The 60,948-nt window shown below is 40.8% G+C and overlaps 2 protein-coding genes and 1 pseudogene across 3 annotated transcripts; 2 read left to right on the plus strand and 1 right to left on the minus strand.

The window, feature by feature from the left end:
* The first annotated feature begins 1,598 nt into the window (after positions 1-1,598).
* Positions 1,599-10,393, plus strand: LOC123990810 (annotated as a pseudogene). The gene is made up of 14 exons (XR_006830720.1): positions 1,599-1,653; positions 4,569-4,678; positions 5,482-5,543; positions 5,631-5,773; positions 5,893-6,120; positions 6,361-6,561; positions 6,684-6,824; positions 6,911-7,086; positions 7,338-7,502; positions 7,784-9,156; positions 9,363-9,404; positions 9,498-9,557; positions 9,816-9,885; positions 10,013-10,393. The product of XR_006830720.1 is annotated as an adhesion G protein-coupled receptor F5-like (transcript).
* Positions 10,394-32,983: 22,590 nt separating this feature from the next.
* adgrf3b (adhesion G protein-coupled receptor F3b) lies at positions 32,984-50,896 on the plus strand. The gene is made up of 18 exons (XM_046291693.1): positions 32,984-33,082; positions 42,292-42,352; positions 42,819-42,831; positions 43,058-43,186; positions 43,300-43,452; positions 43,683-43,747; positions 43,900-43,958; positions 44,101-44,222; positions 44,609-44,836; positions 45,026-45,262; positions 45,470-45,610; positions 45,778-45,974; positions 46,264-46,434; positions 46,517-47,839; positions 47,947-47,988; positions 48,131-48,166; positions 49,184-49,260; positions 49,412-50,896. Exons 1-17 carry the CDS (start codon positions 33,060-33,062, stop codon positions 49,247-49,249), a joined length of 3,066 nt encoding a protein of 1,021 aa, XP_046147649.1. The 5' UTR covers positions 32,984-33,059; the 3' UTR covers positions 49,250-49,260; positions 49,412-50,896.
* A 528-nt stretch (positions 50,897-51,424) lies between these two features.
* On the minus strand, positions 51,425-60,717 carry mep1a.2 (meprin A, alpha (PABA peptide hydrolase), tandem duplicate 2). Its single transcript, XM_046291696.1, has 14 exons — positions 60,615-60,717; positions 60,484-60,508; positions 60,277-60,330; positions 60,101-60,141; positions 59,935-60,010; positions 59,727-59,844; positions 57,979-58,154; positions 57,499-57,720; positions 57,168-57,314; positions 55,311-55,526; positions 54,719-55,168; positions 54,305-54,481; positions 52,367-52,580; positions 51,425-51,844 (listed from the first exon to the last, which is right to left on the minus strand). Exons 1-14 carry the CDS (start codon positions 60,675-60,677, stop codon positions 51,694-51,696), a joined length of 2,130 nt encoding a protein of 709 aa, XP_046147652.1. The 5' UTR covers positions 60,678-60,717; the 3' UTR covers positions 51,425-51,693.
* Positions 60,718-60,948: the final 231 nt, after the last annotated feature.

Here is a 60,948-nt window from a genome sequence, read left to right on the forward strand (position 1 = left end):
CCCTCCCTCCCTCCCTCCCTCCCTCCCTCCCTCCCTCCCTCCCTCCCTCCCTCCCTCCCTCCCTCCCTCCCTCCCTCCCTCCCTCCCTCCCTCCCTGTCTGTCTGTCTGTCTGTCTGTCTGTCTGTCTGTCTGTCTGTCTGTCTGTCTGTCTGTCTGTCTGTCTGTCTGTCTGTCTGTCTCTCTCTCTCTCTCTCTCTCTCTCTCTCTCTCTCTCTCTCTCTCTCTCTCTCTCTAATTTAGACTCTACTACACCTGAGGCCAGCACTAGAGAACAAATAACTACAGTTGATAACACAATACAACTGACCACAGTTACCAGTAAGTATCATCAAGTTCTGGAGGACAAAATGTGTGTTTCTCCCCTGCTGTAGACGCTAAAACTACTGCACCCACAACAGGACAAAGTACTACAGCTGACCTCACAACACAACTGGCCACAGTTACCTGGAAATACAGTCATTAACTGCTGAAAATAATTTACTCTGAACCTCAGTTCCTCACACATTTGTCACAATTTCTGTTTCTCTCTTGTTAAGACTCTACGACACCTGAGGCCAGCACTACAGAACAAATGACCAAAGTTACCAGTAAGTTTCATCAAGTTCTGGAGAACAAAACTTGTCTGAAGCAGAGTTCACCACCAAACGATCTGACATTCAATCACCATGTTTCTTCCCTTCTGTAGACTCTACAACAACTCCACCCACAACAGGACAAAGTACTACAGCTGACCCCACAACACAACTGACCACAGTTACCAGTATGACCGCTAACATATTTTAGTTCAGAACAAAATGGCATTTTTGTTGTCACTATCTGTCACAACAGACCTGACCACAGTGACCAGGCTAAGTGCTTTTAAAGGCCATCAAATAATACTTTCTGAGTCATTATCAGTTTCTGTTAATCTGCTTCTTTAGTTTATCACTGTTACTTCTCTCTTGGTAGACTTTACTACACCTGCAGCTACAACAAATCAGACAACTGCAGTTGACCCCACAACACAACCGACCACAGACACTAGTAAGTGTCATCAACTTCTGCATAACAAAACCTGTCTAAAGCGGTCTTCACCAAACAGACCTAACAATCTGTTACTTCTCTGCTGTAGACTCTACTGCACCCACAAATACATTAACTACTGAATCGATACCAGCATTAAGTACGAAAACAACACCACCAACTGTGATAATACCACCACCAACCACAATTGCAAAACCTGCTGGTGTGTGTAAGAATAGAGGATGTTTCTGAACACTTCTAAATGAATCCTGACCACATTCCCCAGTAGGTGAACCATAGTTCACCAAACAGATCTAACACTGTAACAGTCTGTCACTACTGTATATTACCGCTTTGCTGTAGCCTCTGCAACACCTTAGCCCACAACAGAACAGAGAACAACCACCACAGGTAGCACAGGTGTTCTTTTGTGATCCCACCTCCAGTTTTGTACTGTAGCTTCCACTTACTACTAAGCCATGTGTCTCTCCCAACAGGAACTACAGTAACTACTGAACCACCACCAGCAACTACAAAAACGACACCACCAACAACAATACCACCAACAACAACAATACCACCACCAACACCAACAACAACAGGACCACCACCACCACCAACAACAACACCACCAGCTACAAAACCAGCTGGTATGTGTAAGAATAGAAGATGTTTCTGAACACTGCTAAATGAATCCTGATTATGCCATGATTATGAAAAATCATGAATCAATCATGAACCTTGATGGGTGAGAAGGTTACAGAGGCTACAACAAAACATGTTAACCTCTCACCATTAGCAATAGCATTTTGGGGGTGTATGATGTGCCTCTGTTAATTTCTCAGTCATTATTATTCACGATTCATTCACGATTATCCATAATCATGGTAGCATCCACATTCATGTAGAAGTGTTCAGAGACATCTTCTATTCTTACTTACAATAAAAGGGTCTCCAAAATGACACAATGCATTATTCACCATTCAGTTCCTATAGGGAAAATTATCATCTGAAACACAAACAAAACATTATGCAAATGCATTCAATGAGTTTGTTGAGTCACAAGCTTGATTTAGTCGTTGAGTGCAAGGAATATGGGAACAAATACCACGCTTGTGACTACTTTACTACACTATAAGTACATTTTTCTCAAATGTGGGGACTAGATACAATGGGGCAAAAAGTATTTAGTCAGCCACCAATTGTGCAAGTTCTCCCACTTAAAAAGATGAGAGAAGCCTGTAATTTTCATCATAGGTACACTTCAACTATGACAGACAAAATGAGAAAAAAAATCCAGAAAATCACATTGTAGGATTTTTAATGAATTTATTTGCAAATTATGGTGGAAAATAAGTATTTGGTCACCTACAAACAAGCAAGATTTATGGCTCTCACAGACCTGTAGCTTCTTCTTTAAGAGGCTCCTCTGTCCTCCACTCGTTACCTGTATTAATGGCACCTGTTTGAACTTGTTATCAGTATAAAATACACCTGTCCACAACCTCAAACAGTCACACTCCAAACTCCACTATGGCCAAGACCAAAGAGCTGTCAAAGGACACCAGAAACAAAATTGTATACCTGCACCAGGCTGGGAAGTCTGAATCTGCAATAGGTAAGCAGCTTGGTTTGAAGAAATCAACTGTGGGAGCAATTATTAGGAAATGGAAGACATACAAGACCACTGATAATCTCCTCCGATCTGGGGCTCCACGCAAGACCTCACCCCGTGGGGTCAAAATGATCACAAGAACGGTGAGCAAAAATCTCAGGACCACATGGGGGACCTAGTGAATGACCTGCAGAGAGCTGGGACCAAAGTAACAGAGCCTACCATCAGTAACACACTACGCCGCCAGGGACTCAAATCCTGCAGTGCCAGACGTGTCCCCCTGCTTAAGCCAGTACATGTCCAGGCCCATCTGAAGTTTGCTAGAGAGCATTTGGATGATCCAGAATAAGATTGGGAGAATGTCATATATATATATAAAATATAACTTTTTGGTAAAAACTCAACTCGTCGTGTTTGGAGGACAAAGAATGCTGAGTTGCATCCAAAGAACACCAGACCTACTGTGAAGCATGGGGGTGGAAACATCATGCTTTGGGGCTGTTTTTCTGTAAAGGGACCAGGACGACTGATCCGTGTAAAGGAAAGAATGAATGGGGCAATGTATCGTGAGATTTTGAGTGAAAACCTCCTTCCATCAGCAAGGGCATTGAAGATGAAACGTGGCTGCGTCTTTCAGCATGACAATGATCCCAAACACACCGCCCGGGCAATGAAGGAGTGGCTTCGTAAGAAGCATTTCAAGGTCCTGGAGTGGCCTAGCCAGTCTCCAGATCTCAATCCCATAGAAAATCTTTGGAGGAAGTTGAAAGTCCGTGTTGCCCAGCAACAGCCCCAAAACATCACTGCTCTAGAGGAGATCTGCATGGAGGAATGGGCCAAAATACCAGCAACAGTGTGTGAAAACCTTGTGAAGACTTACAGAAAACGTTTGACCTCTGTCATTGCCAACAAAGGGTATATAACAAAGTATTGAGATAAACTTTTGTTATTGACCAAATACTTATTTTCCACCATAATTTGCAAATAAATTCATTAAAAATCCCACATTGTGATTTTCTGGATTATTATTTCTAATTTTGTCTGTTATAGTTGAAGTGTGCCTATGATGAAAATTACAGGCCTCTCTCTCATTTTTTTAAGTGGGAGAACTTGCACAATTGGTGGCTGACTAAATACTTTTTTGCACCACTGTACATAAAGTGCTTTAATTTCTTAATGTTTTTATATTTTTTTATTTTACATTTTTTATATATATATATATATATATATATATATATATATATATATATATATATATATATATATATAAATATAAAAATTCTTCCCAATTTCATGGTATCAGTCAGTTCAGTTCAGTCAGTCTCATCACTGCAACTCCCGTATGGACTCGTGAGAGGCGAAGGTCAAGAGCTATGTGTCCTCCGAAACACAACCACAACCAAGCCATACTGCCTCTGGACACAATGCCCACTTAACCCGGAAGCCAGCCGCACCAATGTGTTGGAGGAATCATCATACACCTGGCGACCGTGTCAGCATGCATTGTGCCCGGCCAGCCACAGGAGTCTCTAGTACGCGATGGGACAAGGACATCCCTGCCGGCCAAACCTTCCCCTAACCCGGAAGACGCTGGGACAATTGTGCGCCGCCCCATGGATCTTCCGGTCGCGGCCGGCTGTGACAGGGCCTGGACTCTAACCCAAAATCTCTAATCTCAGGGCCACTCGGGAAGCCCTGTGCTTTAATTTCTAAACAGTAAAACAGATATGTATTATAATACCCTCAAATAACAGGACTCATTCTGTACTGTTGCCTCATATGAAACATTTGATCTCAATTCCAAAAGGCTGGAGTATAAAACCAAATGTAAAACTTTATCTCCACTGTCCAAATCCATATGGAGTGGAGTGAATAATAGGATATACAGTATAGGTAGCAACACTTCCATTCCATTTAAGCACGTTTGTCATTCTTCTTCTTTTGTTTCAGCTATTCTGCTGCTGGCGATGTCCTTCAAAATGAATGAAGATTTCACCAACGAACTAAATGATAAAAATAGTGTCAAATACAAAAAGTACAAAGACGATATTGAACCAGTTGTAAGTACATGACTCAAGCTATTGTTGGCCCAAGTAAATAATCAAATGCATTAAATAAGTATTCATCCAATTATCTAGCCAGGGTACATTTTCAGTGTAATGATTATGAATGCTTCGGATGTACACTATATATGCAAAAGTATGTGGACACCCCTTCAAATGATTGGATTCGGCTATTTCAATCACACCCGTTACTGACAGGTGTATAAAACCAAGCCATGTGCAATGCTAAGCATCGGCTGGAGTGGTGTAAAGCTCAACGCCATTGGACTCTGGAGCAGTGGAAATGCGTTCTCTGGAGTGATGGATCACGCTTCACCATCTGGCAGTCTGGCAAACTAATCAGGAGAACGCTACCTGCCCAAATGCATTGTTCCAACTGTAAAGTTTGGTGGAGGGGGAATCATGTCTGGGGCTGTTTTTCATGGTTCAGGCTCCTTAGCTCCAGTGAAGGGAAATCTTAACGCTACAGCGTACAATGACATTCTAGATGATTCTGTGTTTCCAACATTGTGGAAACAGTTTGGGGATCCTGTGGGATGAATTGGAACGCCAACTGCGAGCCAGGCCTAATTGCTCAACATCACCTCACTATTGCTCTTGTGGCTGAAAGGAATCAAGTCCCCACAGCAATGTTCCAACATCTAGTGGAAAGCCTTCCAGAAGAGTGGCTGTTATAGCAGCAAAGGGGGGACCAACTCCATAGTTTGACGAGCAGGTTTACACATACTTTTGGTCATGTAGTGCATTGGAAATATTGCAACAAATGTTTTTACATGATCAATGTCCATTATCTCACACAGATCCAGGAACAGTATAGGAACAACATGCCAGGGTTTATTTCAGCAGCATTGACAAGTTTCAGGTAGGTATCTACTGTTGTTATGGAAGTAAGCTGTTTCCATTCAACATGTATTTATTTTTGTATTCTCTCTTTGGTTCCTGTTAACAGCCGTGGAAGTGTTATAGCCAACTTTGATGTTAGGACCACAGCTGCAGACCCCACTGCAATTAACAAAGCTAATGCTGGACTTGCAACATCACTTCCAGCTGTTTATCAAGTTGATACTAGCTCTTTCAATATTATTTATAACAGTAAGTCCTTAAAAACGTTCTCAAATCACATTATTGCAAATTCTTATGACCAAAAAAAAAGATGCTTTAAATATCGGTCTAAAAAACTGTTGACCACGAATGTCTCAATCTTTTCCAAGGTAGCACAGTATTAAGTTATAAACCAACTACCATTTACACTAATGGCATCATGACTCTGGAGTGTGGACCACCTCCTGATACTGTAAAGATGGGTACTGTTAAAAGTGTTGAGTGGAAACGAAAGGGAAGAGTTTTAACATCGACTGGAAGGTTCAACATCAATACAGATGATTTTGCATCAAAAAAGACAACACTTGGTATCAAAAATGTAATTTCTGATGATAAAGGTAAGTTGAAGAGTGCATTTTTTACACTTTTTTTATGCAATTAAACTACCCTGGCAGGTGTCTATCATCTAAATATTATCAATTGTGTAATGACAATTTTATTATCTTTTTTTAATCACTGTTACATTTTGGTTTCTATAACATTGAAATCTCAAAACCCAGAGCATACCCACCCAAAGTTAAAGATATTGTCCAGATGTTGTTTCTTGACTCAACAATGTCAATATTGTTTCATCCCAGGGGAATATGAATGCACTCTGAAGAGTGACGAAATCTATTTCTACCAAATGGGTCAAATTGACATCAAAGATGCTCCCATTATTCAAACGAAGACAGAAATCAATACCCCTTGTTTGGTGGGGAATAGTCAGCTATTGGAGTGTTGTGTGCAGGCTCCCTATAAACTAATGTGGAAAGAAGGCGATGTAGAATTGCTCACAAGTAAGTGTTCGTTGAAAATCACACTTCCTTTACAATATGACAAGAGACCAAATAAATAAACGCATAAACCATGTTATCTATATTATAACCATCTGACCTTTTTTTACATGTATCATTTATAGATGAGACTCCTGACAATTGCATTAAATATAACTATCAAATTCAAAACTGTGATGTATCATCCAACGTTGTCACATTAACATGCCAAGTGAAAGACCCAACAGGATATGAAAAGACTACAAAATTGACTCTTTTCGTAGGAGGTAAGTACAGTATTTTCTGTCTTTGAATACAGTATTTGCTGTTTCAAATTTTAAAAAAAATATATATATATATATATGTTTTCTAGCTATAACTTGCAATGATACGGAATATGGTAGTGGCCAAGAGAAAGACACATCAGTGGCACCATGTAAGAAAGGTGAGGATGGAAGAAAGACAGCGATTTGTAAAAGTGGACGTTGGACACTTCAGACTGACACCTGTGTCTTGACTGCAATCAATGAGCTACTGACCTCATCTCAGGTAATACTTTTTAATAACACCTACCATGACTGGTAAACCCTAGCAATCGGTGCCTTAGCTGTATTTATAATTTGGAGAATGATTTTCTGTTGTTGTTATCAATTTGAAGGAAAACTCATTTATATGATTTGAGAGTTTTGTAAGCAATTATGATATTTATTTATTTTCAAACATGTTTCTCTTAGATGTCCTAAATGTAAGTGTATGACATTCAGGATATTTTCTAAGTGTAATCATATCTTCCTCTGCAGGACTTGAAAGAGGCAACAGTTGAAGAATTTTTAACAAAACTTAATAATACCGCTGTTGATCTAAAAGAGAAAATCGTTAGTTCAAGTGCAACTATTTCGACCATTGTTGATATTCTGAGAATTGTTGCAAGCGTTTCAAAGAATATCAGCCAGTCTGAGATAAAGGTATGTTGAAAACAAACAAAACAAGCACAGATAAACTGTAGAGATCAGTGCAAGAGAAACAAAAATATACAGTATATCAGTTCACTTGGTTTTAGTATACTTTGAATGCATGAAGTTTGGAAAATAAGTTGATGCTTTAAATAAAGTAAAACTAATGAAATAGACTTAAAGTTTATTGATAGTGGTGAGATAAGCATAAGTGCATGTTTTGCTTTAAAAAAGAACAACGAAAGTATTAACATTAAGTTTGGACCTAACTCAGATTTCTCATTGCCTCCCAGAACATTCTAGAAACAGTGAATGTCCTAGTTTCTGAAGAAGCAAAAGAATCCTGGACCTTTCTCAATGCTGACCAAAATAAGAACACCAGCTCTAGTTTACTGGGCTCCATGGAATTTTTTGCAGGTTCTCTCCCAACGACGGCCTTTAATGTGACAACAAAGCTAATTCAGTTAAACCAAGACACATTTGACAACTCATTCAGCACAAACTTAAATTCAAGTGTGTTAATAGAGATCCCAGAGACTAATTCCAATCACCTCACCATCACCACTCTAACGTTCTTCTCACTCAGAAATGTGTTACCTGCCAGGAACGGCAGCAACCAAAGTGTCAATGACAACACCATCAATGGACTTGTAGTGATGGTGAAGTTGAATGGAACGACTAAAAATGTCTCATTGAGCTTCGACAAGGTGAACAAGTCGCTCACACTCAATCCTCAGTGTGTTTTCTGGAACTTCAGCCTTTTTAACAGCCTTGGAGGATGGGATGACACAGGATGTCAAATGATGTCTAATGAGAAGGGCAAGGTCATCTGTCACTGTGACCATCTGACCTCCTTCTCCATTTTGATGTCAACTTCCATTCCGAAAGAGATTCAAGATGCTTTGGATATAATCACTTATGTTGGAGTTGGCATATCGATGGGTAGCTTAGTCATTTGTCTCATCATTGAGGCTTGTGTATGGAAGGCCATGACCAGAAACAACACCTCTTACATGCGCCATGTCTCCATTGTGAACATCGCTGTGTCACTCCTGATTGCCGACATTTGGTTCATTATTGGTGCATCAATATCAAAAAATACCCTTGAAAACCCAGGCGAAGACACCACAACACCTATACCGGCATGTACTGCAGCTACGTTTTTCATTCACTTTTTCTACCTTGCTCTGTTCTTTTGGATGCTGATCTCAGGCCTTCTCCTTTTCTACCGGACCATCTTGGTTTTCTCCCATATGTCAAAATCAACTATGCTGGCTATTGGCTTCTCAGTAGGCTATGGGGCACCTCTTATCATTGCTGTTGTTACTGTGGCAGCAACAGCTCCTAGTGGTGGATACATCAAGAAAAACCAGGCATGTTGGCTCAACTGGGACCAGACAAATGCTCTCCTTGCTTTTGTGATCCCTGCCCTGACCATAGTGGTCATCAACTTTTGATCCTGATTGTGGTTCTGTACAAAATGCTGAGGAGAGGGGTGGGGGATGCTACCCAGCCAGATGAGAGAAATGCTGTTGTGGTCATTGCCAGGTGTCTGGCAATTCTGACTCCATTCTTTGGCCTTACCTGGGGACTGGGAGTAGGAACCATGGTTGATCCAACAAATAAGGGAATCCATGTTGTATTTGCCCTCTTCAATTCACTACAGGTAACTGAATACATCGGTGCATTCTTTTCCATAATAGTGCCACACACTGAAATCTTTATTTAATTTTTATTTTCCAACTGAAAGTTGCAAGTAATGAGTTCCGATGTAAAATGTCAACATGTTTACAACTACATTTGTTTTCATGATGTCGGACAGCATTGGCAACATTGTATTCTGTACATTAATCTTTAATCTTTCTCGAAAAGGGTTTCTTTGTTTTGGTGTTTGGAACACTTTTAGACGGCAAGGTATGTGTCTGAAAAGTCATACATTTTTTGTTTATACCCTTTTTGCATTTAAGAGTGTTGTGATTTTTTTATGAAATGGTCCTGTGCTTTCAGATCCGGTCAGCTATAGTAGGAACGTTCTCTTCCATCCTCTCAGGCTCTGACCGTACGAGGGTAAGTACATCTCTTCCCACCGTTTCTTCTATATTTACCTCAAATGATTCATGTTAATTAAAAGTGTGTACTATGTGCGCTGATGATCCTTGTATTTAGACATGTTTTGCAATTTCAGAGTTCTCAAGTTAAACCATGAGTTTAATGGGCTGCTTTTGTCCTTCCTCATAGACTCAATTCTCTCTGATAAGACTTACTACTGTATCAGTGAATATTGATTGCCCAATGAGTGTATATCATTTCTTTTGTTCATTCCAGAGTACCAGTGGTGGCGCGGCAACATCATCAACCAGTGCATTAAACTTCATCCGAAGAAGGATAAGGAGGAGTAAGCTCACCATTTTTTTTTTGAATTTTTAAATGATGACAGTTCTTTAAATATATGTTTTCTTAAATAATCACCCTGCCTTGCTTTATATAACAAACCAACTGTTTGACTTCTCTTGCTTTGACAGATGTCTACAATGTTTCAGAAGTTGCAAATTCTTCCAACAGCACTGGTGCTACAGAGTCTTTCATCAACACCTAAAAGTACCCAATGGTCATACTTGAGTTAAAGTATAGATACCTTAATATGAAGTTACTCAAGTAAAAGTCACTCAGTGAAAAACAATTTGAGTAAATTGATTTGTTTTTAAATATATCAAAAGTAAATGTAATTGATAAAAAATACTTACGTAAGTATCAAAAGTAAAAGTATAAATAATTTAAAATTCTTTCTTTTAAGCAAAGCAGATGGCACCATTTTATTGTTTTTAAAATGTATGTTTAGCCAAGAATTATAGCCTTTGACCTGGACCTGCCATAAAACATGGCTTGGTCCAACACACAATGAATCTATTGATGTGAAGATTTGTGGACTTTTCTGGAATAATGTTGTGAGTTCTACAGTGCCTTGCAAAATGATTCATCCTCATTGGCGTTTTTCCTATTTTGTTGCATTAAAACCTGTCATTTAAATAGATTTTTATTTGGATTTCATGCAATGGACATACACAAAATAATCAAAATTGGTGAAATGACATTTCAAAAATAACTTGTTTAAAAAATTCAAAAAATTCTAACACGGAAAAGTGGTGCATGCATATGTATTCACCCCCTTTGCTGTGAAGTCCCCAAATAAGATCTTGTGCAATCAATTACCTTCATAAGTCACATAATTTGTTAAATGAAGTCCACCTGTGTGCAACCTAAGTGTCACATGATCTGTCACATGACCTCAGTATATATACACCTGTTCTGAATGGTCCCAGAGTCTGCAACACCACTAAGCAAGGGGCACCACCAAGCAAGCGGCACCATGAAGACCAAGGAGCTCTCCCAACAGGTCAGGGACAAAGTTGTGGAGAAGTACAAATCATGGTTGGGTTATACAAAATATCAGAGCCTTTGAACATCCCACAGAGCACCATTAAATCCATTATTAAAAAATTGAAAGAATATGGCACCATAACAAACTTATCTAGAAGAAAAGAAACGCACACCTATTTAGGCAAGGTGCTGGTTAGCGGAGTAGAAAACTTAAAAATAAAAGAGAGCCGCACACTCTAGGAGCTCAGATGCAAAATTTAATTACCAACGTTTCGACAGCCAAGCTGTCTTCATCAGGGTATAATCACAAACACTGCGGGATGAATCGTTTATATAGTGTCAAAAGAACAGGTGTCTGTAACCATGGCCAATAGTGGCCTAATATAATTGGTTAAATATCAAATATTAAAATGGCATACAAAGAACAGCATACAAACCTGTCAAGAGAGGGCCTCCCATCAAAACTCACAGACCAGGCAAGGAGGGCATTAATCAGAGAGGCAACAAAGAGACCAAAGATAATCCTGAAGGAGCTGCAAAGCTCCACAGTGGAGATTGGAGTATCTGTCCATAGGACCACTTTAAGCCGTACACTCCACAGAGCTGGGCTTTACGGAAGAGTGGCCAGAAAAAAAGCCATTGCTTAAAGAACAAAATAAGCAAACACGTTTGGTGTTCGCCAAACGGCATGTGGGAGACTCCCCAAACATATGGAACAAGGTACTCTGGTCAGATGAGTCTAAAAGTTTGCTTTTTGGCCATCAAGGAAAATGCTATGTCTGGCGCAAACCCAACACCTCTCATCATCCCGAGAACATCATCCACACAGTGAAGCATGGGGGTGGCAGCATCATGCTGTGGGGATGTTTTTCATCAGCAGGGACTGGGAAACTGGTCAGAATTGAAGGAATGATGGGTGGTGCTAAATACAGGGAAATTCTTGAGGGAAACTTGTTTCAGTCTTCCAGAGATTTGAGACTGGGACGGAGGTTCACCTTCCAGCAGGGCAATGACTCTAAGCATACTGCTAAAGCAACACTTGAGCGGTTTAAGGGGAAACATTTAAATGCCTTGGAATGGCCTAGTCAAAGCCCAGAACTCAATCCAATTGAGAATCTGTGGTATGACTTAAAGATCGCTGTACACCAGCGGAACCCAACCAACTTGAAGGAGCTGGAGAAGTTTTGCCTTGAAGAATGGGCAAAAATCCCAGTGGTTAGATGTGCCAAGCTTATAGAGACATACCCCAAGAGACTTGCAGCTGTAATTGCTGAAAAAGGTGGCTCTACAAAGTATTGACCTTGGGGGGATGAGTAGTTATGCACGCTCAAGTTTTCGTTTTTTTGTGTGTCTTATTTCTTGTTTGTTTCGCAATAAAACATCTTCAAAGTGGTAGGCATGTTGAGAAAATCAGATGACACAAACCCCCAAAAAACTATTTTAATTCCAGGTTGTAAGGCAACAAAATTGAAAAAATGCCCAGGGGTGAATACTTTCGCAAGCCACTGTATAAGGGTTCTGTCTGAGAGACTTGCCTCTTTTTTGTTGTACACGTTTATGAGTCTAGACGCTTCAGTAAATGATGGACCAGCTTGAACCATCTTCTGAACAAGACATAGGCACTTTAAATGATGTATGGTATTGAAGTACTTTTTCTTTTTTACGATTCAGATTTCCAAAGAAACCGTAGCAATATTCAAATATAATAGATGACCAGACAATTACAGGAACGTATGAAGGTCAATTAGCTGCATTGGCACAGACAAGTGCTAACTGCATGACAGAGAATTCGCCTTTTAAAAAAAAACATTTTTACTTAATCTTTTACTCCATACTTTATATTAAGCTATGGTTTTCCATATTGTTGCCATTACCACTTCTGTGTGTTGCATTAAGACATGTTATACAGCTGCTATTGACTATTCATATGTAATGGGCATATTTTAAATGTGTATAATATATTGTCGAAGATGCTTCTACAGTAGAACATGTTGGATACACAAGTAGTAACAAAGAGTTTTGTCTCGTCGATTAAAAAGGTCTTGGTTCAACCATCCACCCAATAAAGATTCCGTATTTGCCATACTCACTGTACAATTTCTGCTTTCCCAATGACTTTGCACCACACTGATCAAATTCAATCAAAGTGTATTTGTCACGAATACAACAGGTGTAGAGACCTTACGGCTAAACGCTTACTTATAGGCCCTTACCAAAGGTGCAATTGTTAAGTAATAAATAGGTATTAGCAACCCTCTCACAAACCCAGGACCTGCATTTTGCTCTGATGTTTCCTTTCTTTTTGTTTTCTCCTTTTCGTTAATGCTAAGAAAAAAGGTCATGCTAAAATAGACTAAAGGTCATGTCATGAGTGAGATCGGTTGAACAGAATAGACGTTTTGTTTTGTATGTATATTATTTATATTCTTCTACTGCTTAAGTCACTCTTTTCATGACCAACCTGACTTTGCATCAGTTGAAGCTTGTGTGTATGTTCTTATATTTCCTTGAGTTTCTTTTTCCTGTTGGCCTTTTTCTCTCTTTCTCTTTCTTTGGGTAAATGGACAAAGGCAGGTTCCTCTAAAATTAATTTGGTGGGTGCTATCTGGAATCCTTGGGATGCCCCCATGTTGCGAATGCGTTGGATATCATCCAATCACAATCCAACAGCCGTCTCTCAAGCTTTGTAGGCGTTACCAAGTTTAGATGGCCAGAGATACAGTACTTAGACAAAGGAGCAGCTGGCTACTAAGAATTTTGCTAGATAGCTAGCTAGTTAGCAGAGCAATGCAGCCAATTATACCACAGACAGAAGGGGTAACCCAGACAAGTCACAGGGGCTATAAAGCTGAAGCGTCTGTTTAGAACATTTTCTCCGCCGTTTGGTGTGACGCAGACCCGGTGGTGAACGTGGTGAAACGGAGAAGACATTGTTTGTCCTGCTGAGTTTTGATGCAGAGTTTTGCCCAACAAGGTCAAGTTAGGATGTGTCAGTTATCCCGTGAGAGCTTTCATTCGGAAAACACTAGTGTTTTAGGTGTCGGACTCGGCCCGGAATCAAAATGAACGACTGTCCAGAATCGTCCCAAGTACATCGGCCCGTTTCCGTCTACCGGATTCAGCCGACTTTGCCAGCATCTTAACAGAATCCCCCCAGAAGCGGCATGATACAAATTTAAATGAATGTATACAAAATGACCCCATTTAGTGATTTTAAATATTACTATTATGCATTTTATACATACAAATTATACCCATCCACAACGTTTTTACTGCTGATCATTTGCCTTCCACATAGTATCAAAATATTTAAAAACTACTTAAACAAGGAAAGAATTTAATTGAAATGTACATTTTATTTTTTGATCACAGAACCAATGAGAAGTAATTTGATTTGGTCTATTTAAGCTTTCTTTCTATTTAAGCTCTGGTAGGCATTCAATTTTCTCCATCACTCCTCCTAGGTCTGGTAACTTCACACTCGCTCTCTCCTTTTTCTCCCTCCATCTCTGTCAGGAGCTAGCTGCATCCATCGTTTTATGTATTTTTCTATATCCACATCCGGAACTTCAGAACGGCTGCGACGCACAGCACCTTTGTGCCTTAATCCTGGACCCATGATTAAGGCACAACTTCGGTCTCCTTCTTCTCCACGGATATAAAGTCCATCATGTGAAACCTGCTGTGTATATTGAGAATGAATATCATTTATAGTATTGAAAGTAAGACTCTCATAAGAGGACTAGCTCTGCTGACCATCCAAATGCAGGCTGTGGTGTTGATTGTAACCACTGACCCTCACTGATTCTGATTGACCCACATTTATTGTGTATTTGTGTCATGGTTATTTTTTTAGACATATTTCACTTTTCCATGCTAGTTGGTGATTTATGTATGATCACAGGTTTGTAGTGTATATGCATATTACGAAATATTTCAATAGTATATGAATGATGTAGTGCTCATTAGTTTTGACACAAATTCATACACTTTAAAAGACGCATTTGTATTTAGAATAGTTCAAATGCTTATATATATTTCACACTTTTTATACAACCATTTACATACTGATGTTACAAAAAAACATTTCTCAGCTCTGGCATCCAACTAAAATGCAGCAGTTTTATAAATGATGTTCGTAAAATACAATCAAGTATTTGGCAGTATCTGTTAGATTGCCTACCGTCTGTAAGCTGTTTCTGTCTTAACGACCGTTCCACAGGTGCATGTTCATTAGTTGTTTATGGGTCATTGAACAAGCATGGGAAACAGTGTTTAAACCCTTTGCAATGAAGATCTGTGAAGTTATTTGGATTTTTACTAATTATCTTTGAAAGACAGGGTCCGAAAAAGGGACATTTCTTTTTTTGCTGAGTTTAGTTGTTCTATCCATGCTGCGTGAACTTTCTAGTACATGTAGGTCTTAGAAAGAGGCAGGTCTGGATTTCAATAAGCATTGCATAAATAATGTCACCTAGGGTGTCAGGATTTGGCCAGGGTTGTTCCGGTTTTTGGTCACTAGATGCCCCCATTGTGCCTTTTGACCTTTTGTTTTCCCTTGATCCCCATTATTATTTGCACCTGTGCCTCGTTTCCCCTGATTGTATTTAAACCCTTTGTTTTCCTCTGTTCTTTGCTCTGTGTTTGTATGTTAGCACCCAGCCCTAGTACTCTGTGAACTCTTGTTGATACCGGTGGACTCTCTTGTGGAATTCTGTTTTTTTGTTCTTGTTTGTTTGTTTTTGAGAATCTTTTGAGGCTTTTTGTGCTTTACCTTCCACCTTGTGGATTTACCTTTTTTGACTTGGAGGATTACCTTTGTTCTTGTGGAATTCATTTTGAGGTTGTGGAGTTACATGTTTTCCTGAAGAACTTCACTTTTTATTTCATTAAATACACCGTCTCAAGTACTGCTGTGTCTGCCTCATCTTCTGTGTTCTGCCGACTATTCGTGGCTCAGTTGGTTAAGTGACTGTTTCTCATTCCGGAGACCCGGGTTCGTAACCGGGTCCTGACACTAGGGGTCATGATTGGGGCTGTTCCAAATGATTGATGTATTACAACAATTGATTATGCTTATGTTGTATTAATAGTTATATGACCCCTCCCTCTTTACATTTATAGGGTCCTAGAATACAGATTAACAATATATATATATTATGAGGTTTTAATATTGTTCCACAGTTTGTTGATGTGCTATACTCGTGCATCTTTAGGGCTTTGTTTCCAACCTTTGCATGATTGTGGCTTTGGCTCAGGCGTTGTTTTAGTTCCTAAAAGTGAGTGGAACAACATAACGTGATGCTTCTTCAAAGATTACAGTAAGCATAACTTTATGATAGTAAGTGGTGTCATGACAACAGCCTCTCCCACTCCCCTCAGCAAAACAAAGAAGTTGATTGTCGATTTCAGGAAGCAGACGGGACTGCAGTAGAGAGTCACGAGTTTTAAGTTCCTCGGCATCCACACTACCAAGGACTTGTCATGGATCAACAACACCACCACTCTGATACCAACAGGTTCAGAGACTATTTCTATCTACAAGCCATCAGACTGCTGAACACTTGATCTGGACTGACCCCCTGCTCTGATTCTCTGCATCTTATCACACATGCATTCACTCATGCACACACCCACACGAACATACACACACATACACTGAGTGTACAAAACATTATGACACCTGCTGTTTCCATGACATATATTGACCAGGTGAATCCAGGTGAAAGCTATGATCCCTTATTGATGTCACATGTTAAATCCACTTAAATCAGTATAGATGAAGGGGAGGAGACAGGTTAAAAAAAACATTTTTAAGCCTTGAAACAATTGAGACATGGATTATGTATGTGTGCCATTCAGAGGGGGAAGGAGCAAGACAAAAGATTGAAGTGGCCTTGAACAGGGTATGGTAGTAGGTGCCAGGAGCACCGGTTTGTGTCAAGAACTGCAACGCTGCTAGGTTATTCACGATCCACAGTTCCCCGTGTGTATCAAGAATGGTCCACCACCCAAAGGACATCCAGCCAACTTGACACAACTGTGGGAAGAATTGGAGTCAACATGGGCCAGCATCCCTATGGAACGCTTTAGACACCTTGTAGAGTCCATGCCCCGACAAATTGAGGCTCCTCTGAGGGCAAAAGGGCAACTCAATATTAGGAAGGTGTTCCTAATGTTTTGTACACTCAGTCTCTATACATCCATGCTACACACACATCACAACGGATGCTTCCCTCCATGTATTGGACTATAAAGTGTGCTTTCTTGTGTTATGCTTATGCTAAATTGTTTATTCTATTCTATTGAGCCATTTACTTTATGTTCATATTCTTAATGTTTTATTGTTTATTATTATTGTTGCGTTGTCGAGATGGAACCTGCAAGTAAGCATTTCGTTGGACGATGTATATCCATGCGTGTCCCATACATACGACTAATAAAACTTAAAACTATCATAACCTTCAGTTTACAGTGCATTCGGAAAGCCTTATTCTAAAATGGATTCAATTCATTTTTTCCCTCATCAATCTTTTCTATGAGAAATTGAGCTCAGGTGCATCCTGTGCATCCTTGATCATCCTTGAGATGTTTCTACAACTTGATTGGAGTCTGTCAGGAGTTCACCTAGGGGTCATGATTGGGGCTGTTCCAAATGATTGATGTATTAAAACAATTGATTATGCTTATGTTGTATTAATAGTTATATGACCCCTCCCTCTTTACATTTATAGGGTCCTAGACTACAGATTAACAATATATATATTATGAGGTTTTAATATTGTTCCACAATTGTTTTCTAGTTATCTCTCTCTCTGCCTCTTATAAAGAGATGTGTGACTGAGACAGAAGAGGAGTAGGAGATAGACTAGTCAGACATTCCACTATAAATCAACTTGGACATTTACTGCTAAGCTTTTAGATAACACACTAAAATCCTTGTTTATATAGCTGTGTAGGCATGGTTTTGGTCTCATGAGTAAAATATAATGACGTAGGCAGTGACATCACACACGGGTTTGATACAATAATATGGGACCTTTTCTTTGATGCAGAACTTCCTCGGAAACATGCATGCTATGTTCCTAATTGTCAACTTCTGTCTGCAATTGCATTAATAAAGGTTTTTGAATGATTTCATTAAAGATATTGTCATAATGTTAGGAACGGACCAATGAACGAACCCTAACATTTGGCGAGCTAGCCAGGGGTGAGTGTCACCCCGGTTGGCGGAGATTCCACACCACGGTGCCACAGCTCAAAATTAAATAAGGTAAGCAGACACCCGTTTAATCTAAGTCTGTAATTAAATGGCATTCACTGGTGTGGTTTCCCTCTAACAAGTAAGTGGCATCTCACTCAATCTAAAATATAGACATACACTTTGAATACAGTGGCGTGCAGTGGGCCTGGGGGCTGGGCCTTCAGTGAGGTCCTACACAGTCCCACCCGAATTAATCCACCTCTTATTACCATCATTATGATGCCATGGCTCTAGACACTATACATTTAGACAGAAACGCAGTATAAAACCACCTTGAAATTGACATTTTTATTCATAGAATTGCAGGGGAAGAGTACAATACCTTTTCATTGTGCAGCTCCCGTTGCCCTGCGCGCTTGTTCGTTGAGCTGTAGATCCACTCGGGTGAGCTGTAGATCCACTCGGGTGTCCCCAAAAGTGCCCAGCCATGTCTCATTGCTGTCTTGGTTAGACAACTCAAGTTTGCAAAGCCAGTGTGGCTCCAAACACCAAATCTATCACTTGCAAATAATATGCATTCACAGCAGTACAGTTTGCAGTGCTTCTCGGGGCCTGTGAGCCATTGATAGCGCTCGTAGTTGGAACTTTGAAAGTGGCGAACGAACCCCTTTCCCGCCTGTGACAGGCTTTGTAGCGTCGGCGTCGGGCGACCTCTCCTGACAATGTCTAACTTTTCTTGAAAAGTTTGTCTTGAGAATGGCGTTATAATTATATCCTCGACCAAATCGATATCTTCTCCTCCTTCCGCCATTGTGGGTTAAAAAAACAGCTTAGTAGTACGCAAATTAATTAGTTTATCAAATTCAGTTTCCTAGTTCTGAGGTTTGCATCTACCTGCCCATATAGGACCTGCATCTCAATATTGGTAATCCAATCAAAAGACGTGCACGCACTACGCCTGCTAGCTGCCTCCTGTGTAACACTGGAGCCAGCCAGCAGGCGTACAATAGCCAACTCTAAAGCTGATTGGTTGACACTAAATTTTAATTTCCATTCACTTTAAGCTACAAACGCCCGCACTGTTGATTCTGAAGGCCTGAGGGCAGATTTTAGACCCCTGGCAACACATGATGGCTGAATATGATTGGATAAAAGATCTAACATAAAGACCAGCCCTCCAAATCTCAACCTGGGGCTGGAAGCAGTGCAACCAAGAGGAACGCTATGAAATGAAGAGTATAACTCTTATTCTGGGGAATAATTTAATACATATTTGTGGGAAAATATATTTAAACGTTTTTTATATTCTTATGATGTTTAGGCCAGCAGAGAAGGCCTTGCTGGCCCTGACAGCCCACCACTGTTTGAATATGACATAGTCGGATCCTAGTTTGGTAAACTTACGTAACAGGCTATTGGTGAAATGCATGTCAATACAGGATGAATGAAATGAAGGCTTGATGATTTTTATTTTTATTTGTTTACTAGTTATTTATTGTGCAGAGGTGGTTTGACGAGGCCATCTAAGCCTTGCCCTATCCTACGGGGGTTGCCGATATTATTTGATTGAGAGTTATTTTGCAGAGGTGGTTTGACGAAGCTATCTGAGGCTTGCCCTATCCTAAGGGGGTTGGACGGTTATGAGTAAAATACTAGTTCGTTTTGCAGAGGTGATTATTTGACGTAATTACACAGATACTAGTTATTTTTTATTATTTTGTAGAGGTACCCAGTGAATGAGTTGAGTTGTATGATTCATTGTTTGTTTGTCTGTGCATTATGGCAGGGGTTATTGGGTAAAGGCCCAATAGTGGAATAAAAAGTTAGTTGTAGGACAGAAATGATTTGAATAAAAGGTTGAACGTATTTGTTCATAGAAAGTTACTTTGTATCACCACCAGGGGGCACTGGTATAACATACACCTGTCTATATAAGGTCCCACCGTTGACAGTGTATGTCAGAACAAAAACCAAGCCATTAGGTCAAAGGTATTGTTCGCTCCGAGACAGGAATGTGTCGAGTCACAGATCCGGGGAAGGGTACCAAAAATATCTGCAGCATAGAAGGTCCCCAAGACCACAGTGGCCTCCATCATTCTTAAATGGAAGATGTTTGGAACCACCAAGACTCTTCCTAAAGCTGGCTGCCCAGCCAAACTGAGCAATCGGTGGAGAGGGCCATGGTCAGGGAGGTGACCAAGAACCCGATGGTGGGGGATGAGGCCAATACCGTTCCACCCTTCCAGGGAGAGCGGTCACGCGTCATCAGAGTGCACAACAGGACACTGTACTGTCTACACTCAGTTTGTTGTTTACATTCAAACCTTTTCATTAAATCGTTTTGTTATTAAGAATTCCACAACGCGGTTAGCCTTTAAGGCTGGGACTGCAAGTTTGTGCTCCTTTTTGTTGCCTGGATTCCACGAGTGCTAGCTGGCTGTACTACAGACACCTGTCGTCGTCGTGGGAAAGACTCGTTATCTTTTCGTAAAACAACTGGTTTCAGTATAGAGCCAATCTGGGTACCAAGGAGATCCTGAGGGAAATCGACGAGTGCCAACAGCTTTACGCTATGGAGGAACAACATACTCCTTCGTGGAAAGATCCGACCACCTCACAAAATAACTTTAATCCGACAAAAATAAGAAAAACGGATTCATCTACAGACACGGACAATTTACTTACCATTGAGGTAGAGGCTAATGCTCTGTCTGGAATCCATGCAACACTGGAAAAGTTGTGTGAGGAGGTAGCAGGGCTGAAGGGGAGTTTGAAGTTCAGACAGAGTGAAATTCTCAAGCTCCAAAGAGAAAACAAGACACTCACAGCCAAGGTAAAAATACACAATTCCAACACGGATTGTCTACTCAGGGAAAACAGGGTGATGAAGGAGTCGCTACTAGACATACAAAGTCGTAGCTTGCATGAATGTTTTTTTCTGGTATTCCTGAGGACGCATCCAATAATCCAGAGGGCGCAATCGGAGAATTCATGAAATCCGCATTGAAACTTCCTATAGAGACTGTAAACAAGGTGGCTTTCCACCAAGTACACAGACTTGGAGCTCGGAGCGACAAGACCAAGGGCCCCCGACCGATCAACGCAAAATTTGAACACTACCAACAAAAGGAGCTGATCAAAAGCAGAGGAAGGGAGCTTAAAGGGACCAAATTCGGCCTCAATTACCAATTTCCAAAGGACATAAACGAACGTCGTAAGAGACTGTATCCGGTACAAAGACAACAAAGGAAGGATGGTAGGCGTGCCTTTATCATTGTGGACAAACTCTTTATAGATGGACAGCTATTCCGAGACAGCTCCATAACACCGTGGCTGTACTAAATTCTACAGGGACTTCAGGTTACAAAAAAAAAGAAGTAACGGGAGCTGTTTAAAATATCTGAACATTATGAAGTGGATATGAACACACGTACTCAATTACATGTTTGCTTAAACGTACAGACTTACACACACACACACACACACACACACACACACACACACACACACACACACACACACACACACACACACACACACACACACACACACACACACACACACACACACACACACACACACACACACACACACACACATACACACACATACACACACACACACACCTGATCTCGCTCTCTTCTCTCACTCTCTTTCCTCTTCTCTTCTCTCCCTCTCTCTTTTGCCGAGAACTGTTTTATAATTGAATGTGTTTATTGTTTGTCTATCTATTTAATGTATTTGTCTACAAGTTTATATATTTTTACAACACACAAGGGGAAGATATCAAAATAGGAGCATTGGGGAATAATACCATATTGTACGGAATACATTTGTACTGTAGTAAAGCTGTCTCTATAGTAATGCAAGGTCTCTTTCATGATCATGTGAAACGTCAATTGCTGTGGAAATGCTGGGATGTGTTTTTCAATTATGTTAAAGGTAATTATGATGCAACTATGATGGTGATACAATATGTATTACAATTATGAATATTAAGGCTATACTCACTACATGTTACACACAGACACTCAAACATGCAAATTGGCAGAGTTATTATTTATTTGGACATCACACATTATAGTCTTACTCTTATACAGACATCATGCACACTTTCATATCATATCCAATATCATACACATCAACCTACTCAGATTTGTTACACACATAATTTGTCTCAATTTTCTAACATCTGTGGCATTGGCTCACAGGCAATGGAATAAATAAAAAAATTGCTAGAACCTATGTCTTGAATTCTAAATATCAGACATTTGATAGCTCTAGTTTTTACCTTCATAATACCTCTGATGGCAGTAACTTTACAAGCACTAATTATGGTCAATTTAGCCTGAGAATAATATCTAGATATGGTGAGGGGTGAAGTAAGTATATTTTATAACTAGGCAAGTCATTTAAGAAGAACATCCTTATTTTCAATGACCACCCAGGAACAGTGGGTTAACTGCCTGTTCAGGGGCAGAACGACAGATTTGTACCTTGTCAGCTCAGGGGTTTGAACATGCAACCTTCTGGTTACTAGTCCAACACGCTAATCGCTAGGCTACCCTGCCGCCCCATTATAGCTTTTTATAATTGTAACGATTTGGCAGATTATGAAAAAAGAAGATCAGTCTTTACATGGCTAAAAGAAAGGGAATATAACATATACTGTTTACATTAAACTCACTCCACATCCTTAGATGAAGTTGCGTGGAAAAGGGAATGGGGTGGTGAAATAATTTTCTGTCATGGACAAAGGAACTCAAAGGGTGTGATGATATTAATGAACAAAAATTTCGATATGTGCAAATAATCGGGAATGATTCGCAAGGAAGTTTGATCCTTTTGAATATGAAAGTGGACCAAAAAGAGATTTGGCTCATTAATCTATATGGTCCGAATCAGGATGATCCACACTTCTTCGAAAACATCTCTACCAATTTATTGAATTTACAGGTGTGGCAGTTTAGAACAAAAATTTCGATATGTGCAAATAATCAGGAATGATTCGCAAGGAAGGTTGATCCTTTTGAATGTGAAAGTGGACCAAAAAGAGATTTGGCTCATTAATCTATATGGTCCGAATCAGGATGATCCACACTTCTTCGAAAACATCTCTACCAATTTATTGAACTTACAAGTGTGGCAGTATAACTTTCGTCCGTCCCCTCGCCCCTACCGGGCTCGAACCAGGGACCCTCTGCACACATGAACAACTGACAGCCACAAAGCATCATTACCCATCGCTCCACAAAACCACAACCCTTGCAGAGCAAGGGGAACAACTACTTCAGGTCTCAGAGCGAGTGACATCACCGATTGAAACGCTATTAGCGCACACCACCGCTAACTAGCTAGCAATTTCACATCGGTTACACTCACCCCCCTTTTGACCTCCTCCTTTTCCGCAGCAACCAGTGATCCGGGTCACGGCACCAATGTAACAGTATAACTTTCGTCCGTCCCCTCGCCGATTGAAAAGCTATTAGCCCGCACCACCGCTAACTAACTAGCAATTTCACATTGGTTACACAGGCAACAAATGATCTAATCATTATGGTAGGAGACTATAACACAGTGTTAAGTACCTCAATGGACAGTAAAGGTCATCACTCTACAAACTATCATCACCGTGCCCTTAAGGAAATCCCAAATATTATGGACACATTAGAATTAGTGGATATTTGAAGACTAAAAAACCCCGACCTAAGGAGATATACATGGAGGAGACTTAATCAAGCTAATCGTCTTGACTACTTTCTGGTCTCTTTCTCTCTTGCATCAAAGGTTAAAAAATAGGAGACAGAATGCGATCGGATCATCATCAAATTGGCATTCTGATAGTGGAATTTCTAAATTCCTGTATGTTTTGTAGCCAAAACCAGATTCTGACTCATTCTAATTCATTAATGAGTTGTAAGTTCATTAATTATGCATGAAGTAGATTAAGACCAGTCTTAAAAGCCAAAGGTAACAGCGTTTATTTCAAGAGAGTACTAAACGCATACACATATTTCCACAGGTTATAAACTGAAAATGACGTCAGCGTTTTCCAAACGTTCTATCTATTTCACAAGTAGAGGGGCCCTCTAGCTCTCGAGCCTTCGCGTTATCAGCACGAAGTCAAGGCCAGTCAGTATAAATCAACATTCTAGACAATCTGGAGATGGGCCGTTCCCGCCACCTGGAGATTTGTACAACTGAATGCACTAAGGAACAGACCTTCATTGTTACTAAACTCCTGACTACATTATTTTAGGCAGATGTTCTCTTTTCCGTCTCATCCTCTCAAACTGAATGAAGATTACGGTAAGGAATTATTTCAAAATAATGTAAAAAATGAAAAATTAACAAATATACAGAAAGATCAGTGCAAAGGCCAAATTACAGAGAAATAACTTTTTGAGGCTATTAAATCCTTTCAGTCTGGAAAAACCCCAGGGCTTGATGGCAATCCAGTAGAGGTATATCAAGTATTTTTTGATATACTAAAAGCTCCATTGTTAGATTGTTTTAACTACTCCTGTAGAAATGGTAGTCTGTCAGGTACTCAGCAGGAAGGTCTGATTTCTCTATTATTAAAACAAGACCCAGATGGCAAATATAAAGACCCAGTCTATCTAAAAAACTGGAGTCCCCTTACACTTCAATGTTGTGATGCAAAATTACTAGCAAAATGCAGAGCATTCAGAATTCAAAGGTTTTTACCAGGTATTGTTCATCCTGATCAGACAGGTTTCTTACATGGACGATACATTGGAGATAATATACGACAACTACTAGAAATAGAACATTATGAAACATATAAGAAGCCAGGAATGGTATTTATAGCGGATTTTGAAAAGGCATTTGATAAATGGCCTCCTCCACATTTCCTGATGTACTGGCCTGTCTCCTGGTAGCGCCTCCATGCTCTGGACACTACGCTGACAGACACAGCAAACCTTCTTGCCACAGCTCGCATTGATGTTCCATCCTGGATGAGCTGCACTACCTGAGCCACTTGTGTGCGTTGTAGACTCTGTCTCATGCTACCACTAGAGTGAAAGCACCCAAAAGTGACCAAAACATCAGCCAGGAAGCATAGGAACTGAGAAGTGGTCTGTGGTTATCACCTGCAGAACCACTCCTTTATTGGGGGTGTCTTGCTAATTGCCTATCATTTCCACCTGTTGTCTATTCCATTTGCACAACAGCATGTGAAATTTATTGTCAATCAGTGTTGCTTCCTAAGTGGACAGTTTGATTTCACAGAAGTGTGATTGACTTGGAGTTACATTGAGTTGTTTAAGTGTTGCCTTAATTTTTTTGAGTAGTGTATGATCCCCAATCAGAGACAACAATAGACAGCTGCCTCTGATTGGGAACCATACCAGGCCAACATAGAAATAAAAATCTAGAGTACCCTCCCTAGTCACACCCGGACCTAACCAAAAAAGAGAATAAAAGGCTCTAAGGTCAGGGCGTGACACTATTTATGGAACTATTTCCCTGATTAACTCCTTAGTCATATCTCAGTTTACTCACTTACTTATGGCTTCAAATATCTATTCTATAATATATCCATCGGCACAATTAGTTTCAGTAGGACCGATTGGCGTAATGGCTACCTCTGTATTTTACGTGAGAATCTCTCTGGGAGCATCAGGTGACCACTTGCGCAATGTAGCCGCCTACGGGTATTCTTCAGTAAAACTATGTCACAATGCTGTAGACACCATCGGGAATACGGAGAAAGAGTAATCTGGTTGATAGCCCATTCACTGCTCAATAGGGACCCATTGGAATGCAGCGCTTTCAAAACATGAGGCACTTCCGGATTGGATTTTTCTCGGGCTTTCGCCTGCAACATCAGTGCTGTTATACACAGACAATATTTGTACAGTTTTGGAAACTTTAGAGTGTTTTCTATCCTAAGCTGACAATTCTATGCATATTCTAGCATCTTGTCCTGACAAAATATCCCGTTTACTACGGGAACGTTTTTTTTCCAAAAATGAAAATACTGCCACGTAGTCACAAAAGGTTATGGCGCTGTAAGGGTTTTCTGGTGAAAGAGAAGCGGACCAAAAAGCAGCATGGTGGTTATTCATGTTCTTTAATTTATAAAGAAACTACACATGCGATAACTAACAAAAACAACAAAAGTGAGAAAACCTAAAACAGTCCTATCTGGTGCAAACACAGACAGGAACAATCACCCACAAACACACAGTGAAACCCAGGCTACCTAAGTATGATTCTCAGAGACAACTAATGACACCTGCCTCTGATTGAGAACCATACTAGGCCGAAAACAAAGAAATACCCAAAACCTAGAAAAACAAACATAGACTGCCCACCCAACTCACGCCCTGACCATACTAACTAAATACAAAACACAGGAAATAAAAGGTCAGAACGTGACAGTCCCCTCCCCCCCCCCCAAAGGTGCGGACTCCGGCCGCAAAACCTTGACCTATAGGGGAGGGTCTGGGTGGGCGTCTGTCCGCGGTGGCGGTTCTGGCGCGGGACGCGGACCCCACTTCACCATTGTCTTAGTCCGCCTTATTGTCCGCCTCCGTGGCTTTCTCACCATGGCAACCCCTCTCAATGACCCCTCTGGACAGAGGGGCAGGGACTCTGGGCTGAGGGACTCTGGCGCCTCTGGGCTGAGGGACTCTGGCGCCTCTGGGCTGAGGGACTCTGGCGCCTCTGGGCTGAGGGACTCTGGCGCCTCTGGGCTGAGGGACTCTGGCGCCTCTGGGCTGAGGGACTCTGGCGCCTCTGGGCTGAGGGACTCCGGACAGGCGGGACGCTCCGGCGCCGGACAGGCGGGACCGGCACTGGTGGTACAGGGCTGGGGACACACCTCAGGGCGAATGCCTTGCATACTAAGCCAAATCAATTGCTCTCTCTCTTCGCACTCCCCCAATTCTATTAACACCTCGAGTGTCTCCTCATCTCCCATCCGTTCACTCTCCTCCATTCTGTCCAATAACTCCTCGACCCTCTCAGACTCAGCTTCGCCGACAGCTCGGATAACATCCATGGCTCCTTTCGGTAAACAGGGGGAGTTGGCTCAGGTCTGGCTCCTGACTCTGCCACACTCTCCCTGTGCCCCCCCCCAATAAAATTTTGGGGGTGCGTCTCAGGCTTCCAGCCGCTCTACAGTGCTAGCTCCTCATAATGCCGCCTCTCTGCCTTCGCTGCCTCCAGCTCGGCTTTGGGGCGGCAATATTCCCCTGGCTCTGCCCAGGGTCCTTTCCCGTCAAGGATCTCCTCCCAAGTCCATTTATCCAAATAGTGCAGCCTCTCCCACTGCTGCTGCTGCTGCTGCTCCTGCTGCTGTTGCTGCTGCCTCTTGCTTCTCCTGCTGCTGCCTTTGCTGCTGCTGCTCCTGCTGCTCCTGCTGCTGTTGCTGCTGCCTCTGTTGCTTCTCCTGCTGCTGCCTTTGCTGCTGCTGCTCCTGCTGCTCCTGCTGCTGTTGCTGCTGCCTCTCTTGCTTCTCCTGCTGCTGCTGTTGCCTCTGTTTACCACGCCGCTTGGTCCTTGGTTGGTGGGTGATTCTGTAAGGGTTTTCTGGTGAAAGAGAAGCAGACCAAAAAGCAGCATGGTGGTTATTCATGTTCTTTAATTTATAAAGAAACTACACATGAGATAACTAACAAAAACAACAAACGTGAGAAAACCTAAAACAGTCCTATCGGGTGCAAACACAGAGACAGGAACAATCACCCACAAACACACAGTGAAACCCAGGCTACCTAAGTATGATTCTCAATCAGAGACAACTAATGACACCTGCCTCTGATTGAGAACCATACTAGGCCGAAAACAAAGAAATACCCAAAACCTAGAAAAACAAACATAGACTGCCCACCCAACTCACGCCCTGACCATACTAACTAAATACAAAACACAGGAAATAAAGGTCAGAACGTGACAGGCGCTGCCTACTCCTGATAATTCGTTTTTAAATCATATGAGCAAAAAATATTTTGCTTTATCTGGGACGCGAAACCAGACAAAATAAAACAAGCCTATCTATATAATGAATATGAATTGGGTGGGTTGAGATGATCAAATATAATAGCACTAAACCTCTCTCTAAAATTAAAAGCTTCACTCATTCAAAAGTATTATTTGAACCCTACATGGTTCTCAAGTAAATTAATAAGAAAAGCTCATACATTGTTTAAAAATGGCATTTTTGCCTTTGTGCAGATTGCCATGTCTCATTTTCGATTAATTGAAAATTATATTACTTTAATATATTACTTTTTTCAAAGTATCTCTCTTTTTCAAAGAAGCATTGCAGAGCTGGTGACAATTTACATTTCATCCCCCTGAAAAGATAGAACAAATATTACAACAAATATTATGGCTGAACTTAAATATGCTGGTTGATTAAATACCTGTATTTATGGGAAAGATGTTTGAAAAGGGTATTCTGTTCTTAAATGATATTGTAAATTGTAATGGTAGCGTTATGTCCTTCATGGAGTTATCAGAATTGTACGGGAAGGTCTGCTCAATCCAAGAATACAACCAATTGATTACAGCATTGTCCCAAAAATGGAGGAGGCGGGTGGCAGCCGGAGGAGGTAGGGAACTGGTCTGTCTGCCCAATATAAAGGATCAAAACTGGCGGAGGAATAAAAATAGCATAAATAAGAAAGTATACCAGTTTCATTTGAGGACCACAACTGTGCCATACAGCTGGCAAAATATTTGGGAAGAGATTTTTGATGTACTGATTCCATGGTACAGGGTGTATGAGATGATATATGAAACAACGCAAGATTCAAGACTTTTCAGCTAAAATTATATCAAATTCTTGCCACCAACAAAATGTTTAATATTTGGGGAATAAAATCACCAAAACTCTGCAGATTTTGTTGTGAGGATATAGAATCAATAGACCATTTATTTTGGTATTGCCCTCAGGTAGCCTGTTTCTGGTCTCAGGTTCAGGAATGGCTGAAAATGAATAGCATCTAAAATTGACCCTAGAAATAGTACTGTTAGAAGATCTGGAGAGACCGGGTCAGTCAATTACTAATAATCTAATAATCTTAGTAGAAGTATTTATCTTCAAAGTATTTATCTTAAATTTTCTGTAGATTCTTTTTGATTAGATAGATTGAAATTGGACATTGAACATCGCATATGTGTTGCGTAGAAACACGAAGTGGGTGGCCAGCAGAGATAGATGGGATGGGCTGAGGGAAGCTGAGGGTTGGTAAATTGTAAACCTGCACCAAGCTGGGAAGACTGAATTGTTATGCAGGTGAGTGAGGACCCAAAAGCGACTTAACAGAAACAGAGTTTATTAATGTCCAAACAGGGAAAACATAAATCCTCAATCTTTACAGGAGATGTCCAAACAGGGAAAACATAAATCCTCTTAGTTGTAGAGGAGAATTGCAGGACTAGCGGCAACAGACTGCAGGTCCCTTCGGGTAGGCGCGGGCCGTAGAGGACAGAGACACCTGCTCACACGCAGCATCTGATGAAGAGGCAGAATACGACAGGACGGAACAAGGGCAAAGCAAACAAGAATCCGACAAGGACAGAAGCAGAAACAGAGAGAGAAATAGAGACTTAATCAGAGGGCAAAAGAGGGAACAGGTGTGAGAGAGTAAACGAGGTCGTTAGGAGAATGAGGAACAGCTGGGAGCAGGAACGGAACGATAGAGAGAGAGAGAGATAGAGAGAGCGAAAGTAACCTAATACGACCAGCAGAGGGAAACGAAGAGAAGAGAAAGCACAGGGACAAGACATAACATGACATGAATCTGCAATAGGTAAGCAGCTTGGTTTGAAGAAATCAACTTTGGGAGCATTTATTAGGATATGGAAGACATACAAGACCACTGATAATCTTCCTCGATCTGGGGCTCCACGCAAGATCTCACCCTGTGGGGTCAAATTGATCACAAGAACGGTGAGCAAAAATCCCAGAACCACACGGGGGGACCTAGTGAATGACCTGCAGAGAGCTGGGACAATAGTAACAAAGCCTACCATCAGTAACACACTACGCCGCCAGGGACTCAAATCCTGCAGTGCCAGACGTGTCCCCCTGCTTAAGTCAGTACATGTCCAGGCCCGTCTGAAGTTTGCTAGAGAGCATTTGGATGATCCAGAAGAAGATTGGGAGAATGTTATATGGTCAGATGAAACCAAAATAGAACCTTTTGGTAAAAACTCAACTCGCCGTGTTTGGAGGACAAAGAATGCTGAATTGCATCCAAAGAACACTATACCTACTGTGAAGCATGGGAGTCAAAACAACATGCTTTGGGGCTGTTTTTCTGCAAAGGGACCAGGACGACTGATCCGTGTAAAGGAAAGAATGAATGGGGCCATGTATCGTGAGATTTTGAGTGAAAACCTCCTTCCATCAGCAAGGGCATTGAAGATGAAACGTGGCTGGGTCTTTCAGCATGTCAATGATCCCAAACACACCGCCCGGGCCACGAAGGAGTGGCTTCGTAAGAAGCATTTCAAGGTCCTGGAGTGGCCTAGCCAGTCTCCAGATCTGAACCCCATAGAAAATCTTTGGAGGGAGTTGAAAGTCCGTGTTGCCCAGCAACAGCCCCAAAACATCACTGCTCTAGAGGAGATCTGCATGGAGGAATGGGCCAAAATACCAGCAACAGTGTGTGAAAACCTTGTGAAGACTTACAGAAAACGTTTGACCTCTGTCATTGCCAACAAAGGGTATATAACAAAGTATTGAGATAAACTTTTGTTATTGACCAAATACTTATTTTCCACCATAATTTGCAAATAAATTCATTAAAATCCTACAATGTGATTTTCTGGATTTTTTTTCTTCTCATTTTGTCTGTCATAGTTGAAGTGTACCTATGATGAAAATTACAGGCCTCTCTCATCTTTAAGTGGGAGAACTTGCACAATTGGTGGCTGACTAAATACTTTTTAGCCCCACTGTAAATCTGATATTTCATTTATTTTAATGTTTTTATACATTTGCAAAAAAAATGTATTTTGTTTTGTCTTTATGGGGTATTGATGAGGGGGAAAAACATTTTCATCCATTTTAGATTAAGGCTGTGACGTAACAAAATGTAGATAAAGACAAGGGCTCTGAATACTCTCCAAATGCACTGTAGTTATGCAAATTTGTGAGGTCAGGAAAACACATAGGCCTACCCATAGACAGTATAACCACATTTATGTTTGACATTAGAGTAAAGTGGTAACTGAATACAAAGAAAAAGTTCATGCTAAAATAAGACTACAAGTCGTGTCATGAGTGAGATCAGTAAATTAGTCTAGCATGATAGATTTTCATGTTCAACCTGCCTTTTCATCAGTTGAAGATTGTGGAGGTATGAAAGTCAACTTATTTCAGTTTCAAGTTTTACTGTCACATACAAAAGTACAGTGAAATACCTTTCTTGCAAACTCTAAACCCAAAAATGCAGTAATCAATATAAATGTAGTAGTAAAATAGGTAAGCCTTTACTTGACAACCAGAGTCATAACACCTTAACACGGTCATAATCACGTCATAATATGTCATAACAGCTGACGTAACGTGTCATAACCTGTCATTATATGGTCATAACACTGTCCCATATATTTACACCTGTTGGGACGTACAATATATTGTATTATTTTATGGCTGGTTATGACACCGACATAATATGTGTTTTTTCCCTGCCACAAAGTTTCCTTTCGTTTGAAAGTTTGTGTCTTAAGTCCTTTGTTGTTGTTGTTGCAATGCATCTTTAGTCATCTGTCTTTTGATCTCATGTTGTACATCTCTTACAGCCTGTCTATCACCCTCAGCATGAAATGCCTTCTTCCTATTTAAGTTGTCATTTAATATTTTTTGATACCGAAGGCTTATTGTTAGGGAAGATTTGACAGGTTTTAGTTGGCACAACTGTAAAATCTTACTTAATCTACCCGGCCTTTGAACTACTCCCCTCTGGGTGCAGGAATGCTCCTGCATTCGTCCCAGTCATCAGAAACAGAGCATTGGGGTAGGTGCATGTCTGACATCAATGTGTGACCAATTATAAAGCTACTTTTATATGGTCAATTTCAGAAAATTATATATAACATTAACATACTGTTGGCAAGTAGGCTTTGGTGTAATGGGATGTTTTGCCTTGTGTGGTAGATTTTGTGGGTTTTGTGTCATGACAGTGTTTTTAGCCCAAACGGTTCAGATGCTACAGACAGAAGTCGGCACATCAGCTTTACCTACTTCAGATGAGTCACGTTCAGACGCTACAGACAGAAGTTGGCACATCAGCTTTACCTACTTCAGATGTGTCACGTTCAGACATTACAGACGTTTTCATTCAATTTTCTGGATGTTTCATGGTCTGACAAACACCGGAGTAGCTTGACCACCTTCCACCGCAGATGCGGAAGTCTGACAGGCAGATGTGGTGGGTATTTTTGTATTACGTTGCTAAGACTGACACATGGGTGCGTCAAAAGACTCTTAATTAACCAGTGTTGAAGTAGCTACGAGGTGACTGTGGCTCAATACAGTCAGGCCTCATCAAGTACTGTGTTCTGTAATGTCTAGCTGGTAAATATTTGCAATAAAAGAACTAACCACATTGGGCCTCTCACTGTTCCACCTGTCTTTCCTCAATTGAGTGTATAGTATTTAAATGTATAGGAATTACATGTAATGTCCAGGCAAAATGTCCTATTTATATAGTTTGTAATCTCCTGAAAGGAAAAGCTGGATTTGGTAGCCAAATGTGGATGGAAAGTTGAAGGCCTGAAGGCCTGTGTTGACCAGTCCAGATGGCATTAGGAGATACCAGCCATGCAAATGGCAGGGGACACTTTTTCACTTCTTATCGTCATCTGACGCATCTCTTGTGCTGCTTTCAAGCTTTTTTCACTGTGAGTGTTCAGTCTACCCTGAAGGCCTCCTGGTGATCATGGATTACAAACTGCATCCCACCTGTTGATCACTGGTTTCACAAGTAAAATCCAGGTTTATGAGCAGATTTCTTAAATCAAGGTCAGTATCTCCTCTTCCTGAAAATATATTATCTTTCATAATTTCTATGAAGGACTGCATTTACAAATGGTTCATACTGCTTAAGACTTGGTGGTTGCCCTGTATATTCTTATAGCCGCCACCGATCCCTTTTCCCTTGTCTGTTGGTTTAGTCTTATTAGTTGCACCTGTTTCTTTTGTGTTTCTTGATGTCTGGTGTATGTAAGCCTGTTTGGCCAGTTGGGGTTTGTGCGGGAATATTTTGTGTTCACTGTCGGGTGTTGGATGTATTTTCTCTGCGGGTCAGTGTTTCTGCGCATGACCGTTTTTGTGCCGGAGAGACGTCTGTTATTGAAGCCTCTGCTCTCTGCGCCTGACTCCTACCTTCCACAGCTAGTAACCCGTGACAAATATGTAGTTTGAAAATAACTTTAAACAGAACATTTTATTGTGTGAGTGAAACATTTTGAATATTGTGACATTTTTTTAAATTTAGTTACCAATAATTAGTTAGGCTAGCAGAATGGCTGTATTGTATTGATGTTGAAAAATAGTTTACTTTTAGGGGAGATTTCCAAGACCCAAGACCTAAAAAGTGCTTTCAATTGAGACACTTCAGTTTATTTCTGCTCAAGTTCTTTTTAAATAAAGTGAGCTTCAATAGACCGAAAAGAGGTGTGTCTGGAATAATGTAGCCTGTTTATACAGGCTGCTTCTGCATAGTATTCTGTTCTATTCACACTGCCTGGTGTACCATCTCATTAATGCTTAAATGAATGTCATATTGAGAGGCCATACATTACTTTATAAAAGTGGCTTAATGACTTTTTCTGTGCTGTGATAACCTCTAAACGCACCAGGAGGTTTTGTACACACTAAAAAAAGTAGGGTTCCACAAGTGTTCTCTGGGAAGGGTGATGGTTCTTAATACAAATCTAATTTTATTGGTCACATACACATGGTTAGCAGATGGTAATGCGAGTGTAGCGAAATGCGAGTGTAGCGAAATGCCTGTGCTTCTAGTTCCGACAATGCAGTAATATCTATATCTGCGGTAATAAAACATGTGGAACCATACCGATTCAATGGTTCATTGCCGTTCAAAAAAGGGTTCTATCCTCTTTCAGTGATTATAAACATGAAGGGGTGGCTTATTAGAATATATGAGGCATGGTAATAAATACATGGGGAACCATACTGACTCAATGGTTCATTGCCGTTCAAAAAAGGGTTCTATCCTCCTTCAGTGATTATAAAAATGAAGGGGTGGCTTATTAGAATAATAATAATAATAAGCATATGCAGTTACAGTGGGGCAAAAAAGTATTTAGTCAACCACCAATTGTGCAAGTTCTCCCACTTAAAAAGATGAGAGGCCTGTAATTTTCATCATAGGTACACTTCAACTATGGCAGACAAAATGAGAAGGGAAAAAATCCAGAAAATCACATTGTAGGATTTTTTATGAATTTATTTGCAAATTATGGTGGAAAATAAGTATTTGGTCACCTACAAACAAGCAAGATTTCTGGCTCTCACAGACCTGTAACTTCTTCTTTAAGATGCTCCTCTGTCCTCCACTCGTTACCTGTATTAATCACACTTCAAACTCCACTATGGCCAAGACCAAAGAGCTGTCAAAGGACAACAGAAACAAAATTGTATACCTGCACCAGGCTGGGAAGACTGAATCTGCAATAGGTAAGCAGCTTGGTTTGAAGAAATCAACTGTGGGAGCAATTATTAGGAAATAGAAGACATACAAGACCACTGATAATCTCCCTCGATCTGGGGATCCACGCAAGATCTCACCCCGTGAGGTCAAAATAATCACAAGAACGGTGAGCAAAAATCCCAGAACCACACGGGGGGACCTAGTGAATGACCTGCAGAGAGCTGGGACAATAGTAACAAAGCCTACCATCAGTAACACACTACGCCGCCAGGGACTCAAATCCTGCAATGCCAGACGTGTCACCCTGCTTAAGCCAGTACATGTCCAGTCCCGTCTGAAGTTTGCTAGAGAGCAAACACACCGCCCAGGCAGCGAAGGAGTGGCTTCGTAAGAAAACGTTTGACCTCTGTTATTGCCAACAAAGGGTATATAACAAAGTATTGAGATAAACTTTTGTTATTGACCAAATACTTATTTTCCACCATAATTTGCAAATAAATTCATTAAAAATCCTACAATGTGATTTTCTGGATTTATTTTTCTCATTTTGTCTGTCATAGTTGAAGTGTACCTATGATGATTACAGGCCTCTCTCATCTTTTTAAGTGTGAGAACTTGCACAATTGGTGGCTGACTAAATACTTTTTTGCCCCACTGTATGTGTGCCATGGCGGTCTACACTGGAAAAAATGAAAATTCTTTAATGGTTCATCCTCAGCTCTTAAGGTTCCTTGGAGAACTCTTATGCGATAAAGAACCTTTGAGTTAAGTGTGAGGTACTTGACGTGGCATCTACGGTTCTTCAGAATTCTAAAAGTTTCTTGAAATATATGGAAGCCTACAAATGTGTTCCTTTCATATCAGTTAAATTAACACTGTAAAGAAGTACAATAACCCCCAGTGTAGATGTCAATAACCAGAGTTTAACCAAAACTACACCCATCCCTATATTTCCCAGCATGCTCTATTGCAGTTACATTTTTAGAATCGTTTTTAGCAATATCAACATTGCCTTCAGAAAGTATTCAAACCCCTTGACTTTTTACACATTTGGTTGAGTATTAAATTGAGATTTTATGTCACTGGCCTACACACAATACTCCATAATGTCAAAGCTTGGTATGGCAAGCCTGAATAAGTTCATGAGTAAAAATGTGCTTAACCATAGTGATAGGCATTCCGGCTCTTTTCAGTGAGCCGGCTCATTCGGCTCAGAGGGAAGGGATGTGGCCACTATTTGAAGGGGCTCCTCCAAATAGGATCGGACCTCCATTATGGCATCTGCTGAGGGATTCCTTCGTGCTGCATCCCCAGTTGCTGTCTCGTTAAACAACATCCAAACAGCAGACATTTGTGGCACTACTGCTGGTGCTTCTGCTCCATCTGATCCCTCTTCTTCCTGTTGCCCTGGTGCCTGAGCCAGCTGACTGATGGGGCTGTCCCTCCCTGCTGCTGAGGTTATTCTTTGAAGAGCCTCATCAATCGCTCTGGCATCACTAAAGGCTAACTTATTAAACCTGGGGTCAAGTGCAGCGGTTTCTGATGGCACGTGATTATATTCCATTCTGTGGAACTTTCTGTCCATTGATGAACATAGGGTGTCAATCAACCATGTCACATGTCCTGTGGTTACATTTGCATCTCTCTGGCGACTGGCTGTGATTCGCTGCAGACCCTTACACAGAAGTATAATTTTTGAGGCTGTCACATAGCTGGAAAGAGAGAACAGTAACTTATTAGTTCAGGTTCATGTTTTGTCTACTGATACTACATTCTCATCTACTGCTCATATACATATATAAATACTGGATTCAATAATGATGTAGTAATAACTGCTTACTGTACCTCTCTCCACTGATCTCCACCGTGACCTGCTCAAAGGGCTCCAGGACTCTGCACACCACCTCCCATTCCTCTTGGGTCAGAGCATCAACAGGTGCATTGGCAATGGCCAGGGTAGAGATGATGGCATCCTTTGACTCAAGAAACTGCTTCAACATAAAACATGTTGAATTCCACTTTGTAGTGCAGTCTTGTTTAGGCCTCAGCTCAGCCATCCCCATCTGGCGTTGTGTAGACTTTAGTTTTTCAGCACCTAATGTTCTTCTGTGGAAATATTACACAGCTGCTTTCACTTTGTCCACAGTGGGCTTCATCACCTTCAGAGCATCTCTTATAATCAGGTTGATTGTCTGGGCAAGACATGGGTGATGGGTCCATTTAAACATTTTCATGGCTTTGGTTATGTTAGCTGTATTGTTGCTAACACAACAGACCACTTTTCCATCTACTTGCCATTCTCTGGGCACTCTCATCAGTTCCTCTGTCAAGTTCCCTGAGGTGTGTCTGTCGCTGAACTCAAAGCAGTCCAGAAGACAGCTAGACATTGAAAAATATTCATTGAAGTGACATGTAACCAACATTTAAGAAGTGGTTACTCTTGATGTCCAGCAGTCAGTGGGAAGGCAAACTGCAGTAGCTTTTTGGACTCTTTCCGCACTGAAGCCTGTGTGCTCTCGTACAGCTGTGGAATAAGTGATTTAGAAAGGATTTTCCTGCCTGGAATTGTGTACATTGGATTTCGACTATTGCTATAATTTCTAAAAACCTCTGTCCTCCACGATCGAAAATGTCTGGAAATCGGTGGCAGTCATTTTAGCCAATGCAACATCAATTTGGCCTTGTTTTGCTACAGACATAGACTTTGGCATAAACTGGTCCATAGAAGACTGTGTTGCTGTGGGTTGGGGAGAAGGCCTACTTGACTGAGTGGATACATCTCCATGTGTGGAGGTGCTGGCTCCACCACTATCACTAGCTAGCTAGCTTCACAGTTGGGTGCACAGTTCGCATATGCCGCTGTAGATTGTGCATAGAACTGGCTTTATATGAGATTTTGTTTTGGCAAATTCTACACTGTAGAACTCTACACTGTGCTCTGTACACTGTGCTCTAACACTGTGCTTCAAATCAAATCACATCAAATGTATTTATATAGCCCTTCATACATCAGCTGATATCTCAAACTGCTGTACAGAAACCCAGCCTAAAACCCCAAACTGCAAGCAATGCAGGTGTAGAAGCACGGTTGCTAGGAAAAACTCCATAGAAAGGCCAAAACCTAGGAGGAAACCTAGAGAGGAACCAGGCTATGAGGGGTGGCCAGTGCTCTTCTGGCTGTGCCAGGTGGAGATTATAACAGAACATGGCCAAGATGTTCAAACGTTCATAAATGACCAGCATGGTCAAATAATAATAATCACAGTAGTTGGAGAGGGTGCAGCAAGTCAGCACCTCAGGAGTAAATGTCAGTTGGCTTTTCATAGCCGATCATTAAGAGTATCTCTACCATTACAGCCCCTGTAATAGGGTTAGAGGCAGAGAATCCCAGTGGAGAGAGGGGAACTGGTCAGGCCGAGACAGCAAGGGCGGTTCGTTGCTCCAGAGTCTTTCCGTTCACCTTCACACTCCTGGGCCAGACAACACTCAATCAAATGATCCACTAAAGAGATGAGTCTTCAGTAAAGGTTGAGACCGAGTCTGCATCTCTCACATGGGTAGGCAAACAATTCCATAAAAATGGAGCTCTATAGGAGAAAGCCCTGCCTCCAACTGTTTGCTTAGAAATTCTAGGGACAATTAGGAGGCCTGCGTCTTGTGACCGTAGCGTACGTGTAGGTATGTACGGCAGGACCAAATCAGAGAGATAGGTAGGAGCAAGCCCATGTAATGCTTTGTAGGTTAGCAGTAAGACCTTGAAATCAGCCCTTGCCTTATCAGGAAGCCAGTGTAGCGAGGCTAATACTGGAGTAATATGATCAAATGTTTTGGTTCTAGTCAGGATTTTAGCAGCCATATTTACATTTACATTTACATTTAAGTCATCATTTAGCACTAACTGAAGTTTATTTAGTGCTTTATCCGGGTAGCCGGAAGGTAGAGCATTGCAGTAGTCTAACCTAGAAGTAACTGAAGCATGGATACATTTTTCTGCATCATTTTTGGACAGAAAGTTTCTGATTTTTGCAATGTTACATAGATGGAAAAAAGCTTTCCTTGAAACAGTCTTGATATGTTCGTCAAAAGAGAGATCAGGTTCCAGAGTAACGCCGAGGTCCTTCACAGTTTTATTTTAGACGACTGTACAACCATTAAGATTAATTGTCAGATTCAACAGAATATTGCTTTGTTTCGTGGGACCTAGAACAAGCATCTCTGTTTTGTCCGAGTTTAAAAGTAGAATGTTTGCAGCCATCCACTTCCTTATGTCTGAAACACAGGCTTCTGGCGAGGGCAATTTTGGGGTTTCATCATGTTTCATTGAAATGTACAGCTGTGTGTCATCCGCACAGCAGTGAAAGTTAACATTATGTTATCGAATGACATCCCCAAGAGGTAAAATATATACCTTGAGGAACACCGAAATTTACAGTTGATTTGTCAGAGGACAAACCATTCACAGAGACAAACTGATATCTTTCCGACAGATAAGATCTGAACCAGGCCAGAACTTGTCTGTGTAGACCAATTTGGGTTTCCAATCTCTCCAAAAGAATGTGGTGATCGATGGTATCAAAAGCAGCACTAAGGTCTAGGAGCACGAGGACAGATGCAGAGCCTCTGTCTGACGCCATTAAAGGTCATTTACCACCTTCACAAGTGCAGTCTCAGTGCTATGATGTGGTCTAAAACCAGACTGAAGCATTTCGTATACGTTTTTTGTCTTCTGGAAGGCAGTGAGTTTCTGCGCAACAGCTTTTTCTGGGTCAAGGTTTGGCTTTTTTAAGAGAGGCTTTATTACTGCCACTTTTAGTGAGTTTGGTACACATCCGGTGGATAGAGAGCCGTTTATTATGTTCAACATAGGAGGGCCAAGCACAGGAAGCATCTCTTTCAGTAGTTTAGTTGGAATAGGGTCCAGTATGCAGCTTGAAGGTTTAGAAGCCATGATTATTTTCATCATTGTGTCAAGAGATATAGTACTAAAACATTTGAGTGTCTCTCTTGATCCTAGGTCCTGGCAGAGTTGTGCAGACTCAGGACAACTGAGCTTTGGGGGAATACGCAGGTTTAAAGAGGAGTCCGTAATTTGCTTTCTAATAATCATGATCTTTTCCTCAAAGAAGTTCATGAATTTATTACTGCTGAAGTGAAAGCCATCCTCACTTGGGGAATGCTGCTTTTTAGTTAGCTTTTTCGACAGTATCAAAAAGAAATGCTTCCGACTCATTTTCCAGCTGTTGTTTTCACAGCTGTCCTTCCTCTCTCTCCTAGGCTGCTAAGTGTGTGACTGTGAGTGAGTTGGCTCGGCCCTCCCTCACGCATCTTTGGTTCATTGGTTGACACTGCGTGTCTGATTGACAGGAACAACAGGTGAGGCTGTTAGTCTGAGCAGACAGTCTGTCTGCGCTTGAGAATTTAGGCCTATATTATTTTATTTATTTGTTCGTTCTTTGAATTAGTTAATTCTATTCATTCAAATCTTTTGATTATTCATATCTTAATTTTATTATATTTTTATAAATAGATTTGGCTCTTCTGATATGCGAGCCGGCTCCCAACATTCACTTACAAGAGCCGGCTCTTAACAAGTCACATAATAAGTTGCATGGACTCACTGTGTGCGCAAACATAGTGTTTAAAACATGATTTTTGAATGACTACCTCATCTCTGTACCCCACACATAAACTTATCTACAAGGTCCCTCAGTTGAGCATTGTATTTCAAACACAAAATCAACCACATACACCAGGGAGGTTTTCCAATGCCTCGCAAATAAGGGAACCTATTGGTAGATGTGTAAAAAAAAGGGGGAAAAAGCAGACATTGAATATCTCTTTGAGCATCGTGAAGTTATTAAGTTATTACACTTTGGATGGTGTATCAATACACCCGATCACTACAAAGATGCAGACGTCCTTCCTGACTCAGTTGCCGGAGACAAATGAAACCGTTCAGGGATTTCACCATGAGGCCAACGGGTGACTTTAGAACCGTTGGAGAGTTTAATGGCTGTGAAGGGAGAAAACTGAGGATGGATCAACAACATTGTAGTTTCCACAATACTAACCTAAATTATAGAGTGAAAAGAAGGAAGCCTGTACAGAATAAAACCATTTCAAAACATGCGTCCTGTTTGCAACAAGGCATTCAAGTAAAACGGCAAAGAATGTGGCAGAGGAATTAACTTCATGTCCTGAATACAACGTATAACACGGGGCAAATCCAACACAACACTTCACTGAGTACCACTCTTCATATTTTCAAGCAATGTGGTGGCTGCATTATGTTATGTGTATGCTTGTGATCGTCAAGGACTTTAGGGAGTTTTTTAGGGATAAAAATAAACGGAATAAAGATAATCACATGCAAAATCCCAGCGAAAACCTGATTCAATCTGCTTTCCAACAGACATTGGGAGACAAATTCACCTTTCAGCAGGACAATAACCTAAAAGACAAGGCCAAATGTACACTTGAGTTGCTTACCGAGACAACATTGAATTTTTCTGAGTGGCCTAGTTAGAGTGTTGACTGAAATCGGCTTGAAAATCTATGGCAAGACTTCAAAATGTCTGTCAAAGCTATTTTTTTAATAATAATGTATGATCCAGGTGTGCAAAACTCTTAGAGACTTATCCCGAAAGATATGTATTGACTCAGAGGTGTGAATACTTATGTCAATTTGATATTTCTGTATTTCATTTTCAACACATTTGCAACATTTTCTAAAAACATGTTTCACTTTGTCATTATGGGGTATTGTGTGTAGATGGGTGAGAAACAAATATTTATTCCATTTTGAATTCAGACTGTAACACATCAAAATGTGGAAAACGTTAAGGGGTTTGAATACTTTCTGAAGGGACTCTTCCCGACATGTAAATGATTGAGAGGACATACAGAAAAGTGTACATAGTACGTGCATTGTTCTGGGTTTTGTTTATTGATCAGAGAGATTCAGTGCACCATCAGCAGTTCAGCAGGACAAGCTCACTGCCTGCTGTGTTTGTGTTACGGGGAAAATGCAAAGTAATGCAAAGGAATGTTTGTCTAGTTAAATTAGGACTTTGTGTACTTCAGGGAAAGGAGCACATGAGATAAGAGGTTAGTAATGGTTCTGAAGTGTATTCGTTATTTAAGTAGCTACCTCACAGGGAAATATTAAAAAATAAAATAAAATACATTCCCAGAGATGGATAATAACGTCTGAATAGAAGAATAAAAGCAACAAATAGACACAGACTCAAATGAGACAAATATAACAACAATGGGAATGGACTATCAATAATAATATATATGCCATTTAGCAGACGCTTTTATCCAAAGCAACTTACAGTCATGTGTGCATACATTCTACGTATGGGTGGTCCCGGGGATCAAACCCACTACCCTGGCGTTACAAGCGCCATGCTCTACCAACTGAGCTACAGAAGGACTATCAGAAAAGTGATGTTATGTCTTCACTTTTTGTTTCACTCGACGAGCCAAACATTGTAATTAAGTAATGTGTCCAAATGATTGAAGCAGTGTCCATCTTCTTTACTTCCATCAGACAAACGATGTGGGCCAGAGCTGTAATACTTTTCATTGGTGTGTTATTCCATTACCAGCAGGTAAGCAGTACATTGTAATGGTATTTGAAATGAGCCGGTAAGACAATTTACACAGGAGCCATGGATGTTAGCCAAGTAAATCAAGTATAGCACAGATAAAAACAAAACATGTTATAGAGAAATGGAAGTAACCTAATTAATGCATATTATCTCACAGATTAATTCTAGTGGTCAGAGAGGGTGTGGTATATGGCTAATATACCACGGTTAAGGGCTGTTCTTATGCACAACGCAATGCAGAGTGCCTGGATACAGCCCTTAGCCGTGGTATATTGGCCATATATTGCTATTATAAACTGGTTACCAATGTAATTAGAGTAGTAAAAATAAATGTTTCGTCATACCCGTGGTATACAGTCTGATATACTATGGCTGGCAGCCAATCAGCATTCAGGGCTCAAATCAGCCAGTTTATAATGTCCCTTTAGTGATGAAATATAATGTGTCTCTCTCTTCATTGACACAGGCCTTAGCAGTGGGTGAGTTATTTATGCATTTCTGTCTGAATACATAACAAACCAAGCAGCTTACTCTCTATGAAAATAACCATAAAGGGAATACATGAGGAAAGGTGAAATTACTAAGTAACTCACACAAGTAGATGCACACTTGGAGACCCTCTCCTCTTATCATTTAAATCAGAAGTCGAACAGGCTCTCATGCCTATTTGCCAAAATGTTTCCATCATGTCACTGATTGTTTTAGATACCTACATGGCTGAGTTCATGATAGAAAGCAATGCTACGTTGTACGTCTCTGGTGCTCTATCAGCAATCAAGCAAATAGCAACACCTAATACAACAATGACTATTGAACTGCTTGAACTAACAACAGGTACAGTATCACTATTTCTACCAAATATGGTTTCATAGAGAAAAATGTGTTTAAAATGATTCTCTATCAGTGTTTCGTCCATAGCCCGATTGATAATGTGTGTTTCTTTGTAGAATGTAAAATTGTCGGGAATGCTTCTACGTGTAACTGTTCATCAGCGTACATCTGGAGTAACGACGTGTGTGACAATTTCCAGTGTTGCAATTACTCATATTGTAACACAAATATTTCTGACTACCCAGCCCTCTGCATACCCAAAGTGAAAGGTACTATTGCTGATACTGTTATTTCTGCTATCATTCTTCTATATGATCAATAGCCTAGCCCTAGTTGATACTATTAAACAAGTATTGTCTTGATTCCTTCTTCATTGTGTCATTGTTGCTGTTGTTTCTACTAATTGTCATCCACTGCTATTATTAATGTAGTTATTGTTATTGTTGCAGTGTTACTGTATATTTTACACTATTGTAATTGTTTGTTTTTGTTGACGTAGTTCGCTTTAATGGAACAGTCCAAGTGAGAATAACAATTAATCAAACTGATACTATCAAAAAACAGGTACATTTGTATTTTTATTTGAGGAAATTCAAATGAGCTGAAATAGTAGTTTTGGTTGTGATAAAAATGATTTAACATGTATAGTGAGTTAAAGTGACACCTGAACACACACTATATGTAATATTGATGCTAAAAATTCTTTTTCATCTCAGCTTACAGATTGTTTTAAACAAATACATGGGTTTGAGTGCCTCAATGTGTCTGGACCGAGGTAATGAAATCTAAATGTATTGGATCTATTTTCTCATTGCTTAATATTTGGCAGAGTGCTTGTTTTTCTCCCCAAAGGTGCAACATCAATTTCTGATTTTGTCTCCCTTTCACCCATTGGCAACTCAATACGGACACATAAGGGATGGTGGACAAATTGTTGATTTCAAAGTGGATCTCAGTGTCATATTTCTGACTGATACACTTGCAAAAATAATAGCTGACCTGGAACCTACTGTTGGCAAAATAGCTGTTGAAACATCAGGTAAATGCCCTGCCCCTTCCAATACAGTACAGCCATTTCACGTAGTGATATTAAGACCATGAGTAGATCTGCCAAAAACACCGGGGCATTAGGCTCAGATAAGTCACACGAGAAAATATTATATACAGTATATATATATTTTTAAAAACGGAGTCTCTGCACACTCTAATCAGTTGTAGTTTCAGAGTTTAACTTGCTAAGCTTTCGATACTATGATGACCTTCGCCGGACCATACAAACAGGTGCAGAGACAGTTTCATACTGAGAAATGTGGCAAGGATTATGGTATGAAATAGATTGTTATGTTGGAAATTATTACGTAAAGCGTGTAAGGATGTATTGTATTATTTATTGCATTGATACTGTATGTTTTTGCTTTTCCACAGGACTCGTGAGCATTCAGTATCCATTGGGCACAGTGAAATTCTCCTCAACACCGACGCTAAACTGCAGATTTGAAGAGAAAACAAACGGCTCTTGGAACTGGAACCTGTTAAAAGGAAATAAGACATTTGATCTGAACACTGGAAGCAGCATAACAGTCTCATTACCCAATGAAACGCCACACAATTGTACCACAGTCCAAATTATAAAGTTGTCAGGGAACTGGGCAGGTGAGTCTGAGAGACCTATGATGCTTGCCAATATAAGTTGAGGGTGTAAGATTCTATTTCATGTTTATGAAGCCATTGTAAATATAGCATCTCATTTTGTTCGATGCTGAAATAGGCCTACTGTTGGTAATGTGTATTGCTTTTTGAGCGATGATTAACTATTTTACCCCTCTCTTAATGCTTCTGAAGGGATTTATAAGTGTGGATTTTCCAAAGGGTCCATTGTGCACGCAGCCACTGCAGAGTTGAAGGTAGCCCTGCTACCAGATAAGATCACCATGACGATTGACCCACTGACTGTAGAATGCCAAGATGCAGTGCCTCCTGTGACAGTCACTGCAACCATCGATAACAGCACAGAGCAATACACGGTCACTTGGTCATACCAAAATAATCTCCAAACTCCAAATCTCCAAACTCAACCAGGTACCAGGAACTCTTAGTCTTGTGTCTTGCACTATATATCACCTTGTTTATTTTTTGTGCTCAAAATGATTAAAGTTGCAGTAACTTGATAATAAATAAGCAGTTGCTTATCAACAGATAGTTTGTTGATAGTATGACCATCTGTAGAGCATCTACAGATGGAAAACCTTCACTATCCAAATAAAGTGTTACCACATTCTATTCTAGTACCACCAGCGGGGATAGCCTACACCACAGTGATATCTATAAATTGCAGTCCATTAAGCTCACCCCATGTTGTCATCGTCAGCTTTACAAACCAGATGGATGAGATCAAGAAAGCAAGCATAAATATCCCAGTGATATATGGTATGTTCAGATTGTATGAGTCCATAAAAAAAGGGAAAAAAGGAAAAGCCATACCAGTTAAATACTATCCCTCAAATGTGATTGGTTAAAGTCCCCTTACATCCAGAAGGGATGAAGAAGATTAGGCTTAATTCCTATTAATACTCTTTACTGCTGTTTATATTCAGCTCATGACAAGAACCAGGCTTGTCCTGAAGAGAATAATGTTTGGCCAAAAACCCCAAAAGGTGTGACTGTCACCATCCAAAAATGTGAGGTGAATAGAGTTGGGTACAAAGAGCGGACATGCAAGGGGCCTGAGTGGATGGAGGTGCTGGATAACTGTATCAATGAGGAGCTCAGCAAAGTTGTCAATGCAGCAGCAGTGAGTATGACCTTTCACCTTCTGCACTCACACAACTCTTATACTGTGAAGTTGATATGGAACATTGGTAATGTTTCGGTGAATGCCTACATTTTCTGTAAAAGTGCATTCCTGCCATTTAGTAATATGACAACACTACTCATGGGTTGGTCATATGATATATCACATTCTTCAACGACACATCCAGCCAATGGAATGCTGTGTGACTCGTGTTGAAATACTCTGGGCCTGTAGAATGTGTTGGTATAGGAAACCAAGTTACTATTCCATGTTTGTTTTTACATCACAGAATTTTAAAGAGGGACTTGGGGCCACTCTTCAGGTTGCTATTCAAATCTTTTCTGATTTGAAAAAGAGCATGGTTGCTGACTCAGTTGCTGACCTGAGTGCATCCATCAATGTGCTGGATACCATGTCGAGTGCATCAAAAACCATCACCCTGGATAACTCCATTTTAGATGTGAGCCATACCCCAAATAACTGTTATACAGTCGTGTACAATATATCTCATACAGAAACATAAATGTATATTTATTTTTCAGACATTTCTTGATGCAGCGAGCAACATGTTGAATAACACTTGGAAGGCAGTCAACAAAAGCCTTGAATACGACATGTCCTCAAAATACCTCACGTCTATCGAGGGTCTAGTGAATAACATCAAAATGAATACCAGTGAGGGAAATGACACCCCAAATATACAACTCAAACTCTGCAATGTTCAGAACGGCACATCTTGCAATGACATTGTGTTTGGTGTAGAGGTCAAATTGGCCTTGTCCTCGGGAATAGTGAAAACTGTGGGAGTAAAAAACCTAGCTGACAAATTAAACAATTCTAAATTCTCAGACTATAAATTCCCTAGCATTGTGGTGTCAGCCACACTGCAAAACAGCAATGACTCCAAAATAGACATCAAATTGGACTTTCCCATCAACCAGTCGATGACTCAAGACTCCAACATCCTCTGTGTGTTCTGGAATACCACATTGAACGAATGGTCTGAAGAAGGCTGCAAGTGGAAGAAAGGGGTCAACAATAGAAGCCATTGCGAGTGCACCCACCTGACCTCTTTTTCAGTGCTGATGTCAAAGATCCCGGTGACCCTGCTCTTTCTGGATGAGATCACCTACGTGGGCCTCGGCGTGTCCATCTGCTCCCTCATCATCTTCCTCATCATCGAGGCGCTGGTGTGGTCGGCCGTCGTCAAGTCCAACCTCTCACACTTCCGCCACACGGCCCTGGTCAACATCTCTCTGTGCCTGTTACTGGCCGACTGCAGTTTCCTGGCCGCCTGCTTCCCCAGCATCAAAACCTCTACCTGGTGCCTCGTCCTGACCGTGACCAAGCAGTACTTCTTCCTGGCTATGTTCTGCTGGATGCTATGCCTCAGCATCATGCTACTACACCAGCTCATCTTCATCTTCCACCCGCTGAGGAAGAGGGTATATCTGCTCCTGTCCACCATCCTCGGCTACATCTGTCCCACAGTGATAGTGTCAGCTACCTATGTGTACTACAAATACACAGGGAAACCCTACCACAACACGGAAACCTGCTGGCTCACTTACGAGGGGCTTCTGAAAGGGTCCATTCACGCCTTTCTTCTGCCCGTTGGGACGATTATTTTGATGAATCTCTTCTCCATGGGTGTTGTCATCATGACACTCCTAAAGTCCACTGTCTCTGATGGGAGTAAAGCCGATGAGAAAGAGGCAGCCAAAAGCATCATGAAAGTGATGGTCTTTTTAACGCCAGTCTTTGGAGTAACATGGGTTTTGGGATTCTTTGTGCTGCTCAGTGATATCAACTCACCAATGAGTGTTCTGATGAATTATGCTTTCACCATCATAAACTCCTTTCAGGTACTTTGTCATCCATTTTCCATTACAGATATTCCTGTCTGAAATTATTGAGTGAAACTAGCTGTAATTAGTTTTTACCATTGTATTCATTGTGTGATGTTTTTCAGGGCCTCTTCGTTTTGCTGACTGGATGTTTTGCAGAGAAAAGGGTATTTGTCCATCCTTAAAGATATAGATATAATATAAATTAAAGATACAATTGAATAGTGTTACAATAGTGAATAATGTATACTAACTGTATAGATATTATGTACCCTTACTACTACTCCTTCTTTGTCATGTTAATACCAGGTGAAAGATGAGGTGTTGAAACTTTTCTTGGCTAGGGTGAGTTCTGCTCTTTTTTTCCCTGCTTTTGTTGTTTTCCTTTCAAGTGGTGTTGGAGGGCCAGTAGGAGGCACTCTTTCCTCTGGTCTAAAAAATATCCCAATGCCCCAGGGCAGTGATTGGGGACACTGCCCTGTGTAGGGTGCCGTCTTTCGGATGGAACGTTAAACGGGTGTCCTGACTCTCTGATGTCATTAAAGATCCCATGGCACTTATCGTAAGAGTAGGGGTGTTAACCCCGGTGTCCAAACCATCACGGTCACCTAATAATCCCCAGTTTACAATTGGCTCATTCATCCACCTCCTCTCCCCTGTAACTATTCCCCAGGTCGTTGCTGTAAATGAGAACGTGTTCTCAGTGAACTTACCTGGTAAAATAATGGATAAATGTGTCAAATGTGGTTAAATCTTTCTTCAAGTTGCTCTTATACCTGTGTAGGAATGCTATATTTATGCTAGTTACAACATTGTACTTCCATAGTACTATGGTAATTGTCTTGTAATGACATAGTAAACTTTTTACCAATTTAATTAGAGCAGTAAAAATAAATGTTTTGGTATACCGGGGCGGCAGGTAGCCTAGTGGTTGGACTTGTAACCGGAAGGTTGCAAGTTCAAACCCCCGAGCTGACAAGGTACAAATCTGTCGTTCTGCCACTGAACAGGCAGTTAACCCACTGTTCCTAGGCCGTCATTGAAAATAAGAATTTGTTCTTAACTGACTTGCCTGGTTAAATAAAGGTAAAGTAAAAAATACCTGTGGTATACAGTCTGATATACCACGGCTATACCACGGCTGTCAGCCAATCAGCATTCAGGGCTCGAACCACCCAATTTATAAAGGCTGTTAAATAACAAAAATGCCCTGTTCTATTCCTTTGTAATTAGAAAGCAAAGCAAAATAAAGCACCATGTATCAATATTGTAGTGTAATTACAGTGTTACTACACAGAAAAGCAACATAGTGTCATGTGTTACTGAAAGCACAGATATAAATCTGCCCACCTCTCTCACCAGACACGTACTACCAAAGGGACAAGTGAGAGTACAAAAGACCTGACAAAGTCCACTTCAAATAATTGATGAACATCAAGGTTTGTACAGTCTTGATACAAGACAAACATGTGCTAACATGTGCTAAACACCTACCTCTTAACTCCTCCAGCCCTTAATATGGGCTGTAACAAAAGTCTGCACGATTGGGGAATGAAAGACACTGTACTCATCATATGTTTTCTGCCTCAGAAAACAAGCTATATTCTGGATCAAGCTATATACTGGATCAAGCTATATTCTGGATCAAGCTATATTCTGGATCAAGCTATATACTGGATCAAGCTATATACTGGATCAAGCTATATTCTGGATCAAGCTATATACTGGATCAAGCTATATTCTGGATCAAGCTATATTCTGGATCAAGCTATATTCTGGATCAAGCTATATACTGGATCAAGCTATATTCTGGATCAAGCTATATTCTGGATCAAGCTATATTCTGGATCAGGACCAACCCATATGTCTGCCTACTCTCACCCAGACAGAAACATCCACCTGGTTGTTTCCTCAAAGGGATGGCTGTGGTTTAGGTGATGTTTAGACAGGTCTTATCATGATTTCATTATATTATGTCAATTACCTATCAAGTTTCATATTAATATCTGAACTCCTAGACATGAATCAATTGCTAAACACATCTTTGTGATTTCCTGTACACTTATTTTCTACAAACAGTACAGTAGCATACTATGATGTCATAATATTACTGTTGTGTTGGTCAATGGCATTTGGTTAATAATACTAATGATTCAATTGATTGAGTTTTCCTGTACTTGCATTATTTATAACTGTAGATTAACTGTGGCAATCAAAGTTATTGTAATAAAGGAAGGCCAGGATTCCAGGCATGTTGTAGACAAACACATTGCATACTGACAAAGTCCCTTTTAAAAGCTATTTCCCCAACATTTGCAAAGATCGCATTCACGGTAAACACTGCAGATATTGGCTCAAGCTGAAATTACCTTGAAAATGCCCCTCAAGTGCTGTGCACTTGTAGACAACGTGCCTTTGATTGAATCCCGGCCTAAATGTCTTTTTTAATCTAAACCCGCTGCCACCAATTCATTGTTTGGAATATAGGAGTATCATTTGTGGCTGTAGAGCAAATGCATTCATGTAATAGAATGAGAAACCTAGGGATGGATTCAATCCATTTTGACAAAGTGTCGTGGAAGATCCACGTAAAAATGTTCAGATCTTCAGTGCTACGGAATGAATAGAGCCCCTAGATTAACTAGCTTTATTAGGGAAAGGTAGTATCTACATTAGTCTATGGTCTCGATTCAATCCAGAGTGTGATTGACATTTAAAGGCAATGTTCCCACATTTCTCAGAGACTGCAGTCACGGTAATGTCAGTCCAATCGGAAATTGCCTTTAAATGTCAATTACGCTGTAACATGAATCTTCCGCAGTCTGAATTAAATCTGAATGAAATCTAGCCCTTTGTTAATGTTTATTTTTTACATTGTTATCTGTATGTGTGTGTGCTCTTGCAATCATCTAATAATCAATCAAATAAAGAAACATAAATCTCACAGAAGCAATTATTGTCACGCCTTGGTCATTGTATTTTGTGTTTTTGTTATATGTTTGGGTAGGCCAGGGTGTGACATGGGTTTATATGTTGTTTTCGTATTGGGGTTTGTATTAGTTGGGATCGTGGCTGATTAGGGGTGTTGTTAGGCTTGGCTGCCTGAGGCGATTCTCAATCAGAGTCAGGTGCTTATCGTTGTCTCTGATTGGGAACCGTATTTAGGGAGCCATGGTTTCGCTTTGTATTTCGTGGGTGATTGTACCTGTCTCTGTGTTGTAGTCACCAGATAGGCTGTAATAAGTTTCACGTTCCGTTCTGTTGTTTTTGTATTTAGTTTCAGTTATTTCATGTACCGCGTTTTCATTCATTAAAGTCATGAGTAACCAACACGCTGCATTTCGGTCCGACTCTCTTCCTTCAACAGACGAACGCTGTTACAATTATTTCATTATTTCATTCAGGCTCCTGAGTGGTGCAGTGGTCTAAGGCACTGCATCTCAGTGCAAGAGGTGTCACTACAGTCCCTGGTTCGATTCCAGACTGTATCACATCCAGCCGTGATTGGGAGTCTCATAGGGCTGCGCACAATTAGGCCGTCAATGTAAATAAGAATTTGTTCTGAACTGACTTCCCTAGTTAAATAAACAATTATTGAGCAACTTACCAAAATATTGTTTTAGTTCGTGTTATAGACAATTACAAGCGTCCAAACCTAACATAAACATAAGTAATTTAATAAATGACAAGTCCCTCTCTGCAATGAATTGATTGCATGCCAGCCATGGTCAAGGAGTTCTTATTGATTCAAAATAACAAAATAACAACATCAATTATACAATATTACGCATGGCAATCTATAATCACTGTTTCTTAGAGAGGCATTGGGATTGAGGTGGTACATAAGTATAGCTGTGACGCAGTATGGTGACTCAGTGAACTCTCCGGATGACTGAGAAGATGGACAGAGTCAGCACGATCGTCCCTGCCACTCCACCAATCAGAACGCCCAGAATGCGGCCATCGATATGTTGCTTCTCACACGTCTCACCGGCATAGTATGTGGCCTGGCCAGTGGCACACCTTAGTGAGAAAAACAGCCATTATGAGTCAGTGATAACAGTGAATACACATACTCACTCCTTGTCTCCTATACCATATCGTACTGTGCTTTCATGGAAGCAAAAACCCTAGTAAAAATGCAGGGAGCATGTCAAAATGATAATGTACTGTATATTGCAAGTAGTGACTCAGATGTGATGTGCCCATGTCAAACTTCACAATTACAGAATCAGTCAACACAGACAAAGATCTGGCAGATTCTGGAGTGGAAATGTGTGTATGAAAAAACAGAAAAGGAAATGAGTGTATGGTTTGTCACACAGTAACTGCACTATCAATTCAGCACTATAGGGCAATTAATATGTAAAGATAATTTCAGATTGAGCCGACATATGCAACGTTTACCGTGATTGTAGTCTTTGTAAACGTGGGAACATTGTCTTTACATTTCAATCACGCTGCAGCACGGAATTTCCGAAATACAGATTGAATTGAACCCTAGGTGTTGGTATGGGGTTGTGCAGGTCATACTTGTAAACACACCTGCACGTGGCTTTCCCTTGTTTCTCAACCACACACACTCCCCCGTTGAGGCAGGGGTCGGGGCTACACAGGTCACTAGGGACGGCCCGTGCCTGTCTGTGTTTGGGACCGTCAGCCATCTCCTTCTCCTGTCTGGGGGTCTCCTCCTCTGGGAGGTCACCACTGGGACTCTTTGGTTGGACAGGGACCTCCATCTTCACCAGGTGGGTCAAATCTGGAACACATCCACAAATAATAATTGTTTAGTGTTAGGGGAGAGAATGTTGTTGTTTTTGTTGTTTTGTGGTGTAATAATCCAACTGCTAAATTATTCAACTCTATTTTGTCTCTTGCTGTCAAGTGACCATATCAATTGATTGCTTTGCACAGTTTTAGGGTGACGTGGGTTAGGTTAAATAGTAACAGTCAGAAACTGTTCAAATCATCACATAACAATATACACTATATATAAATGCACAGTGTACAGTGCATTCGGAAAGTATTCAGACCTATTTTACACATTTTGTTAAGTTACACCCTTATTCTAAAATGGATGAAATTGCTTTTTTTCCCCCTCCTTAATCTACACTCAGTACTACATAATGACAACGCAAAACCACTGAAATATCACATTTACATAAGTATTCAGACCCTTTACTCAGTACTTTGTTGAAGCACCTTTGGAAGCGAATACAGCCTTGAGTCTTCTTGGGTATGACGCTACAAGCTTGGCACACCTGTACTTAGGAAGTTTCTCCCATTCTTCTCTGATGATCTTCTCTTGCTCTGTCAGGTTGAATGGGGAGCGTCACTGCACAGCTATTTTCAGGCCTCTCCAGAGATGTTAGATCAGGTTCAAGTCCAGGCTCTGACTGGGCCACTCAAGAACATTCAGAGACTTGTCCCAAAGCCACTCCTGCGTTGTCTTGGCAGTGTGCTTAGGGTGGTTGGCCTGTTGGAAGGTAGACCTTTGCCCCAGTCGTACTTTGCTCTGTTCATCTTTCCCTCGATCCTGACTAGTCTCTCGGTCCCTGCCGCTGAAAAACATCCCCACAGCATGATGCTGCCACCTCGATGCATCACCGTAATGATGGTGCCAGGTTTCCTCCAGACGTGACGCTTAGCATTCATGCTTCTATTGGTCTGAGAGTCTTTTAGGTGCCGTTTGGCAAACTCCAAGCGGGCTCTCATGTGCCAAGCCTGATTGGTGGGGTGCTGCAGAGATGGTTGTCCTTCTGGAAGTTTCTCTCATCACCACAGAGGACCTCTAGAGCTCTGTCAGAGTGACCATGGGGTTTTGGTCACCTCCCTGACCAAGGCCCTTCTCCGCAAATTTCTCAGTATGGCCGGGCGGCCAGCTCTAGGAAGAGTCTTGGTGGTTCCAAACTTCTTCCATTTAAGAATGGCCACTGTGTTTTTGGGGACCTTCAATGATGCAGTAATTTTTGGTACCATTCCCCAGATCCCCAGATCTGTGCATTTACATAATCCTGTCTCAGAGTTCTACAAACCATTCCTTCAACCTCATGGCTTGGTTTATGCTCTGACATGCACTTTCAACTGTGGGACCTTATATAAACAGGTGTGTGCCTTTGAACTTACCACAGGTGGACTCCAATCAAGTTGTAGAAACATCTCAATGATGATCAATGTAAACAAGATGCACCTGAGCTCAATTTCAAGTCTCATAGTAAAGTGTCTGAATAGGTATTTCAGTTTTTTTTTTTACATTTGCAAAATTTCTAAAAAACCTGCTTTCGCTTCGTCATTATGGGTTATTGTGTGTAGGTGGATTAGTAAAATGTTTTATGTAATCCATTTTAGAATAAGGCTGTAACGTAACAAAATGTGGAAAAAGTGGATTGGGTCTGAATACTTTTTGAATGCACTGTATGTCTCGCTATTTTGTATGTTGAGCAAATAAACTGATGTTGTCAAGTTTGATGTACAGGCCCTCACCGTCAAAGTCGGCAACAATGATGAGATCATCGTTCTTGAGAAAGCTTCTCCTGTGCAGCTGGTCATGAGAGAGGAACGTAGTCCATCCATACTCAGATCCTCTGTAGCAGTTGGAGCTCGCATCCCACTCCGCCCCACTGGTGCTGGTGGGCTTGACCCAATATGGGTTAGTAGTATCTGGGGGAAAAAACAGTTTAAGGTATTAACATGTTACAAAGCCAATTATTTTACATGTATCAAAAGATTGCCTGGTGTATACTTTTGATTGTATATTTTATGGTGGACTAAGATCATACAAGCGTATACAATTTCACAGCGAATTAGTAAATACTGAACAATACTGTGCCTATTTGTATGCGATGCAAGACATATTTTACGTAAGGGACTCATAAGCACATGATTACATTAACTGACCGGTGGTGAAGCTTCTGGTGGCAGACATCCTCAGTTTAGCGTCAGGGTCCTGGTCCATGGCAGTGACGGTAGCCTGCCTGTTCATCACTGGCCACTCCATCACACCGTCGTTCTCCCCGCTGCATAGATGGAAGGTCACACCCACATAGTCAGGATATGTGCCGTTTCTTCCCTTGGGGTAGAGGCTGATCCCGTAAGCATAACCCTCAGCGCTGTAGAACGGCTTGCTCCTGATGCGCCCTCCGGCTGGAGTTATGGCGAGCAGGCCAGTGAAGTTCTGAATTCTCCAAACGCCGCTGGGGCAGGTGGTTTCTGTTAATGTGATGTCATCGATCAAGATGGCCCCCTCTGCATTGTTGTTGGACCCTACCGTGCCCTGGAAGAAGTAGCGGAACTTCTCTTTGACCTTCAAGGTCACGTGGGCTACATTCCAGGAGTCATCTCCATCACCTGAGGAAATAATACATCTGATCAGCTTCTTGATCACCTTCCTATACTAACATGCAACACAGACACTATCAAAACTCTACAAACCATATGTGTAACACATTTATGTATTTCGTTGAAAGCGGGGTTATCCTGAATACAGTACCTGTAATGGTATGGACCTTCTTGACACTGCAGACATTTCCTGTCCCATCGTCTGTTCTGACCCACACAAACAGCCTGTCCCCGGGGGCCCCGACCATCTTGTAGAAGAACTGCAGACACTGCTCCTTCCTCTTAGGGTAGAGGATGCGTGACTCTAGAAGAGCGCTTTTCCCCACTGTCGCTTCAGATGTGTCAAACCTCATGAAATAGCCAGCATCTACAGAGAGGGTCATTGATACAGTACAAATACTTAACCAACCATATATGATTGCTAACATCAAGTGGAAGGATTGTCATGACTGTCCTGTGAGGATCCAAATGTATAGGGGGAGGAGGGAATTGGTGTGGGGGGGTTGACACCTCACACCCTGTTGTAAATTAAAGGAGAGGAGATCCAGTGTCTCCCTCTCCAAATTCACAAAGGAATGTGCTTTATCGCCAGAGACTTTTCCCGCTGACACTTTAACTCATTCAAAAGCGAATACTGGAACAATATTCCCAACAGAGAACTTGGTGATATTGTTGGTTATTTTGTGATGTCATTAAACATGTTATAACGGAAATACTGTAACTTGGAAAGTATACCCACTACATGTGCGAAATCTCCATCCAATACGTTGTATGAACAATGATGAAAGTGTTTTTGTTAAGAGAACGATGTGATGTTAGAAATATAAGAGGAAACTGTTTCTATAACTTTTTACAAGTGAGTAGTCACTGCCCCTTGAGGGAGGTCAGAGAGCATGTCAGCCTCTCGAACAACCCCATTTTGAATGAACTGTATAAAACGAGGGCTTAAGAATTCACATATGAGAACAGAAAGGCGTCTCAAGTGGTTCGAACTCTGAAATCTCAACACGAGGTAGAGACGATAGTCACCTCCCAGACAATAACTGGTACAGCTGATCAGCTGTCCTAAGTAAAGTATCTAGAAAAGTGAACTTAAGCGGTACCATACTACTACTCTTCTTAATCTCATCCCCCAATGTATACCACCGACACTGCTGGCTAGCCTATATTCAAAGAGAAAGGTTCAGGAGCGAATGGAAAGTAGAATAAACTCTGTAGTTCTGTTCAGGACTATACGACAAGTCAATGGATACTGGAAAACGGCAGAGGACAACAGTAGAAGAGACAGGTGGGGACCCTTTTGGAGCATTACAAACGTGTTTCGGGAAAGGCCCAAACAAAACCCCTTCCAAGAAGGCTTGGTTCCAACCGAGATACCCAGCGAACCAAGGCATTTACACGTGAATACATTCATGATTTCTTACTCCAAACGGGCGGTGGTTTGTGTGCAAAATATATGATTACTGTGAGAGTAGTTTCTAAATGTACCAAAGTGTTATGTCTCTGCCCCTGTCTCTCGCCCTCCCCATCTCCTTTGTAACAAGCTGCAATATTGTGACAGTCTGCTAGGGACCTGTTTCTAATGTATTGAGTGTGTATGTTTATCCTGTGTTATCATTTAGTTAGCTAGTAAATAAATAATTAATCACATTTGTGTAGTACTGAATCATAAGTAAGGCTGAGGTTTTTGCAGATGCAGGAGGTTTTGACTGTTCAGAATGATGATATGATACGAGGGGTTGATTCATACATTGACTGTTTTATGGATGTGATAAGTAAAGACCTTTTAGAGTTTAATTCAGGAGATGGTAACTAAATAAACAATCGCTCTCATGGTGGCCCAAATTTCTTATGCGTTAATTGTAACATTATTCATTTAATCAGGAAACAATTCAATGTAGTCAGTTGATTAGATGAATAACAGTCATCATATGAATGAAAGTAAAGTCACGACAGGATGAAGAATGTGAAAGATTTTGTCCGTGTGTGTAGGTAGTACTGTAGGAACCTCTGCAGCGGCCTGCCAGTGTGTGGTCTGGCTCCTCAGCGCTGCTCAGGGTCTGGACCCAGTCTGCCTCGTCAGTCTCACCCTGGATCATACCACAGATGTTGATCAGCTCAAAGGAACACTGGTCCAGGAGAGTGTGTGTATTGGCTGCAACAACAGCAACTCTGTTAGCTGTTATTCATAATCATCATCATCAAATCTCTATCAGAATGGCAATGTCTAAGGCTGTGGTTGTTCATCATAATTTCCTTATACTTTATTTGATGCTACTGAGCAAAGTTGATGGCTCTTGCAGTTTGATCATGTAGGTCATTCCATCTGGGTCACTTACTGCAGTCGTACAGGCGGTTCAGCCTGAGCAGGTCTACTGCGCTGAAGTCCAGACGCTGTCCGATGATCTCATTGAACGCTGGGATGGCTGTGGTGATGGTAGGGATGGTGGCGTTCTTGTTGAAAGACAATGGCCTGTAATGCATGACGGACTCATAGTCATATGGCGTGTTCAGGTCTGTGATGAAGTCGTCCTCATACTTGTTAAAGTTGTGCTCCTTTCCTGTAGATAGGCAGGTTACAGAATGTGTTATTCAAAATTTTTAGACGCTTGTAAATCACTTTTCCAAGTAAGATTTGCACTTATTCTTGTGTGGATTGTGTTTTTTCCCCTCCTATTTCTAGGTATTACTGCGCTGTTGGAGCTAAAAACACAAGCATTTTGCTCTACCTGTGATAACATCTGCAAATCTGTGTACACTTTGATACACAACTGATACTTGTATCTGCCACCGTCTGTGCTTAACTCCATCACACCCACCTTCTATGATTTGGTCCCACCAGATCTTGACGTAGTCGTCTCTGTCAGAGCGTGACTGCTCATGGTAGAAGCCCAGAGCGTGGAGGAGCTCGTGCTCCACGATGGCCTTGGTGTCACAGCGCGCCCCTATGGAGAGGTTCTGTCCTACCTTATCATCTCCTACAAATGACCAGCATCTGTGGCCGTCACAGACAGGATTACGCATTATGACACGAGAGTAAACACAAAATCAAATCAAATTTCAAAAAATGTTATTCGTCACATACCGAGAAATGCTTACTTAATAGACCTTAATTATCCCTAAGTGTCGATTGACACAATCCCCATCATCAATCCCCAAAATCTGTCAATTCATTGGATGTTTCTCAATCCACCTCCCCAGATGTCGCGGTGAAATGTGTTTGTCACACCATGAGACATCCCCCAAAAAATCAGTCTTCTCACGAAAACGCCTGTAGCGTCTGAACTATTTAGCCTATTATATATCTATTATGTCCCCCACAAGTGTCAGGGGACTCATCTGTCCAAATTGTTACGGCTACAAACTAATGTGACCCCACTGTGGAAAGGGGAGATTCTCACGAAAACGATGGTGTCATGGGACTCGTTTGAAGGTAACTGGTACTAGTTTCAAAAAATGAATGGAAGTATGAAGGTAGTTTTCTGCCTACCCCCCAAAAGGGGTTAAATATGTGTATTAAAAAAACACAATATTTCTGAGCTCCTAGATATATGACAGACACTTAAAAAACAATTATGAATGTGTTTTTTCAATGTGTTTCTATGGGCTATAGTAATAAAAGCCTAATGTAATATTTTATCAATCATTTTTTCATATATATATTTATATTTACCTGAAGGGGTTCTAAAATTCTAACTCAAATCGCTAAATGATCCATAAATGACCCCCTTAACCAAGAAGCCCTTGACCAACAATGAAGAGTTTTAAAAAAGTAAGTAAGAAAAATGTGCTAAAGGAAAAATAGGAACAATACAATGTTTCCTCATTTGTGTTCTGTGGAGAAAACCGATTTACAAACGTACAGCTTACTTCATATTTCACCATAACATTACTTTACTGTGGTCCACACAGAATGTGTACCTCATCATAACAATGGTGACATGCTTTAGCATATTCTGTCACGTTCGGTCGTATGAATCGGACCAAGGCGCAGAGTTGTTTGCGTACATTCTATATTTATTAAAAGAATGAACACTGAACACTGAACAAACTAACAAAACAAAAAAACAAACCGTGAAGCTAATATGAATAATGCAGACAGGCATCTAAACATAGAGCAAGAATCGACCAACACAAAGGGGAAATGGCTACCTAAATATGATCCCCAATCAGAGACAACGATAAACATCTGCCTCTGATTGGGAACCATATCAGGCCACCATAGACATACAAATACCTAGACCTACAAAACTCCTAGACATACAAAAACTAGCATACCCACCCTCGTCACACCCTGACCTAACCAAATATAAAGAAAACAAAGATATCTAAGGTCAGAGCGTGACATACAGTATTCCTCGACTTTACACTAAAAGAGGGGTCACAGTTTATTACAGGTTTGGAATCTGTAGACGCATAGAACACTATGATGAATGTAATTTCCTTAGATAAGCATTTTCTAATCTGTGCTCTCCAATAAACCTTGCATTTTATGCTTTGGAGGGACAGACGGTCCATAAAGTTAACCAAGAGCTCATGACATTACAGTGTATTTGGCTGAACTCACCCACTCAGATTTGTGAAGGAGATGTATGTGCTTTCTCCCTCATATGGCTTGAAGTCCACACAGGATTTCAGGCGGTATGCTTCGAATGCCTGGTGAATAACACCTTTTGCATTCAGCTCTGAGGAAGTGAATATGAACTGGTTTTCAGAATGTTGTCAATGACTGTATTTCACACAGCATTGAGACATGGTTGGTAGAGCCTACATACCCAAAGAATCTGTCAAGATGTAAGGAATGGGAAACTTCCATCTTCTCGTTTCATCCAGGATTGCATTTCGCCTTGGCTGCAAAATCCATTTAAAAAAATGAGGCTAACTGATTTATGTTTAGTCAACTATTACATAGAACAAGGCTATGAAGAGAAGTGTACTTACATCACCTGCAATGTCTCCCTCAAAGAGATTTAGATCTGCTTCTGAAATATCAGGAAATAAACAAATCTATCACTCTCAGGAAAATAAATATTGCCAGATTTGTGAGATTATTGCACATACTATTATATAACTTCCGTAATGTTACAGTTTAACTGAGAGAGTGTAGAGAAAATGACCTGAATTGATCTCAAGTATATCCTCTCGCAATTCACCTGCATCTGCATCACCACCTATTCATTCAACAGAGAAACCATTCTGTAAGAACACAGAGCATTATCCAATTTGTAAGTCGCTCTGGATAAGAGCGTCTGCTAAATGACTTAAATGTTAAATGTTAAATTATCACACATACACCCTTATGCACGAGACGATCTAGAACTTACCATAACGTGTCGGAACAGCTTGCACCTACAACAAAAAGAGACACTGCTTGACTCACAACATATAATTGATCAAATGTACAATTATTATAATTAAGTCAATTCCTTTCAATAACATAGGATGTGTGCCCTACTTTGAACACAACCAGAATTGCAATGAAAGCGGTGATCCTCCATGGCGCATTGACAAAGCCCATGTTTAATCTGGAGGAGTTGGATATGTGTTTATCTGCTATTGTAAACAGGCCAATAAAGTCAGAGTCTGGATGAAACTTTGATCTGTACAGATGTAGGATCTTAATTTGACCACCATTTTGTTGCTAAGAATCTTCTTGCACAGCAGGAATTGCATAGCTATAAATAATGTATCCACTTTACAATATCAGACTTGATTTGCTCTAATGGAAATGTATCAATCACTACATAAATGTCTATTAATAATAATCCACATAATAATTCACATTTACT

This window comes from Oncorhynchus gorbuscha, linkage group LG12 (genome assembly GCF_021184085.1).
Source record: "Oncorhynchus gorbuscha isolate QuinsamMale2020 ecotype Even-year linkage group LG12, OgorEven_v1.0, whole genome shotgun sequence".
Classification (NCBI taxonomy): Eukaryota; Metazoa; Chordata; class Actinopteri; order Salmoniformes; family Salmonidae; genus Oncorhynchus; species Oncorhynchus gorbuscha.

Coding starts and splice junctions, on each gene's coding strand:
- mep1a.2 (XM_046291696.1), bottom strand. CDS start 60,677: ATGGGCTTTGTCAATGCGCCATGGAGGATCACCGCTTTCATTGCAATT. Junction 59,845..59,934: donor CATCTTGACAGATTCTTTGG/GTATGTAGGCTC, acceptor TCACTTCCTCAG/AGCTGAATGCAAAAGGTGTT. Junction 52,581..54,304: donor CATTGTTGCCGACTTTGACG/GTGAGGGCCTGT, acceptor GATGTGTTCCAG/ATTTGACCCACCTGGTGAAG.
- adgrf3b (XM_046291693.1), top strand. CDS start 33,060: ATGAGCAGATTTCTTAAATCAAG. Junction 44,837..45,025: donor GTTGTCAGGGAACTGGGCAG/GTGAGTCTGAGA, acceptor ATGCTTCTGAAG/GGATTTATAAGTGTGGATTT. Junction 45,975..46,263: donor AAGTTGTCAATGCAGCAGCA/GTGAGTATGACC, acceptor TTTACATCACAG/AATTTTAAAGAGGGACTTGG.